Source organism: Melanotaenia boesemani, chromosome 19 (genome assembly GCF_017639745.1).
Source record: "Melanotaenia boesemani isolate fMelBoe1 chromosome 19, fMelBoe1.pri, whole genome shotgun sequence".
NCBI classification, from domain to species: Eukaryota; Metazoa; Chordata; class Actinopteri; order Atheriniformes; family Melanotaeniidae; genus Melanotaenia; species Melanotaenia boesemani.
In genome coordinates, this window is record NC_055700.1 from 5567543 (window position 1) to 5628097 (window position 60555).

A 60555-nucleotide genomic window follows, 5' to 3' on the forward strand; every position below is an offset into this window, starting at 1 on the left:
GCTGTGAGGCAGCAGTGCTGACCACCACACCGCCGTGCAGACCCATGCTGTGAAAGCAAAACAAAAATGACTGGCTAAATATGTTTAGAAAATGTTCAGGTTTTACAAAAATTTATTTTTAAATTATAGCCATAACCCCCAAATTGTTTTGTTCATATGGATCATTTCAGTGGGTAAATCACTATGTAGGGATTTAAACATCGCTGTGCAAGGCGAAAGAGATTAAAGGGTTTAACATTTAATCATTATGGATTATAATTGATTTTATATTATTTTCTGAGGTTCATTTTTCTAAATAAGACAATGCATATCATTGTACACAGTACATGTAAAATGTTTGGGATTTAGCCAGGGGTAGTTTATGGGGTTTCTTATTGATTTATCCTGTCTTGTTATTTAAACAGGACTTTTTACAGTAGAAACAGACCCATTTGACAGACTGAATGCTGAGAACTTTATGATCACATCTTTTAAATTTTCAAAAACTTCCATTTTTTTAAATAGTTGTGAAATTTTGTTACTTTAATTCTCTTTTTTTGCTTTGTTTTTTCCTCATCAGTAACACCCAGTAATTATTCTCACTTCTTTTTCACTTGCTGCCAAATGCAGGTCATAGCTTCCTCATTGTTTCAACATGTCCCCGTTGATGAATTCTCACTTTTTCTAATCTAACTTTTCTAAGAAAGCAGGTGTTCAGCTTGATAAACAGACAAATGAAGAAGAAGAAGCGCCTCTGTGGTTCTTTTCTGCCTCTTTGTTTATGTCAAATTATTTCTCCATCACTTGTTCAAACATGAGTGCTCGCTACTTGCACTGCTTCAGCAGCTGTGATGGGAGCAGGTGACAAATAAGATTGAATTCATGATTTCCCTGCTGTGGACTCCAATGGCTTTGATCAGATGCAACAGACAGTGGGAGAGTTTTGGAGCAGCTTAGAGTCAAAAACACTCTTTTCATCTATAGTTCCACACTTGTGTTTTTCCATCACTAGCATCAGCTGACATGCAGTTTGACCTGGTTAGAACACAAAGTGCTGACCTTACAGCCTGAACTCACAGCTTTGTAAGTATAGCTCCACCATTCATTTTTAAAGGGATGATAAATTATTTTGATTTAGTTATTTAGAATTTAAATTAGCTGAAATTGATGTATGAAACTGTGGGACAACTTCTAAACTTTTCCTGAAATGGTAAACACTGCTGGAGAATCTGGTTGCAGCCCATGCACCCTAACGATTCATTTGCACTTCTTTCTTCTAAGAGCATGACACACATTATACAGAACTAATGACAGCAAGTCAACTTAAATATAGCAGCATTTTAACCCTTTGGTGCATAGTGTCCACTACAGACGACACATATTTAAAGGCTGTTTTTAAACATATGCATGGGTATAAATTTCCCTGAGGGCTCTCCGAAGGGATTAATAAAGTATTTCTATTCTATTCTATAGATCGTACATTAGCAACTTCATTGAACATTAGTGAGTCACCAATAGTCTGCCACGTATAAAGAATAACTACGTTTGATATAGTTTATATACATACATTGTAATTACCAAGTTTGCCCCGGTGATAAAATGGACAAGAAAATGATCCAGGTTTTTGAATAAATTAAACATATTTTTTAATTGATGGAAGTTGGATAGTAAAAAATAGAATCTTTTACAAAGAAATCTACAAACCTTTTGACCTAATTAAACCTTTAATCATCAATAATGAATGAATGAATGAATGAATGAATTATTGAATTATCGTGACTGATTCTGATTACCTGTATACCATAAGTACTAATAAATGTGTTACAAATAAAACCTATATTTGAGGGTACATTATTTATTCTAATAGAAAGCATATAAACCTCTAAATGAATAAATCAGACCATAACATTACATTTAAGGCATCCTAACCACAGTAACTCATCAGCATTTAGAGGTGATCATTTAGCTAAATTGCTGAGCTATAGATTAAATTTTCATGGGACTGTTTAATCTGCTGTTACTTGTTTCCCTGTTAATCTACAGATTTTCTATCTAAAGTAAATGTTTATCTTTTGATATATAATAAACATGACTGTTTTATAATTTCAGAAAATAAGAAGTGTGGGCATTGGCTTCAGCGAGCTGGCAGCTAGTTGTTACTGGAATCTATTTTCATTTTCCAGTCACACTTTATTTGATAAAACCAAGTTTAAAGTCTCTTCTAGTCTTTTTTCTTAATTGTCTGACAATGCATCAGTCATAAAAAGGAAGGATTCACAGGAATCAGATTTAAGTGTTTGCTCAATATTTCTGAGCTACAATAGATGCCGTATCTATGGATTAGATTTATATAGCCCTTTTCACAGCATGCAAAACGTTTCACGTTGAATCTATTATTCACTCCTCATTCATACTTGGTGACGTAAGCTACATGTGTAGGCAGGCTGATGGTAATGTGGCAGCCAACAGCCTCTCCGACCACAACCAAACATTCATACACTTTTGTACATCAGAGATGCTAATTAACAAGGGGAGTGGGATTCAAACCTTCCAGTCATTGAATAACCCACTCTACCACCTGAGCCAAGACTCCCCTCACCTGTCCCTGAATGGAGTCTTTTGATTTGTTTTCTATACATCTAATGAGAACCCAACATATTGGGAGATTACAGCCAATGCTTTCATGATTCTTGGAAATGTGTTTTGTTTTCCACGTGATTGCCAGCACACAACCAAAGCCCACTTTAACATGATTGGTCAATATTCCCCCTACAAGCTGACTATAAAGAGAAATCCTAAAGCTTCCAAATAAAACCTTTGTCTCATTCCTACAATTGTGCAGATATCTGTTCAGATTATGGTTTCATATGATCTGAAAAGGAAAGGGTTACAGGCCGCAGCCTTTATGTGATGGAAAGTGTTTCTGCTTACCCAAGTAGGGCTAGCATTTGGCAGACAAAGCTGATATAATCTGACATTAGAAGCTGGTGCCACTTTGTCAAAACTAGCATCTCTGTGATGAGCACAAAACATGCTTTGGTGGTGTTGTCATGACATTCCAGCATCTAAAATTTCATTGTAGAGTTTTTATTTTTGAACAAGCAATAAGTTCCTCATTACGTCAGCGATGTATTTTTAGGTGTCCATTCACATGCACCTGAAAGTTTCCCAGCTATATATTCTTTGTTTGTAGCATTGATTGTGCACATTCTCTGACTAATGGGGGCAAATGTGACTAAAAGGTTCATGGTGGATGAAAGTTTTGAGCACAATCATATGGAGATTGTCTCTGATCCAGCTGTGTTTTTATTGCTGTTTACTTTTGGTGTCACTTACTTTGACAGTATAGTTTACTGGGTTTAGGCAACAAAATGTCATTTTCAGAAATGCAAACTACTTGGATAGGTTTAAGAAAAAAATGTGGTTAGGTAGGCATGCACTGCAAATGTCCAGCAAGTCAGAAATCTTTTTGTAAGTGCACCATTTTGCGATATTAACTTATTAAACACTGACTCTAAATACCAGTGTTTGCATTCATGCATTAAATCACAGGTCAAAATGAAAGTGCAGAATGTGATGCTCACAGACTGAGTTTCTATATCACTGGCCTTAGAGCCTAAAGGTATTTTGTAAGTCTTTATATTTAAAAAAGTGATTATTGTAATAAGTGTTCTAAATACTTATACTAGGTGGTTACAGCTGGTCAGTTTTTAATCGTCATCAAAGTGACATAGTTTCTTTGGAAAATAATTTTTTCTAAAGCTAATCTGCATTAGTGTGTCTTAAATTATTTTTTCCGTTTTATTTAAGCCTATCTTTTAGATGCGTTTTACATTAGGGACATCATATTATATAAAGCAATATCATCAGACTGACCCAGACGACTGTGGACTAATCCTGCTGAGATTATACTGTAGGGGTCCAGATAAGTTGTGTTGTATCTCAGGGTCATTCAGAATTAATTCCAATATAGGTGAAATTGGACGGACGCGTTCAATAATCACTTGAAAGACTACCCACCGTGCGTGTGTGTGCGCGCGTGTGTGTGGAGAGGGAATAGGGTGGGGAGTGGTAGTAAAAACTAGAGAGAGGGGTGGGATAAACAGCTTGAAGCGCGTTAGTGTCGGTAAACTCCACCGTGCGCTATGGCACGGTGTCCTCAGCGCGCGCTTTCACGATGCGTAAATTGATAGAAGTGGGCTTTTTCCATTTTCACATGCGCGGCTCTTATTGGTCCTTGGGAAGGTATTCGTTTCAGTAACAGGACACGGGTCTATTTTTAACATCCCGGTCATCAAACCGGCTGATGCCCTGAAGATGGACCCGCTCTTCAACACCACCGACTGTAACGGAACCAACGCCTCCATGAACTGCAGCGACGGCTACAACCAGTTCATCCAGCCAGCGTGGCAGATCACCCTGTGGGCTGTCGCTTATTGCAGCATCGTTGCGGTGTCTGTGGTTGGTAACACTGTGGTCATTTGGATTATTCTGGCCCATAAACGCATGAGAACCGTGACCAATTACTTTCTGGTGAGTAACCTCTGTGTGGAGTGAGAATTTAATCTGATACCTAAATATTTGGGAGGACGTTGGGGAAAAACAAAATGGGACTAACAGATGCAAATTTTAACAACAGAATAAGAAGCAGAAATTATGAAGTTATCTTGCTTATATCAGGTATTTGTCTGTTTGTAAAGAGAGAAAAGTAAATGGCATTGATTTGTTCCTCTTAACCATTCAACAAACAACTGACAGGACCACATTAAAACATGTCTCCTCTCACTTTGGTCTGAAGATATCTGATCATTTAAGAAAATCAAGAATTTACTCAATCAAAACAAAGCTCTTAAAAGTAGCATGTGCATTTACTTCCAGCTTCTGAGAGTATAAATTAGTTTAATGAGTTACAGATGAGCCCATACAATGCAACAGAGTATTGGTTTCATTCAATTAAGACCCCATAATCCAAAGATATTTAGTACCCCTTCACATGAAACAAAGAAAAGCATCTTGACTGCACATTAGAAACAGCAAATTGTAAATTTGGCCACTTTTGCATGACAAATTGGCTAAAATGTTTTGTCATTCAAATAATTTAATCATCTGATGCCTCAGGAGTTTTCCAAGCCAGAAAACAAATGTTTTATATCCTCACAGACTGTTATAAATATGCATAATTATATTGGTATGAAAGAAACGGTCTTATAATATGAGGGCTCTAACTTAAAAAAAAGAAAGAAAAATGCAATTAACTGTTGCTTTAGGCATTATGAAATAATCTTGAGCCAGAACACACAATCATGACAGAGAAAGCAAAAAATATTTGAAAATATTCTTGAAAAGGTCACTTTTCAGAAATGTTGCTGATTAATTTTAATGCCCAGATCCTTCATCAGAGCCCTGACAGTTAATGAAGCACGGTATTTATTGTTCCTAGGAGTACCTGCATGAACAGAGACCTCAGATATGCTGGAATCTGCTGGAGCAGTTCTCGCCGTCAAGGTGTCAGCCCCCAACACATCAACTCTGGGCCCACTTGCTTTTACTTATACTCCTTGTTCCTGATGTTTCGCCATGTCTGGGTGATTGACCAGCCCTCCTTCTCTGTATGGGATCGTACACCCAACCACATAGAATGCTTGTCAGTGCACTGTCATAAGTAGCATCTGTACCGGCTGTACTGGGCAATCTAGATCCCTGATATGAATTCAGTCTGCACATTTCGAGCATTAAGTCCCAACTTCTGTGGCAGAACTGCTGCTTTTATGCTTCTGGTGTTAGTGGGCCTGCTGTTGCCATGACCAGAGCCTCTATGCTGCACTTCGGGTCAGCCTTTCCATTTGATTTCTTGATGTAAGGATCTTTCTCTGTCTGCTATTCATAAAACCCATGTAGGGCCTTGATCTCCCATCCAGTGATGGAGCTAGACTTTTGTAAATATTTGGGGGGGTGTATGTATTAAGAAAGGACCTTATTGTGTTTTTCTCACTAACACACACACTCACATCCACTGCTGTGATAACTGTGTCACACTGAGACATAAAAAATTAAACATCTTTACATTAATAATCTTGATTACTAAGTGGAAATATTAACATTCAAAAAGGTCCACAGAAAGGTGAATTTGTGGTTTTTGGGTGCAGTATGTGGAGCTTGATTTGGTAGTAGGGGATAAGTGGCTTCTCCCCCTAACAATTCTGGCTTACTGTCTGGTGTTGGCGGTAGACTGGATCCTTGAGTCTGAACATCACTTGTGTAGCCAGCTCCACGGTGGGAGCTGTCAGGCTGCTGACACTGGGCCTGGAGTCTGTCTGGCCCTGATTTGTGTTCTTGTGTACAAAACAGTTAAATATCTAACTGCAACTTTCATTCTTATATCATCCAATACAAAAGTCAGACTGGTTACTGGTTAAACTTCTCCACATTTTCATGCTGTACATCTTGGATTTTACATTTGTGGTTTCTATCTCCTGTGGTCAGTTTACTATCCTAGCTTATAGCATGCACTATTGCTTTGGTTTTATTACTACTACAGAGCTAGCTTCTAAGGTCCTATTGTACCCTTTGGAGCTTTAAAGGTTTGACTGATCTGTTTGCATCCTCATTGTGACTCCTATTAGTCTGTGGGGCATCCAGGTAGCTGTAGCTGCCCTCTGTGTCCACTATTCAGCCTTCTAGCAGATATCCCCACAGTAGATTCCCACGAGGCAATGCTGCTGCAAGCAGTAATGGTTGGTAAAAAACTGAAACATACTCTATGGGGATGTTATAAAAGGTTACACTGAAAGTGGGATTGGCATGATGATAAATTGTGCTGCAGGACAGGAGTCTGTTTAATTCCCGACTCAGTTTAATCATAGCCATGCAATTATGCATTTTATCTGGAACTATTTTAATTCATTCAAGCATCATGTTGTTGGGAATTGTCATTATAAAGAAAATGTCATATAATAAAAAGTGTTTAAGGTCATACTATCCACTGATTTTGCATTTAAATAGAGTATTACGGCTGGTCTGACTTTAAAGTCCTGATTGTATCTTGCAATGATTAGTGTAGCAAGTACATTTAAATGTCAGATTCTCGCTATCAGAGGGAAATTTTCTTGTTATGCAGTGATTTCAATTGAGCTAAAAGAGCATGAGGTAACTGCAGATACTGAAACATGTAAGTTTTAGTATCTGCAGGAAGGAAATCCTTAATTTTCTCCAGCAAATGTGAAGCATAGTTTTATCGCCTAGATTAATGACAAGGAACAAACCTGGTGAAGGTTTGAATTTTAAATAACATGTCATACGTTAGAAAATGTGTGCTGTGGTGCACTTAATCTGTCACTCCCTTGTAGGTGAACCTCGCCTTTGCTGAGGCGGCCATGTCAGCGTTCAACACAGTGATCAACTTTGCCTACGCCGTGCACAACGAGTGGTACTTTGGTCTGGTTTACTGCCGCTTCCACAACTTCTTCCCCATTGCAGCCATATTTGCCAGCATTTACTCCATGACCGCCATAGCCCTGGACAGGTGTGTGTCCTGCATGCTCAGTATGATCAAACTACACTGTGTCTTCAGACAAGCATACCACTCTGAACAGTAATGTGTGGTCCTGCACACCCCCCAGTTTTTTTATGACTTCACCACAATATGAGCTCACAATAAGAGAACGTGCCTTCAGGCGATGCAGAACCATTGTCAGATATAACACCAGCCTAGTATAGAGGAAAGCTTATTTAATAAAACTGCTATTTTACAGCAGCCATGCATAGTAGACACGTAAATACCACATCCATCCTATAAGAAGCATCTTCACCAATGCCGCACTGCAGCAGGTTCTGATCAGAAACAGCAGAAAATGTCAGACTAACTAGCAACAGTAAATATTATTTAATTATGAGATTGTATCTCAGTATTTCACTGCTTGAATCTGCTGCATTTGAGGTTCCTCATAGATCAGTCCTAATAACATGTATGACAAGAAGTGCATTTCCACCTGAAAATGACTCCTCGCCATTTCACGAATGTCCGCGGCGCTGATCAGTTTTATTTTAAACTGTAAAACTTCCACTAAAGCCTGTTTTTCATTTTATTTGGGGCAAACAAAACCCTGCGATGGACTGGCGACCTGTCCGGTGCACCCTGTCTCTCGCCTGCGACCCTTAATTAAAATTAAAGGTATAGAAAATGGATGGATGGCAATAGAAACCTTTTTTGGACATTCTAATACCCCCATTGCTGATGCTACAGTTGCTCCTGTGTTCAGTTCCACTGAACTATTGCAGGCCGTTGCGATTAAACGTTGACTTTAAATGGTTTGTTAGTTCAAAAGAATTTTTTCATGAAAAGTTGCATTTTTTTTACTTAAATGTTTAAACATGAATTTGAGTTTTAAGCAGATAGAAAAATGGCTTCCCTTAAACAATTTGGCGGTTATATTGACGCATTATTGTGATAAACAGCAGCATTCAGTGAGGTGTGTGCAGCTGAGGCTGATGGTGAGGCCGTTAGCTTTGCAGGTTTTAATGGGAAAAAAAGTTTCCTATAAATAGAATAAATTTTCTTTCAGACAAACCGTCTGGGGGTTTTTCATATGATAAAGTTGTGGACCTTAAAGACAGTTTAAAAGGTCCATTACTGGCAGGTGATAAATGATCAATCAAATCAAATTGATCACGTTATAAAATCATGTGGTTGCCAATGTGCTGTATAAAACATAACTGTTTAACACACAGAGTGATAAATGCATTCCACACATAGCCAGAAATTCTGCACTCCAAAAAACATTAAAAGATGAAAAATACACTCATATGACTGAAATATAGTAAAGAAATTAAGACTAAAATACACTTTAAAACTTATTAAACTTTATCAACCTCCCTGAATGAAACACAGCATACAAAAGATAAAACGTCTTCATTTGTGCCATCAAATTAACGAAGCCAAATTATTTAATATCTGCTTCAAGTGAGTCAAATCAAAAATTTATTCATTTTCATTCTGTGATGAATAGAAACCAGAGGCCTCCCATGGGAGACATCAGGGAAAATCATCCTTTTAGAAACTCTTGGTGATCTTAATTAAACAATTTGTAGTTGATGAGCAAGAAAAATCACTTCCAATGAGGCGAATCATTAAATTATTATATTTCAGCAATTCTTCTCTGCGTCTGTGGATGATTGTTGTTGTTAGGTACATGGCCATCATCCACCCCCTGCAGCAGAGGCTGTCTTCCACAGAGACTCGCGTGGTGATCGGTGTGATCTGGATCCTGGCTCTGCTTCTGGCCTTCCCTCAGTATTACTACTCAGCAACAACAGTACTGCCCGGACGTACAGTCTGCTTCATAGACTGGCCTGAATACAGCACCGTGGACTTTAAAAAGATGTGAGTATCTTTGGTGTCGCTCTGAGTCGATTTTAAAATCCTCCTGCAATGAAACACATCTTACTGTAACTGCAGGTTCCCCTCCTCCTTTCAGAATCACTCTTTTTCCGCATTATGCCTCACATCATTTGCTGTAAAGATGCAATGTAAGGAAATTGGCATCATTTGTAATCTGGTATTCTGACGTGAGCCTGGGGCCACGCCGACAGCTGTTGGTGCAGAATGAATAATGAACGGTTCATGTAAAAGTCTCCAAAAACAGCCTCCTGGAGAAATTAGTGCTTTGAGAAAAGATGGATTTTGAAAAAGCTAAATAAAACGTCTGAAGATGTGTTTTACCTTCAACCTCCTCTACAGCTCAAAGTTACATGTGAGTATAAATTGTACATGAACAGAAATTGAATAATTAGTTTTAGACTCTAGTGTTGGCAGTATAGCAGTCAGAAAAGATGAAGTACCGATGGAAAACTAAGAGAAGTCGCTGCTGTTCAGTCATCTTTTCCTAAAAATATTTCACTCCTATAAAGCTGCATTACTGAGTTTTCCATCATGTGTGCTCATCAGGAGATTAATGTTCATTATTAAACACCCACACCCTGTAAATAAACTTCAGATATTAAGCTTCTTTGTAGATAAGCCTTTCATCTGAATGTGAAGTTATTTTAGAAACCGCATTTTAAGCATTTGATATTCAGCCTGTCACAACTGGTTAAGCATTATTATTACATGCTTTCTGTGTAACCTGCAGCAGCATCAGGCTCATCATTTGAAAGAAATATCCCCCTCATCAGCTCGTACTTGTCATCATACCTGCAGCAGCCGGCCTGAACCAGAGCCATTACTGTCAGTCAGGCATCTGCACAACATTTAGTAGAATATTTATTAAAGTTAATGTTCAGGTTATGATTTTGTCTTAGAGGACGGTTCATAAGTCTGGTAGATTCCCTCAGGATACATCTGTGAAACTAAAAGAAGGAAAAAGACATTTGAATTTCTGCTTATAGCTACAAACTTTCTGTGAATTAAAGCTTTTCCAGCAGATCTGGTTTCCATGTTTATGTTCGACCGACCGCACAGCAATGAGCAAAAGTGAGGATCAGCTCAAACCCATCATTATATTTCTCTTAAAGGTAGCCAAACTTAATCTTTCTAAAATATGATTGATCAATAGTTCGAAACCTTATGAAGGTCTTTCAAATTTTTTCTGCTTTTGCACTTATTTTCAGTCCAGTCCATGTACCTGACTGCTTTTAGAAGTTTTTTTTTCTTTGTTAAGCCACTTAATTCTGGCCGAGAAGTAATTTAAGTATAAAAAAGTCTCTAACTTAAGGGACGAACCAGTGTTGTGTTGACACATTGTTTTAAATTGGATCTAAAGATATATAATTGGTTCCCAATTCTTTACTCACATCGATTAAAAATACCAAAAATTAAACAGTTTGACAAACTGAAAACAGGATTTTAGCAGCAACAAGGTAATTCTAAAAAAAAAAAAAGCACCAAGACTAATAAAAACACACACACATATATATATATATAATATAGATATATATATATAGATATATATATAGATATATATATATCTATATATATATATATATATATATATAGATATATATATATCTATATATATAGATATATAGATATATCTATATATATATAGATATATATCTATATATATATGAATGATCTGAAAGCAATGTTCTGAAGAAAGATGAATAAATCATAAAAGTCCTGAGATGCATCTGGACCTTCAGTTGATCCATCTACTGTTGACCAAAGTCTCATCAGAAATGGTCTCCATGGAAACGTGGCTATCAGAAAGTGATTCTTAAGGGAAGGGAAACAGGGAGAAAAGGCAGAGGTGTGAAAATGACACAGGAACTGGACTAAAAATCTTGCTGTCTGCTGCAGCAATATACATGCACATGTACACATAACCATAAAAACAATGACACACGACTTCACTTGATGTTTTTCGATCTCACATCCATTAATCATCATTAAAACAATTAGTTCTATTTGAGTTAACAAATTATGTGCAACTTATTTGCATTTTTAGAATGAATATAATCAAGTATGTGAAACTATGATGTGAAGCCTTGTATAAGTCAATGGCAGGATTAGCTAAATTAATTGGAAAGTTTACTTCACACGCTGCCTCTGGTCCCTTTGTTTGTGGGTAGCTAACAGATCAATGTGGATCCCTCTGAGTGAAACTGGGTTCTGTCTATTGACTGTTGCCATTTTCAAAAGTGTTTTCAATGTTGTATTTTTAAATTTGACATGTTTTATGGAAACATTGAAGACAAACTCCAATAGAATTATTTACAAAAGAGGAAAGCGACTACACTGGTACTGGTAATAGTCACATAAACTTGATGGGGCAGTGATGGTCTGCAGAGAGGAAGTCAGCAGGCAAGTTTCCAGGTAAAGATTTAAATCCAAGAATACTCAAATGTTTACTGACGAGGCAGAGTTTTTTTTTTTTTTTAATGAGAATTAGTTATCCTCCTGAGAAGAAGTGTTGACTGACTAGAATTAAAGAGGGAGATGCTCCTCATTCAGGCTCTGGGCAGCTTGCTCCATTCTAGAAAACACTTAATGAAGGTAAATCAAACACAGGTACAGGTCCTCTTCCTGATGCAGAAAAGAAAACAAGTTTACAAAAGATCTTCACAGAACACTAACCAAACTAATATGTCTGAATAATGTTGAATGAGAGCAGACCCAGACTTAAGAAGAAGAGGCAATCGGTTACAGATGCATCCCACCATCAATCAGCCACTGCAGGAGCCATGCCTGTAAAATGGAATGTACTTATATAGCACTTTTCTAGTCGAGCGCTTTTACACTACAAGTCATGTTCACTCTTTAACACACACACACACAGTCACACACACAGTCATGCAGCACTTCAATTGTTATACTAAGTGCTTTCTACTATCACATACATTCATACCTGATAGAAACATCAGGAAGCAACCTGGGGTTAAGTGTCTTAGCCAAGGACACTTCGGCGTGTAGCCTGGGGAAATCTGTAATCGATCCACCAACTTTCCAATTGGCAGACGACTGCTCTTCCTCCTGAGCTACAGCTGTGAAAAAAAGGAACAGAGAAGGAAAACAAAAGAAAAATCCAAAGAAAAACCTTCAAATCCTGGTAACATCACCTATTTCAATGTGTGTTTTTTTTTTTTTTTTTTGTCTTTTTTTCTAACCATGGCCCATTCAGTGTCACAACACCAGAATGATGGTCTGGCTGCCATGTTGAGCCAACAAAATGTTATTGTTCTGGGCTGCTGCAAAGTTACGTGTTAATGCTGGACCTGACAGAGAAAACAAGCAGGAGGAGAGTGAGAAAAAGAGAGAAGAAGAGAGTGAAGAAAAGAAAAAAGGAGATAACACACATGAGATAGAAAACAACAGCTACAACCAAAACAAAAAATCCAGACAACCAGCTGCTACACCTGTAGAAAACTTAATAGAAATATCTAAAGAACTTTGGAACATAAAGCAGACAATCATAAGCAGAGAAAACCATGATACATATTGGTGATTAAACCTGCAGGAAAACACAGTACCTGTGTTAGGGAACGAGTGTGTGAGTGCATAATATAAATAAGGTGTTTGATAAGTGCAATGATGCCAAAGTAACCAGGCCTCCTCTGACGTTTAGAAACAGAGGGTCTCAGTATGTTTCTAAAACATGTTATGTTGCTGTGCTCACCTTTGTTTTTTGTTTTGCTTTTGTTTTGAATTGTTCTTATTCTGACTTTTTTCATGTTTTCTTGTGATGTCCATCATACTCATTTCTTTTTTTTTTTTCCTCGTATGTTTTGTTTTTATGTTGTGGGACATGATTTTAATGGCATAATGTGGCAGAAATCCAGAAATGTGGTTGCGTTTCCCATTTTGTTTTGCATTTTCTACAATCAATATTTAGCACATCAGGGCTTTATTGGCTTCTATAAAGAATGTAATCCAGTGTGCTCTTGCTGTAGCTACTACGTTTGTGAGACACTGTTAATCTACTTCCTGCCCCTGTGCATCATGGGATGGGCCTACATGACCGTGGGCGTCACCCTCTGGGCGAGTGAGATTCCCGGAGACTCGTCTGAACACTACAAAGAGCAGCTCATTTCCAAACGCAAGGTGACACAAACATGCACACACTTCCTCTGTCCATGATCACTGATCACTATTATTTAACTTGATGGCTTTTTAATCCCCCCCATACATGTAAAAACAAAACAACTGAAAAGATTAGTCTTTAAAGCTGCTGCAAAGCCTTTCTCCTCTGTTTTTCTGTGGCAGGTGGTGAAGATGATGATTGTGGTGGTGTGCACGTTTGCTGTCTGCTGGCTGCCCTATCATATCTACTTCTTACTGCACCAGTTCTTCCCCGAGCTGTTTGAACAGCGCTACATCCAGCAGGTGTACCTGGCTGTCATGTGGCTGGCCATGAGCTCCACCATGTACAACCCCATCATCTACTACTGCCTCAACAGCAGGTGGGTCACCTAGATCAAGTGCTTCCTGTCAAAATGGCTAGCGTGGGTGTTATCTGTTTCTCTTTCATTTGTGTTAGCTGTAATCTGTATTTGTGAGTATAATCCTTTCTGCCAGTTAAATCCATCCTTCTGTGAAATATCTATCTTCCCCTCGGCAGGTTCAGAGCAGGTTTCCAGCAGGTGTTTTGTTGCTGTGCTCCCACTGTCGCCAAAGAGGAGCTGGAGCTCAAATCCCCCCGTTACCTGCAAACCCAGGTGTGTGTAAGAAATGCAGATAGAGATGATTCCGAACAACAAAACTGTCTCACCTCATCTACTACTGCTGCCAGCCTTACATTCCAAACGGTGGTCCTGTGCTGAAATTTAAAAAGAAGTGTTTTCTCTCTTTTTTTTTTTTTACATTTCTGTGGCACTTCTTTAGGGTTAGTTTGTTGGCTCACTGGCCACACATTGCAAATAAAAATGGAGCACTGCAAGAACTGGAAGTTGCTTTGGGCAAAGCCCACTTAGCAGGAATTTTGAATAATATAATAACAAAATCTCAGATCAGGCTCAGGTCCAGATTAGGCTCAGGAATTGTACAATTGCTGTATTTTCCTGACTTGTTTCCCATCAATGATGCAGCCTTCATCAGGCTGGTGATCATGTGTCGACTTGTGATGATGCTGACTCTCGTAACAACAGCCAACACTGTTCCTTTCACTTTTATGCAACAGATTGCTGGTTTAACTCCCCATGTCTTTAATCTTTTTTTCATCCCAAGTCTTTAAACATGGCTCTGTAACATCTCTACTTTGGTGCTTGGCAAACTAAGTCTCAGAAGTTATGGGCTCACACCAGAAAAGTTTGGGTGACTTGAATTGATTGGGTGGGAAATTCTGAAAATTTTGCACCTTTGTGTGGTTTAGTTTGCTTTCACACTGCACTGACCAAGCCACTTCAGTCATGTTATGCAGTTACAACAACAGCTCTCTAGGGGCCGATATTCCCCAAAATGGCCACTGACCAACAATGAAATAGAAGAAAATCTGGCTCATTGATTGACCAGGGCTGAACATGTCTTGATCACCATCACCAATTGGAGAAACACCAAGTTTGTTTAGTTTTGAGTTTGTTTTTACTTTGGTGAAAGCAAATCAAGAGAGGCAGTGAGTTCTACATCACTTCCTCTCTTTGGTTCACTGGATGGACCATTTGCTTTCAGACCAGAGGTCACTCGCAAGCTGACCAAGACTTCCACGGTTTCAAATGAACCAGAGTTTGCTTCTTTTGTCTGCACCAGAGTCCAAACGTGCATTCTTACTGCTCCAAACGGACTGTACAATCCCTGGAAGTGGACAGAATTTGCTTAAAGTGGACCAAACAGGGCCTTTGTGAATGTGCTCTGTGGGCTTATCCTGGTTGTGTTGAAGAGATAGAAGTAGATGAAGATCTGCTTTGTGATGGAGTTAAAGAAACTGCCAAAATAAAGAAGACTGTCCAGTGCAGCTGCTGTCTGAGCTTTTTACTTATGCCTCTTTGTTATTTATCATTTCTGGTGATTTGTCCTCTTTGTGGTGAAATCAGTTATGATTTCCTCCCAGCTTGAGCTAACGTTCATCTCATCAGAAATCAACCCCCTTGTAGTGCACTCTGAGAGTAAAGCTGCTAGCTTTTTGAGGACTGCAGAGAAATCAGTCTGCATTTGTTAAAAACCAGAAACTTCACTCTAAACTGAGCTGAGATGGATGCAGATGGATTTCTTTGTGCAAACATTTAGAAGACCTGAGGAATTAAAAGTGGACAGTTTTAAATGCTCAAAACATAAAGGGAACACATAATCATTACCATGTAACTCAAAGTCAATCACACTTCTGGGATATCAATGTGTCCAAGTAGGAAGCAATACTAATCTGCTGTTGTCCAAATGGAGCAGACCACAGGTAGAAATGAGAGACAATTGGCAAGTCAACCCCAATAAACTGGAATGGTCCAGACCATTTCCCTGTATTCATCATTTCTGGCAGATTTTTGGTCATATTTCATTTTGCCAGTGAGAGTCTGTAGATGCCATGGAGAACGTTCTGCTGCCTGCAGCATCCTCCAGCATGACAAGCTTGGCAGTGGGCCAGTGATGGTCTGGGAAGGCATATCCTTGAAGGGCCACACAGACCTCCATGTGCTAGCCAGAAGTAGCCCGACTGCCATTAGGTACCAAGATGGGATCCTCTGACCCATTGTCAGACCCTCTGCCGATGCAGCGGGACCTGGGTTCCTTCTGATGTGTGACAATGCTCGGCCTCATGTGGCTGGAGTGTATTAGTTCCTGTATAACACAGACATCGATGCCATGGACTGGCCTGCCTGTTCACCAGACCTGAATTCAGTCCAGCACCCTCTGTGACATCATGTCTTATTCCATCCACCACCACCACTAGACTGTCCAGGGGTTGTCTGATGTCCTGATTCAGGTCTGGGAAAAGATCCCTCAGAAGAACAGCCATCACCTCATCAGGAGCCCTGATATTGCAGGGAATACATACAATTACGTGGAGGCCACACACACCTACTGAACCTCAGTCTGAATTGTCTTGAGGAATTTCTACAGACTTTGGGTCAGACTGTGATCTGATCTTTTCACTTTTATTTTGAGTATGATTCTGAATCCAGACCTCCATGGGTTAATGCAGGGTCCTGAGGCAGAGTAACCCCACTTTTTATCCAGCTTGGGGTATCAAGTGACAGCTGGGTTTTTCTTTACAGAACCAGCACCCTGTCCATTTTGAATGCGTGCCATGGCTGATTCAGCAAAGAAACCCATGAGAGAATTATTCGAGGAAATGATGAAGAAGAGGAAAAAGTGATAAAGAAAGAGGACAAAAGTCAACATCAGACAGACTTTTACTGCCTGGAGAGAGCTCAGAGAGGAGACAGGATGCAAGATGGATGCTGAATTAGCTGTTTCTAGGGGGTGCTATGGATTGAAGTAGTTCAGTATTTGGTTGTTTTCAGTGAGTGACATTTGATACAATGCTGGTTAGTAATCCAGGTTTTTTTACTCTAAATATGAGTAAGTGCATGCAAAAAATTCAGTGATGGCATCATATGCATCTGGAGCTGCTATTTTTCTTTGTTTTTACAGAGCAAACTGTAATCCTAGATTAATATGAGAATTTAAATATTTGTTTTGTAAGGAAAGAAATAACCTCTGAGAACGATCTAGAGAAGAATGTCCATTCAGGTTTATTAAAACTTGTGAACGAGGAGCGAGTCAGTTACCAGTATGTCTGAAGAGGTGTGTTTGAGTTTTATATCTGCAGGTTGGCCTTGCAGGAATAACGGGATTATTGAGATATAATGGGCAAACTTTTTCTGTTCAGTATAATGAAGATTGGCATATGATGGGACTAACCTGCTCTTGTAATGACACAAGCACATCTCTAAACTAGTTTAGTCTAAATACATCTTCTGAAGAAAGAAATCATAGTAAAAGAATTAAATTTCCTTTAAAGTTTGGGTTAATTTCCCATCATCCCAACTCTAAAGACATTTAAAAAAGGTTTTAACGGTCCAGTAGTCTCAATTAGTCTTTTGAACAGGTCATTTGGTGAATATGGGCATAAATATGTACATAATTCAGTGATGTTCTTATCAAAGCAATGCTTCAGTGGTAGATTCACTGCATTCAGCTTTACAAACAACTCCAGCCTAGTTATGTTGTTGTCTTCATCTGTGTTCCCCTGTGTGTTAACCCTCTCTGTTTTCAGGTGAGCACATACCGAGCCAGCCGGATGGAGACTGCTGTTTCCACTACTGTCAATCCTGTAGAGGAGCAAAAGATTGCAGAGCGGCCATCCTGCTCTCCTGACATGGAGGTCACACCCAACGGCTCTGTCTCATAAATGCTTCCCAAGAGCTCTCACATTTCTTCACAGAAGACCAAACACCATTAAGAACTATGTAGTGTTCTGTAGCGTGGAAGAAAGAGTGCCGATGTCTGAGTAAACATGCCACTGGTCAGGGACCTTTCTGCTCAAATGCTGAAGACATTTACGCTTCTTTTGTACAGGTTATGTAGCTGTGATTTATTGGTCCAACCACATGGATAGTTGTTAAAAAAAAATATCTGGCTGCCTTCAGCATCTACTCTTCAATAGAAGTCTCACTAGTTTGAGACATGAGGCCTACCAGAGGCTGTGGAAACACATCAGCAGACCTCACACTGCTAGAGCTCCTCACTCATCATATGTCCATGTCTCCGAGTCTTGACCCCCTGCATTCCCAAGCTGGTTGTGGAAATCCAGGCCGTCATCTCCTCTCTGCAACAATGTTACGTCAAGTCAATTTCATGGCACTGTGTTTGTGTTGCGTGGAAACAGGGGAACAGCTTGTAAACTGTGTGTGTGAGTAAAGCCTGCACCTGTTGGACAGGATTAGCCTCTTGTTTTGACGATGTGTGGAGCCGGGTTCTGTTTGCAACAGCCAGGTCACAGGCCAGCTAAATATAAAGGAGGGAACACGGGAATAGAGAGAAATGTAGCTGGACTGAGACTTGAGTGCAGGAATGAAAAGGACAGGAGCAGCTCACACGGCAAAGGACCGGGGGAATTTAATCATCAGCCCTGACAAATGATGCTGTGATGACCTCACAAACAATATCTGCACAAAACCTGTGACAGAATGTCCACATTAAGACAGCTGCAAATGTGTTGTACAAGTGTTTTTATTGTTGTGTGTTTGTGCAGCATACAAGTTGTGTGAGGACCAAATCTTTTTAAATAATCTATTCTATTCTACAGTCATTTAGCAGACACTTTTATCCAAAGCGACTTACATTTGAGCGTAAGAACAACACAAGCAAGAATTCAAACAAGACGGGACATCATAATTAAGTGGTAGTCAGACTGCTGAGTCCAGTTGGACCCAAGTGCTGTCATGTAGTGCTAGACGCAGTGTATATATATATTTTTTTTTTTTAGTTTTTTTGTAAGTCATTTTGTTTAAAAACAAGCTCACGATTTCATTGAGCAATATTAACTTGAGCATAAGTGCATGACTTCATCACATAATAACATCTTGGGCATAAGTGCACACAGCTTATTCAGTACTTGGTTGATCCAAAGAGCTGGACAAATATTTCTAACTTATTCTGTTGAGTAGAAGAGTTAAGAGTTAAGCTAAGTGCGGAAATGCTCCTTAAACAACTGAGTTTTAGCTTGCTTTTAAAAGTGGATAAGGACTCGGATCGGACGGAGTTCGGTAGATTGTTCCACCACCGGGGGACAACAGAGGAATAGAGTCTAGCTCCTGATTTTGCGCCACGTTGTGGTGGGAGCACTAGGCATCTTTCACTGGCAGAGCGTAACTGTCAAGAGGGAGTGTAGCTCTGGATTAAGGAGTGAAGGTAGACAGGACCCGTTTGGGTTATTATTTTGTAAGCCAGAAGCAGGGCTTTGAATTTGATGCGTGCTGCAACTGGAAGCCAGTGAAGAGCGATTAGCAGCGGAGTGGCATGAGCTCTTTTGGGCTGGTTGAAGACCAGACGTGCTACTGGGTTCTGGATCATCTGCAGATGTTTAACTGAGCATGCAGGCAGGCCAGCCAGTAAGGAGTTGCAATAGTCAATCCGTGAAATGACCAGAGCCTGGACCGGGAGCTGTGCCGTGTGTTCAGTCAGGTAGGGTCTGATCCTCCTGATGTTGTAGAGCAAATGGGCAAGATCGAGTAACCAAGGCAACATGGTCCTTAAAGGTCAGCTGGTTGTCTGCCATGACACCAAGATTCCTGGTAGAAGACATAGGCACAAGCGTGATAGAGTCAAGCTGCACTCTAATCTGTGGCGGTAAGGAAGGATTGGCTGGAAAGACAATAAGCTCAGTCTTGGACAGATTTAGCTGAAGGTGGCGATCCTTCATAGATATCAGGAAGGCATGCTGATATTCGCATTGAGACAGTTGTGTCGTCAGGTGGCAAAGAAAGGAAAAGCTGAGTGTCATCTGCATAGCAGTGATAGGAGAAACCATGAGAGCTAATGACTGCACCGAGTGAGGTGTATAGTGAAAACAGAAGAGGGCCAAGCACCAAGCCCTGAGGCACCCCTGTTGTCAGCCTATGATCTAGACATTACCCCTCACCAAGATACTTTGGAGGATCTTCCTGTGAGGTAGGACATAAACCATGAGAGGACAGATCCTGAGATGCCAAGCTTTGAGAGTGTGGAGAACAGTTTATGATGTTTGACAGTGTCAAAGGCAGCAGACAGGTCCATCAGTATAAGGATTGAGGATTGACCAGCGGATCTGGCAAGCCATAGGGAATCGGTAACTGACAGGAAAGCAGTTTCAGTAGAGTGGCCTTGCCTATAGCCAGACTGATTATGGATCAAACAGGTTGTAGTCTTGGAGGAACTGTGAGACCTGACTGAAGACGGCACGCTCTAGTAGTTTAGACATGGAAGCAGTGAGACCAGCCGGTAGTTTTCAGGTCGTTGGTTTTGAGTTGACTAGAAGTTTAGAGACTTCGTCCTCATTTAGAGAGCAGAAGGAGCAGAGTAAGGCACCAGTATCTGGTTTGGTAAGGCTGAGTTGGTCAGGCCCAGTGAATTGGTTACTGATGGTAGCAACCTTTTCAGTGAAGTAAGAAGCAAACATTTCTGCAGTCAGCACAGTGGGAGGCCGAGCAGGTGGTGGAGATAGAAGTGAGTTAAACGCCATGAATAGTTGTCGTGTGTTGGGAGCTCTGCGGATCTTGTTCTGATAAAAAGGCTATCTTGGCCGCCTTTAGGCTGAATGTCAAAAATTCAAGTTTTTGCTGGTACTCAGACAAGTCAGTGTGCTCTTTTGATTTGTGCCACTTTCTTTCTGCAAACCTGAGTCCAGCTCTGTGCTCCCTTAGAACCTCTGTGAGCCATGGACTGGGAGGATTTTGTCTGGCAGGTTTTGACACCAGAGGACAGAGTTTGTCCAGAGAGGAGGCGTGAGAGGAGCAGAGTGTTTCTGTAGCCTCATTAACAGACAGTAAGAAGAAGTCTGAGTGGGAAGGGAGGGTAGAGTAAACCTCATCAGACAGCTGTGTAGGTCTGAGGGATCTCAAGTTTCTGCGGTAGGACACCATTTTTGGAGCCACTTGACTGACATGAGGAAGGAAGACAGAGAATTTAACCAGGAAGTGGTCTGAGAGGTGCAGCGGGGTGACGGACAGGTTGGCTGTGGAGCAGTTTCTGGTCAGTGCCAAGTCAAGAGTATTGCCAGCTTTGTGTGTTGGAGTCTGAACCAGTTTGAGATTGAAAGAGTAGATGAGATCCAGAAAGTCAGTTGCCTGTGGTTTGCCAACGTGAATGTTCATGTCTCCCGTGACAATTAGCGGTGTGCCATCATTAGGAATGTCGGAGAGAATCATGTCCATTTCAGAGACAAAGTCATCTATACAGTTAGCCATAGGACGGAGAGAGGTAAAGTTCCACTTTTTAGAAATAAGAAGGTCCGTTCCACCTCCTTGTCCAGCTGAGCGAGGTGTTTGGGTAAATTCTGCATTGACAGGAAGGGCTGTTGGCGTAGCTGTTTTCTAGACGGATACAGGTTTTAGTCAGGGCTAGGACCTGAATGTCTGAGAGATTTATCAATGAGCTAATAAATTCTGTTTTGTTCACTGCGTAGTGACGGCTCCAAAGACCGAAGGTAGCAGAGGATGTGGCCGACATGCATGCCATTGGAACGGACAGGTTTTGTGGATTGTGGTATCTATGGGTGGCACGTCTTGGTCTGTACCCATGTCTGACAGGGATGGGTTTGAAGCACATTGTGCGTTAATTTAGTGGTGAGGTTTAAGCTTGTGCCCTTGCTCTGTGGCCTCGCGCAGGTAGACTCGCAGGTCTTTACCCTTTGTGGTCTTTGTGGTCTTAACCCGACGTAGGCTGACACAATGGCTGACGCCTCGCTGACGCTTCAGCGAACCATGTGTGGTAAAGTACCTGGAGCTGACACAGCTGATCCCACTTTTAAATTATGTGGTTAATGGACATGTTGCTATTTATTGTCTGAGAATAGCCAAATCCAAAGTTTGGAAGTGCCCTTGACTTGATTTTTTTCAGTTTTTATATGATTCCCAATATGTTATTCAAAACATCAAGAAAACAAACTGGTTTGTGGTAGAAAGGTGGGGAAGTGTAGCTAAAGCTCATGTAAAGGTTTTTGTTAAAAAAGAAACAGCCAGGGCGTGATGAAGCTAGAGAAGATATTTGATGACATTTTCCCTGAAAGACAGACAAAAATGTTGTTGTTTTTTTCTCTCTTAAAAAACCAGAAATATGCCAGGTATTTTTTTAAGCTCTGATCTGTTGAAATTGAACTGAAGAACAACTAAAAAGTGGATTGAAAAAAAAAAAAAGAATGCAGAAAACTGACAAGATTCAGTTCTCGGTCTGATTTGTAGCCTGTTTACAAAATAATTAAAAAATCCAGTGATGAGGTATTTGTGACATTTAGAAAACTTTCAAACTCTTCTTGAAATGTGGTTTTTGGTTCTGTGCAGCAACCTTGTCTTCACCGATTTGTTTGAGGTCTCACACTTAAAATTGTGTGTAACAACGTCAAAGGTCAATGACAGAAAAATGTAATATATCATTAAAAACTGTTTCTGTCCATTTCTAATAATTTATTAAAATAAGTGTCATGTATTTATTCTCATAGAATGAGTCATTAATATTTACTTGCCGTGGGTACACATACATGGCAGCTGCCATATTTATGCCACAATTTTTTACTATGGTGTCTGTGAATGGACGAACAGTGAGATCCCTCTGAACTTTAAAACTGCAATACCAGCTTTGTTTGATAGCTGCTAGAGCACCGTTTAGGATAAGTAATGCCCTAAAAGACACCAAAACTATTTAGCTGTAGTGCAGTCATTGCTGCACCTGAGACCACTGGATCCACTTCTGGATGAAAATATCTGTCAGGAAGAATTTTGACCAATGTACCATACAACCTGACATTAACAACAGTGCTTGGCATATGAGGTAATTTCTAATCCCATCTTTACCACTGGATGTCAGTAATTCCTATACATGTTACTTTTAAACCTTCAAGCTAATTGATTTTGCCATCTTCTATCTTGGTTGCGAAACCAGACCTTATGTGTCAGCAAATGATCTGATTAAAACTGCGGAGAAATGGTTTTACAAAAAACCAAGATGCTGATGGTAAAAGTTTTAAACTTGAGGCGTAAAACCAATGCATGAAATCAAAGTGTTTCAGTTATTTTACAGTTTGGTTTTTTGTTTTTACACAGTTCAAATGACTAATTTAACTAACTAAACTCCAGATATAATAAATCTTTGGGCAAAAAGTAGATAAATGCAGCTTGCTTGCTTGGATGGATGGAAAGAGGTGACTAGAGAAGTGGTAATCATGTCCAATTTAAAGGGACAGTCCCCCCCAAACAAGGATAAAACACACACAAAAACATGTTGGGGTGTACATACTCATCTCATAGGCCTGATCAATTTTCAGTGTTGAGAAAAAAGAAAGATTTTCTTATATTTTGGTAAACTTACCTCTCAGTTTCATCTAACGCATAGTAATTTAATCCAGAAGAGCTGAAAGTTCATTCTCCATGTAAGAATGTCTGTGTTGCAGTGTTATTATATGGATGAATTTGTTGTTTTAAGTTAAAGGTGGTGTAACATTAGCGTTGTACAATGAAAGCTGTTATTTGACTGTTTCATTTTAAAACTAGTATCAGCTTCAGTTTTTTTTCTTTTTCTTTTTTAAGGGACAGAGCCCAAAAACACAAGATTTAAATATGCAAGATTGTTGCCAAGCTAATTTTAGTATGGAGCTTGGAGAAGGACGTTTGCCAAGTATCTGTCTAAATTTACATTTAGTGGTGGTGCATGTGTCCATACACCACTTTTTTGTGAAAATAAGAAGCTTGACACAATTTTATAAGGAAGTAATTTAATTAGCTCCATTAGAAAGGTACCCATGTATAATTATTCATGTCAGGAAACCAGAAGCAACCTGAGACAAAGAAAAATAAGTGAAAGCATTTACTGAGTTTTGGGTTTGCTTCAAAGTCTAATGTCAATTAAATCACATAACTGGTCTGTTTCATTCATTTGTTGGTGTTTTTGTTTGTTTGGTTTTTTGTTCGTTCATTCAGAGATTAATTGCATATCATGTAAAAGACTGTGATTCAGGAGGTCAGGGCTCCTCTGGATACACATGTTAATTTGTAGTGTTTTTGGAGGGAGGTACACGGGATCCACCATGGTCATCGAGGCCTTCATACAGGCCACTGAGGACCTGTGTGCTCTCACATTTATATCACAACAATTGAAATGTGTGAAAGCATGAAGGTTTTAGCAACTTGTCCTGTGGCGGCTCTCTGGGACCTGAGCTCACAGCCTCTGCCAGGGCTTTAATCTGGAGCTGCCTAGAAGTCCTACAGGGTTGGAGATCCTCTGGCATAAGCATCTAGCTGTCACAGGTTTCTTGCATCCTACTGCAAAGTGAGTTAGGGGCGATCCTTTGAAATGTTGCCTTAATCCTACACTCAAGGACTTTGCATTATCTGGTTTTGAAAACAGATTAAGGTTTCAAAACATTATGAGCTGGTGGCAATACAGGCTATAATAACCGTATCTGTGTTAACTAAGAACTAAGAGTCCTCATTTATCAAGCTGCGTAGGAACAAAAACTGGCATATGCCAAATATAGTCAACTTGTGGGATTTATGAAAGCCAAACTTGATGGGAAAAAGTTACTACCTCCACGCAACTGACACAGGCGTAGGCATAATCTAGAAAAATGGGAAATGGCAACACGGTACAGAATAAAATCAAGGAAATGCTGTGAAATATGAGACATTTGTGTACAATCCACTATTACCTTTCACACCACACGTTAGATGTTAGGATAGCTGCACTGCTTTCTGCCAGTAGATGGCAGTAGCAGTCTACTAATGGGGGTGACGGGTCCGGCGCTGTAACTTCTTAGACGAAGTACACCAGTCAGGGCAGAACAGTTGACAGCATCCACCACTGATACTGTTCCTTGTCATTACAGGGATCAGCATCAATAAAACCTTTCATGAACCGGAGCCATCGCTGAATTTCACCAGTCACGTGTATTTCAAAGATTTCGGAAATCTGAAAACAGCAAATGTTGGTTCTCTAGTATGGGCAATATAATTTAATATGCACCCGTTTACTCCTATTCATTTGTTTTTTGCATTTATTTGGGCAGTGTTTCACATGCAGTCTTTCCCTTAACACAACGTAATCTTGGCTTGCTGACTGATGAGAGATACAGCACACAGTCTTGGTGAAGCTTGTCTTTAACAGGTCGTCCTGGGAAAGACAAAGAACACTGTAGTCTAGGCACAGAATCTATCTGTGATATAGTCAGAGAATATAAACCTAGCAGAGCTCTTAGATCCAAAGACTCTGGTCAGCTAGTCCAGACCAGAGTCCAGACTAAACATGGAGAAGCAGCTTTTAGCTGTTATGCTGCAAACAAGTGGAACAAACTGCCAGTGGAGATTAAACTTTCACCAAACGTAGACATTTTTAAATCCAGGTTAAAACTTTTCTCATGTTCCTATGCATAAAATCTGCATGCTAACTTTTAACTTATCTTGCTTTTAATCATTTTAAAGTAATTTACAATGTTATTGTGATTTTTGCTATTTGTTTCTGCCTTTTATGCTTCCTTGCACCATTTGTAATGCTTTTAATGTATTATGTGCACTTTGAATTGTCTTGTATTTGAAATGTGCTGTAAAAATAAACTTGCCTTATAGTTCAATTCAGATTGCTTCATATTTTAATGGGAGTTTTATCATTTATTTTGAAAGAAAAAAAAATTGCTTCTAAACCATTAATAAAACTATTGTAACCCCATACACTATTTATATAAAATATAAGATGTGAACAAAATCAGGAAGACTTTGGATTTAGAAAGAAAGAATATCTAAAAGAAAAAGCATTTGTGTTGTAAACAGTAAAGCATAAGTGTTTATCAGTACAGCTGAATTAAACAACGGTGCTCTTCTTCTTCAGAAAGCTAAACATGTCAAACTGATGTGAAAGCAGGTTTACGACATTTTACCACTTTCAGACTGTCATTCTTCTCATAAAATTCAGATTTTATAACTGCAGCATTTCCAAGTAAATGAAATACTATATATATAGATATTAGCTTAAGTAACTTAAAGAATATATATATATATAATCTTAGATAAAGCCAGAGTTGTTAAAGTGCTTAGAATGACCCTTTGTCTTTAAATTAATTTCCCCAAACATTGCTAGAGCTTGAGTTTACAATATTAATGTCTATTATTTGATTCAGTTATCCATTAAAATCCATTTAAATGAAAAAATGTTGATTTTTTTTAGGGCTCAGATGTTGTTCGATTAAAATGTGATTAATCAAGATTAATTATAAAGCTTCTAATTAATTAGATTAACTTATTTAATTGATTTAATTTATTTAACCTCTAATATTCATATATACACACATACACATGCATATATATGTTACTGGTTATTATATTTGTGAAACATTTATCTGTCCCTCTAACGTCTGACTAGCTCAGATGTTGGAGGACAGAGTTTAGTTACTGTAGAAAGCTCTGAATTCAGCTATTGAATTAAAAAGTGAAACCTGGTCAGAAACTCAGGTCATCCTGTGACTGGATAGCTCAGTGTGAGCGTGAGCTGCTGCTTCAAGCAGGAGGACCCACTTCAGTTCCTCTGAGTGGCAGACTCACAGAGGGAAATGTTTGTTTTTAAGGCCAATGGGCAAAGACGGAAAGAGAAAAACTTTTAAAAAGTCTATCACTGTGTCTGGGAGAATAGCTCACCCTGCTGGGTGACGACCTGGCGTATCTGAGGAGCTGCCAGCAAATGTTCTGATGGAAAGACTTTTGAGCTTTGAATGCTAAATGGAAGAGTAAGAACTACTCCAGGGACACTTCAAACAGGTGAGCAGATAGCTCAGGCTGATGAGGAACTAGTTGAAGATCCACAGGATGCAGGTTCAACTCCAACTCCAGATTGCCCTGGAGGGCAATGAATTTAATGTTTGGCAGAGTCCCATTTAAAGTAAAGAGTGAAAAGCTTTAACATGAAAACCTCATGTGTCTGGAAGAATAGCTCAGGCTGTAAGAGTAAGCGCTGCGGTGTGGATGACGCAGTATCAAATCTTATGAGTCAACAGATCAGTTTTCAAGGCCAAGGGCCCAAATGAAAAGATAAAAGCACCAAGAGAACAGGAACCAGTGTGAAGGGTGCTCGGTGGCGTGGTGGGGTTGGCAGAGAACCGTAAGTCGCCAGTGGTGCAGCGTCTAGTTCAAATCCTGCCCGTTACCGGTACCTGGATCATAAAACCATCCTGCTCCGGTGGGTTGGGGAGGGGGCCGTGTCCCCTCCCTGTATTCCAGGGAGGTAACAAGTAGGGGTTATAGATCAGCAAACCAAAACTGGCTGTAGTTTTACTGGCACCATGAAACCAAATATGAGCTTTTACATTAGACATCACAGTTAGTTATAGAAACATAAATCACAGCATTACTACTTGTGAAGCAAACTGGAAAGTAGACAGTCAATGCAAGAAAGAAGCACAATTTGACAACATACTTGTGTATGAATGAACAAAAAGAAGAGTATGTATGTATGTAGGAAGGAAGGAAGGAAGGAAGGTAGGTAGGTAGGTAGGTAGGTAGGTACTTTCAACTACTAAACTGTAGTAAAACCAATGTCCAAATCTAGAGGGTGAAGAACTTCAACAACAGTCAAATGAAATGCACTTTCACTCCACACTAGAACAAGTGTTTCTCAATCCTGGTCCTCGGGGACCACTGTCCTGCATGTTTTAGTTCTGTCCTTATTCAGATTGATTAAACTGCTTGTCAAGTCCTTTGCAAGCCTGCTAACAAGCTGTTCATTTGAGTTAGGTGTGTTAAATGATGGACTCCTCTAACATCATGCACCGGGACCGGGATTAAGAAACACATGTGCTTGTTGGACAAAAGTATAAATAAATAAATAAATAAATAAATAAATAAATAAAATAATAAATAAAATAAAAAAATAAAATAAAAAAAAAAATTAAATTAGTTGATTATTAATTCCCTAATCACCGCTGCTGTATACATTTAAGATATATCAATATCTGATGACACCTGTGGTACAACCCTTTTACAGAGGTACAAGCACATACATTGGAGGACCTACCCTACCCTAACCCACCGAACTCTCACCAGGCCTGTATGTGTATATACATCAACATCATCATCAACGAGCCATATACATCATTCCAGGCCTGGGGGGATGTATCCTATCCTTCATACACATCATCACTCCAAGCACATATACATACATATGATTCTGTCACAGGTGTCATCTGTGTTGATATATCCCTATTTTAAAACATCTTATTTCAAGGGGGAAGTTAACTCCCCCTTGTGTTCTGGCGTCCTGGCTCCCCCTTGCCGTAGCATTTAGTGGCCTCACGCAGATTTGAACTCTGGTCTCCCGAGTGGGAGGTGGAAGCCCCACCAGCTGAGCTAGTCAGCGGCTCTGTGGGATGAGCTGATAGTTCCTATAAATTTCTCTTTAGTAGTCCCAATTAGGAGTTAAAGACTCTGAGTGGTTCACCACTGATGGTACACTGGGGACTTGAACTCAGGTCTCCTGGACCAAAAACCACATAGGTAACCACTACGTTACCTCTATACACAAGGTGAGCATATCAAACAGGAGACATGTGACAGTTTTCCCTTAATACTTGTTCTCTTTGGTAATACTGCTTTGGGATCTGCCAATTGCACGTTTTAGTAGTGGCCTCACCATTAGAAGATAAATGTACCCATTTACCCATCAAGTGTTGAAAAATGGTTGTTTTCATGCAGATGTACCAGATTATATCGTCCACGTAACATATTATATATATTGTCCAAGTAGATATTGTACACAGTTTCATAGTTTGGTGCAATTTGTAATGTCACATATATGCAAACTTGCAGACACTAAAGTTTAAGTTAGACAAAAAATTCAACAATCTTGTTCTTAAATCAGTATTTGGTTTTATTTACAATTCAATAAAAAAAAAAAAAACAATTAAACATCTGTGGACAGGGGAGTAGAGGGAAGACTGTCTACTTTCATTCAGGATGTCACAGTTAATAATGTCCAAAAAGGAAAAAATGGTGTCTATTTTTCTCTCTGTTCCTTTTAATTCATAAACCCTTTTGTTTTACAGTAAGGAGATTCTTGACACCAAACAGCATTATTCACATCCAATAAACAGCATTAAACATGAAAGAGTGTGTCTGTTTGGCTCATTGTGAGGAGTGTGTGAGATAATCTGGTGAGTCTAAAAAACAAGCTCCTCTATGTTCCTCAGTGCACATGATAACCAACCTGGAGGTTAGCTGGGGTGAAACATTGATTCCCCCCGATGAAGGCACAATGGTAGAAAAACACAGAACACATGGCAGAAAACAGCTTTTCTGTTCGTGAGTTCCCTTGTTGTTAAAACAGAAATGTTTCTATAAAATATCACAGCAGCCATCTCCTGCTGCTCCTAATGAAATGATCAAACTACAGAAATATTCCAGCTCAGATCAGGTGACCAGAGTAAAATAAAAACACTGAACAACATAAACTAATGTTGATTATTCCTTTGGAGACAAATGCTCTCAACACCAACATGTCTTTAAAAAGTGAGTGTTTTGTAAACTTTTACTCAGTAAAATTTCATGTGTCCTGTTAAACTAAATAACTCGGTGTTTCAGATCAAAATAAAAAGAAAATGTCCATCAGTAAGTCCACTGCACCAGCAGGGTGTGTTTTATGTGTATGTGTGTCGGTGTGTGTCATCTTGTAGCAGAGGAGTTTGTTCTTCGGTCGAAGTGCTTGAGTTTCCTTTGGGTGCGGTGCCAGCTTTAGATTCATTTCTCTGTGACAAGACCAGAACAAAAGGTGTCAAATGTTGTCTCAACCTTGCAAGGCATTTCAGAAACTTGGGTGGGACACAAGAAACAAAACGCTGTTATAGCAAAAACTCTTTGTTTTAAAAGCCATTTATGACATCACTGAAAACGACAGAGACAACATACCTTCTGCAACACATTTCGTTTCAATTATTTGCATATTATGAATTAGATTGTAGCAAGATGTTCTAAAAGGTTTGTGTAACTACTTAGAAAATAGGAGACCCACTGCCATTGTTTTCAGAGTGAAGCTCTGTCAGCTGTTTTGCAGGCAGCTTCATTTAACTCTCACACTCTTACCACATATTGTTGTGATATATTCAGGATGTCATTTGTGTTGTGTGGCTGAAATAAACAAGGATTTCCCTAAAACACCTTATGCAAAGCCTGTACATATAGATGCACGTTGCATGCCATGCACTTCAGTACAAGGTGCTAACAAGCAGAATGTCTTCCTTCCTCTTTAAGGGCTGGGATAGATGCTCAGAAGATTAACCCAGAAGATGCAGCTTCCTTGATTTCCAAGAGATTCTCAGATTCGGACTGGTCAGGACAGTTTTCACCTCAACTCAGGCCCAAAGAAGGCAGCCGTTTCTGGATGTTTCTGTTTCCTTTGCATGGTGTAGTTTTAAACCAGCTCACGTTAGTGACGTGTTAACATCATTAACTGTGTATGTCTGAAATTTGTCAACACAATAAAATCCCAAATATTTCTTACTTGTACCCCAAAGCTTCAAGTCCCAAGTTTTTTGGTTGTGCAACTGATAAATGTGCAGCTCAAATAAATTTTTTTCTTCATAATAAAAAAAGTTATGCATAAGCCTTCGAGTGTGAACCCACCTGAAATACTCATACTTTTCGGCTGCGTTTCATAGCCATGTGAGTCTTTTACCTGCAAATTATCGGAGGCCTAAAACACGATAAAGTTGCCTTATAAATGTGCCAATAAAAAAAAACAAAAAATAAAAAAATATAAATACAAGACAAGAATTGCCTGATTTCAATCGTTACATTGGTTATTTCAGAAGGTCGACGTGTACAAACATAAAGTATTCATGCAGAGTGGTTTAGGTTAAAATCAAGTCGGTCATGTGGTTAATTTTGAACATGCGATTGGTTTAATTCAGTCAGACATGATTGATCAGATGCACTGAAATATTAAGATTGGAACAGCATCAGTAAAAGCTACTATTCCCTTTGGAAAGGTGCATTTATTGTCATTTAAACACACTGATTAGTAACAGGTCTGTAAAATAATCCAGACTGGTTTATAACAGCGGATTAGTAAAACACTGATTCTAAGGCAAGTTCTGACACATCTTCTTCCTCTCCAGGTCTTCACCTGTAACTTTGAACAGACACGAACAAGCTCGGGAACAACAGCTCCCTTTGTTTTTCCCTTTTTCTACTACAAGCAGAAAAGTTTCTTTGCAGGTCTACCATCAGCCGTTTATCTGGTTTTCTCTGTAGTACAGTCTAAGAAGACAAATGTTCACTCAAATTTACAGCAAGCCTGCGCACATATTTTTAAAATGAAGCGCAGCTGGAGCTCATTTGAACATAAGAAGTTTCCTTAATAGGCACGGTAATGCAAATAAAAGTTTATACCATTAAAAAATCCTAATTTTATCCATTAATAAAATTCAAATTTGCAAAGTTGAGGTACAAACAAACTAAACTCTGAAAGGACTGTATGTGTCACTTCCTCTGGACTCTGTGTGAATATTTCTCCTGGTGAACATCATCCAGAACCGTTTAGGTTCATTGAGTTTCCTGTAATAATCAGGTGAGGCAAAAATGTGCAAAGCTAACTGCAAGGAGAGAGTCTGGATTTTCTACATATTCTCACAAGTTTCCATGTAGCATCACATGGGAATCTCAGAAACATTTCTCAATAATGCTTCTATTAAACTATTAAAAAGAGTCATTTCTCTTGCAGAAAATAAAGTTTAAAAGTGATTTTCATTGAATCAGATACCAAAGGAAACCACAGATTTTCTAATGATCAAAAAAGATTTTTGTACTTACTGAAAAAAAAGTAATCAACTGGAACCCAAAATTCTTGTTTAAAGCCAATGAATAAACCTTGGCAAAATGATTTGAATTTGGACGATTGTAGGAATGCGGGCATTTTACAAACCCTAGGGTTCTCCAGCACGGTGGAAACCTCTAAAGTTCTAAAAGACCTCTGCAAACAAACATGGACAACCACTTTCAGTTATATTAAAAACCTGCCAATGTTCATTTTTAAAATCTGTTGCACTGAAACTAAACAGCTGAATAACACGTCACTAAAACACTGGCTAAAAACCAACTTTCACTCTTTAACCGTAACGATCTGGTTTATAGGATGAATCAACACCAAATCAGGTTTACACTGAGAAATAACTGTTAACAAGATTAACAGACAAGACGCTTAGTATAAAGACTGGAAAAGATTAAATTTCTAACCTGGCTTTGTCAGTATGTAATAAAAAAAAAACAAATAAAACAATAAAACAATAAAAATAAAACTAGTAGCTCATTCCTTTAAAATACTTTAAACAACTTTACTTTCATCTCTTTTCTGTAAATTCATGTGTTTCTAAAAAAAATGAATAAATGAAAAAAGGAGAACAGATTTTATTGACATTTAAGATAAATGGCCAGGAAACACAATGACGGGCAGCTGGAGGAGCTCAATAGTCGGCAACACCTGTGAGATACAGACTTTACTGTCTTGGTCCAGTTAGTTAACGGGTTCAGAGTTTACGCTGAAGACAGACGAGATGATGAGATGCTGAGGTTCATTTGTGAATGCATGTTGGCAGAGGAGCAGGACTGACCGAGTGGAGGAGCTCATTTAAAACCACAACAACCTTACATAAGGTAAGGCCGATGGTGTACTAAATTCGTTTGATGGTTGATGATAAAAACCACCAGTTAAATGTCCAGTCTTCTCATTTATGACATTTACAGGCACCAATGAGCTTTAATCTGGGACTTTTGATGGAAAACAGCACCAAACAAATCTGATTTCTTACACACAGGATTTAGTTATTCGTCTTTACTTGTGCGAAATAATGTTTAAAATACTGCCTAAATATAAGGTTTTGCACTCTGTTACACTTACGTTACAGCAAAACACCTTCAAATCTATTTACATCGCATAATTACTCATTTTATATACATTTCTTTTAGTTAAAAAAAAAAAAAGAGCCTCCTCGGTGTAGTCCTGCCTGCTCCTTTTCTACCCGTCTGTGGGAAATCATGCATCCAGCTGTGCAACATGCTACATGCTGTTAAGTATAAAAACATACCAGTGTGCATGCCACATGACAGCCTTACCTTCACTTTGTAATGCACCAGGGAGGCGACTATTATGGTTAGCAGACCGAGGGCGATGAAGGTGTACTGCATGTACTCCATCACTGCAGGAAGAACCACCAGGTTCGTGTGGAATGTAGTGAGGATGGGCCCATCTATATATCCACTCTGAAGGGGGAGATTGAGTTTATTAAAGATTGTGTAAGTCTTGAGCCACAATCACCAGGCGGTGCAGCAATTTGTTCATATCTGCAAACAGAACGTGAAACTTGAAAGCCAGTGTTTGGAATGTCGACCTTTACTCTTCAACAAAGCCCAAACCCTCTAAAAGAAATTACAAGAAAGTTGGTCTTTAGGAAAAGCTCTCACGGCTTCTTGAAAGATAAAGCATATTATTCTGAAAAATGGTCAGGTACAGGTACAGACAGATGAAAAAGTCACTGTCCAAAGAAAAACTTTGATAGACCTTCATAAAGCCTGGAGAACTTTACCTAGGGAACCCTTAAAAAGCATAAACAGAAATAGATCCCTCTATAACTGCGAGAAAACCATCACTGAGGACTTCTTTTTCTTATAAGCGTCCCTTTGAGAGTGTAACATCATTCACACATGAATGATGGTGAAATCTGCTAAGATTGAGGGAAATCAAGTTGGCTTATGTAAAACGTGAAGACTTACTGCTTGAATGGTTATGTCACTGATAGCTTACCTCCTCAAACCACAACATTGGCATCACCACCTCAGAAATCTTGCCAGTTTCACTACAATGTCAAGAACACAGAACTTCAAAACACCAAGGTCACACAGCAAATCAGTTGAGTAAGGCAGGAAATGTGTACAAAGCCTTTAAATTAATTGAATAAAAAGATAGGACAATACATGACAATCTTAATGGCATTTCAATAGCCCAGGGAATGACTTGCTTACGTAATTCCGGATATTTTCTTCATGTAGAGGTTGAGCTGCAGACGGATGGATACGTTCAGAGGGACACCTGTTAGCTGCAGAGACACAAAACAAAGACATGCTAAACACGCATGGGAAATTCAAAAGAAAAAGGTTTCCATGTCTAATTCATAACTAATTTCCTATAATATACCATATAGAAGGTTGGAGTGTGGAAATCTCCAAGCAAATATAAAAACAACATTATCAAACTGTTTAGCTAAACAGTGAACAAAAGAAGGAAATCCTTGTGTTTGAGTGGTTGATGCTTCAGTTGCGTTCGATAAGCTGGCACGAAAGAGAAAAAGTGAACATTTTGAACCACCACAAAGCTCCACAGCTTTTATTAGATATACTCAAGGTTCAAAGTGACACCAGCAACACATCAGTCAGGATTTTTTTCCAGTGAGTGCTTCTTTCTTTAGTCAGTTAATTTAAAGCAGAAGAAAAAGAAAGTAAAGTAAGTAAATTCAGATCAGATCAGGGTAGTTAGGTTGAGGATCTGCACCCCTCAACAACCAGGGGAGTAGAGTTTAAACAGAGTCTGAAATTCAGCTAACAATAGACAAGATTAGAGACAAACACTGACCCCAAAAACCCAAGGCAGTGGGTTAAAACTGCTGCAGATTTTCTGGTATCATTAAAAAGGTTTGGTTCACAGTAGAAGTTGCAGTTTATTCAAAATGTGCTGGATTGAGTTGTAAATTTTAACATAAAGCCAGTCTTAACAGTGCAGTGTTTAACAAAATCAAAGGTCAATGACCAAAAAATATAATCTAACATTAAAAACTTTATGTAATTGGTGTCTAATCAAGTTACTAAAATAACTGTTGTGTTTTATTCTCATAGAATGAAGCATTTATATCCACTTGCTGTGGTCCACATACATTACAGCTGCCATATTTGTGCCACTAATTTTACTACAGTGCCTCTGAATGGTGAACAACTCTGTGTGTGAAGCTCTAAAACTGCAGTACTGGCTTTGTTTGTTGGTGCTGGAGCACTGTTTGAGATAAGCAATGCCTTAAAAGGACCATAGCTACATGTACACAATGTTGAAAAGTTTACCTGCAGTGCAGTCATGCTGCACCTGAGGCCACTGGATCCACTTACAGAAGAAAACATGTTTATGTCTGGAAGAATTTTTGGCACTGAAAGCCCTGTATATTCACAACAGTGTTATGCCCATCTTTACCACTAGATGTCAGTAATTCTACACACTGCACTGTTAATTTTCAAATGACACCTCACTTCAGGATGTATGACCTCAAATTTTAAGAACACAGGCCACAACAACCAGCAATAGTATTACTGCAAGAAAGTGCAAGTCCCTCTGAGGGACTGAGCCAGAGAGATGTTAAATTTGAATCAGGTGTGCAGCAGGGAGACATCTAAGACCTGCAGGATACTGGGCCTTAAAGGACCTCTGTGTTAAAGGATGTAGATAAACGAATTCTACAAATCAGGACATGGTGCTGATGTATAGTCATCTTCTGGCATCCATTTGCAAAATGGTTTAAACATACTTTTTCAGTGTCTTCAAGCAATTGTTAGACCCTATTTTACTTGACGAGGTTCTGGTCACTTGAGAAAAAGGTTTGGTTTTTCACATTTCAAAAGAGACCAAAATCAAGTATTTATTCCTTATTGTTCAAGAACAGATCTCGGTTTAACTCCGGGTATGCAGGGAGAAACATTTCAGGAAAATTTTACTGACATAGGAAGTAGTTAAAGGGCTAGACGTTGGTTCCTCTTAACTCAACTATGGTATATCCAGTCCCAGATACTAATCCTACAACAAAAATACGTTAAATAGACTCCCAATGAGAATTTTCAATTTTGTAGACTGCATTTGGTTCGTTGAAGTGTTTCTATTGTTATGTCTACTTATTTATTTGCTAAAGAACACAGAACACAGATACCTTTTAAAAACACCAACCCTCCAACATAATAAGCAAGTTTACTCCTCCAACCTCATTAAACAAGTCATTCATAAATCATAATGTAATAAACTTGCAGTTTCTGACCAAGTGTAAACACCCCAATTTCTGCCAGTGAGAGGCAACCAGTGATAAACAAAAGATATAATAAGGAAAGAACTCCAAAAATCAATATAACTCCTAATGCAGGTTTTCCCAAAGCCACAAAAAATCAAACCACAATAGATACTAACACTAAATAAAAAAGATGTTAGAACAGACTTTGCTCAGATTCAAAGCTTTTTTTGGCAGAATAAATTGTACCAGCTCAGTCCCGACTTTAAGCTCAGACCCAGTGAACTAATAGCAGGGCTGGGTTTTAGGAAAGCTAGCCCTGCTAGCGGTGAGATGCTTCTGACTTTTCTCAGATCATCTTCTGGCAGGCTGACCCACCATATGTCGTCACTAAGCGTCAGGCAAGCTTGAATGTGTGCAAATAAAGTTTTTAAGGCCTTCCTATACAAATGACATTGACACCCTCATGCTGCTCTCTCAGGCATCTGCTCCAGCAGGACTTTCAAGATTTGTAACTGTCAAGCCGAAGGCCAGGAAAAAGAAAACCCAAACAAAACAAAAACACACCACTCCTGTGACTGAAGAGGAAATTAAATTTGCTCCTGTACATTACATTTGTAAAATGTTTAACAATATAGTTATACCTTTAATATTTTCCCACCTTAAAAACAAGTAATCATTTAAAGGTTGGATTACTGCAGGTTTTGTAAGCCGTACTTTAGCGGATTGCCAAAATAGGAACTGTAAACCAACATATTCATCCCCCCACATAAAAATGTTTTCTTTTCTTAGTCGGCTTAAGGGTTCAAAATGCAGAGGCCAATTTTGTGTGCCAGTATTTCTTACAGCACACAGCGGTAACATTTAAATTTAGCTATAATCTGTCATTTTACAAATTCATACAAAGTCCCTTCATTTCACCACAGAAGAACTAAAGAAATCTCCCTTTTCAGGTTTTATGGGATTGCTGCCGTTTTGCTGCCCCTTCCTCCCGTTCATATTTTCTAACTGGAAAACCATTTGCATCTGTTCCACCCTGAAATTATCAAATCATATGGCTGTTTAAACTTTAAGGTTTATTTTGTTTCAGAATATTTGTAAGACAGTGACCATGTATGTAACCACAAAACAATGAATTCTTACCCCCTCTTCTAAGCACCCTCTCTCCTTTCCTAAATATTTTTCACTGACATCACACTACTTCCATTTAAGGTTGAGCAATTAGTTTTATTTAAGCCAGATGAAAAACACCAAAATATGAGTGGCCCCATTCTAAATTAATCTTAAAATTCACGCATTTTAGAATTTCAAAACTAAAAGCAAACAGTCCCAATGTTCCTACAAGTTTTTTATTTTCTAATATGTAGAACTGTCAGAGATATTTAGTAATTACTGGTTATCAGTACTTAAAAGAAAAAAAAAAAAACTTCTGTTCATGGGTTTTCTTTGGGGACATTTGGCTGTGTGTGTCCAGAATTGCATTGCAAAAGTCAAAGCTCAGCTGTGGACATGTGGCTCTGATAAAGAGTTCATATGGGCTAAAGTCAGAGGGGACAGGATGACTGAGGATAAACAACAGGAATGCAGCTGGCGGCGGACAAACAGCGGCCAGACACGTGCAGAGGGTGGGGGGGCTAAAGTGGCTGAAGCAGCATTAGTGTAGATCAATTTTTACATTAATTTGTTCCATTAAATTTAATATTTGAGTAATCAGTTATTTATATAATACTATAACTCTGTTACTTTTTAGGAAAAGTAAATGGTAACTATAATTATTTTTTTTAAAGAAATATGTAAAAGACTGGTGTGTATTACCTTTCATCGATTCATTTTCTATTCTTGGTCATAATATGTTTTTTTTTTTAGTGCAAAGATGCCCTGCAAAGAGGCACATTCAGCAAAAGGAGAGCTGGTTGAGGCAGATAGTTAACAGATGTTTAATAGGTACCAGCAACACACAAAAACAAGAGGGTGAATCCTAATGTAGTGTTGTCAGCCACAGTAAGACACTTCCTAGAAGAGTTTGCAGGCTTTGCATGTTGCCATGGGGACATGTAACACTAAGGTAATATCTCTCCCTTTGTCTTTTTAATGTAGTTTCATGTTAGAATTTGCTGCTGCCGTGGTGTTGGGCCAGGAGTATCTTCACCTCTGCAGTCTGCTCTGCGAGTATAGCAAACCAGACTGTGCAGGCTGCTTCATTTGTTAGTAGAAGCTTTTTTAACTGTACACTAAAAACAGTTAAATATTGGGCTCCGCTGTATAGATTTTTAATTCAGATTTTCAATCACTCTTTCCAGCCAGACCCATTCTCTTACAAGTTCCCCTTATACAAATTATTACATGATCGAAAGGGGGAGTGGAAGTCTAAAAGACCATCTATGGCAGGGGTGGCCAACGTTGGTCCTCAAGAGCCACAGTCCTGCAGGTTTTCCATGCATTCCTGCACCGACACACCTGACTTAAACTAATGAGTCATTGTGCAGATCCTTATAGGCTGTTGGATCCATTTAATTTGAGTCAGGTGTGCTGGTGCAGGGATTCTATTCTATTCTATTCTACAGTCATTTAGCAGACGCTTTTATCCAAAGCGACTTACATTTGAGAGTAAGAACAGCACAAGCATGAATTCAAACAAGATGGGACGTCATAATTAAGTGATAGTCAGACCGCTTTTGAGTCCAGTTGGACCCAGGTGCTGTCATGTAGTGCTAGTGCAGTGCATATAATTTTTTTTTGTCATTTTATTTAAATACAAGATCATGATTTCACCACATAATATCATCTTGGGTATAAGTGCACACAGCTTATTCAGTACTTGGTTGAGCCAAAGAGCTGGACAAATCTTACTAACTCATTTAGTTAAGCTAAATGTGGAAATGCTCCTTAAACAACTGAGTCTTTAGTTTGGTCTTAAAAGTGGATAAGGGATGCATGGAAAACCTGCAGGATTGTGGTTCTTGAGGACTGACGTTGGCCACCCCTGATTCATGGGGTATTTTGAGCTCAACTGAGTCAAGATCGAGCTGCAAAGACAATAACGTTTGATTCAAATCATTTTGATATGGAAACTATTCAGTGACATGTGCCTTTTTGTTTAAGGCATTCTCATCGTGGAAGAGGCTGCTCCCATCTGGATAGAAATATGTCATCATGCAAGAGACAAATCACTCAGAACTATCCAAGGTGACTTTTCAATTCCTGTTCAATTTGTTCTTGAACGCTGACATCTCAGTAAGTGTCATGGACCGCTCTGTGGACTGTGTTCACAGGCAACAAATCAAGCCGAAAAGCACAATTTTCTTGAAAACATGCCCTGTGAGATAGACCAAGACATTTTGACCAGGGCTGATGGAAATTACACAAAAAATGTACCCTCACAGGTCCTACAGATTACTAGCTTTGGGTCGTCTATATTCTGAGAAACTTCCAGATTATATGTTCATCAAAAATACTTTTGCAGACTGGCAACATGTCAAGGATGCATCCATCTCCATGCCCCATGGCAGTGAGGCTTTACTGCCCTTCGACCCAGAACAAAATAAAGCAGGTGTTGGCTCATGAACAAGGAGTCAAAGTCACTTCATATGTTTCAGTCAGAAGCTTTAAAATTTTCAGCGATAGTGCCAATGTGTCAAAAGAAATTCCAATCCCTCCATCATGATAATAAAATTTCATAAAAACCCAAGCCAGCTGATTTTCCTTAATTATTAACTTGATTGCCGGTTTAAATGAACATGGAACCACCTTACGAGCTGCACAGCAAAAGCGGTTTCTTTATCAAACCTGATCATTTTTTATTGGATCCACAGAATGGTCTTTACAGCCCTTAACTTTTAAAAAGCTGCAATCACACAGCAATAGCCCATTTTCCAATTACCTTATCTCATTGTGTGTTACTGCCAGAAGATAATGCAGGTAAGGTTTACACAAGCAGAGTTGCATAAGTCATTTATAACAAGCTGATCATTGCAGGGTTTGTTTTATCTGTCCTTACTAAGACAGCAACTTAATTGCCAGTACACGCAGGTTACTGTGTTATTGTACTTCAGTGAAATCAGATATCATCTTGGACTTTTACTATGACTTCCAAGAAGAGAAAGACTTTGAGCATCAACTGTTCAGTTTAACTATGTCATCATGATTAAAACATGTTTGGCTCAGCGATAACTGAAAGTCTGTTAATTGTAGATACAGGTATAAATTTATTTTGAATTTAATTGATGTAAGCTGTAATCATATCAACACTTCACCCAACCTCCAAAGAATTTATTGTTGGAAGGGCCCAAGAAAAGTTAGACAGCAGCAGGAAGGGTAAATATTTCTGTTAGCAACCATAAAAACATGCAATTAGCCATGACATAAATTTAGCTCCTGATATGTAATCAGTCCACCTCTGCTCAGGATCACACCAAGCCTCAAGGACCAACATCTGATATCCTCACAGCGTGTCAAAAAAACGATTCCCAGGTTGATGGGCAGCAACAGTTCTCTAAAATGTCTTTCCTCCTTGGTATTGTGTTAACACAAAGCTGGATAGTTTATTCATTTTTTTTTTTAAACAGAGGTGCTCACACTCACACACCATTTAAACATTAGCTTAATAAGGAATGACATGGTGTAATAAGTAATGTTATTACCTGATATGCCATTCACCTCCTTTTAAAACATGGTAAGGACCAAATAATCTTTTTAAAACTTTAGAATAGAAACAGGTTGTGGTTTCTCTCTTACATGACTATAAATACAGTCAATCAGGCATCATTTGCAAAAACAAAAAGAAGTAAGTAGAGATAATGTGACTGAACAGTGATGCACCTTTCTACTGAAGATATTTTAAACAACTAAAGAAAATTGTTCACAGTTTAGGACACAATGAAAACCATGTTCCCATTAATCTTATTATCCAAATAATTTAATCTAAACCAGTCAGAATGAAAACTGAAATAATCCCTTTTACTGCATAATTTTAAGCACATTTGTTTGTGTCAGTCTTCTGCAGCTCTGTTATATGAGAGAATCTGAGGAATCTATGCACATCTGAAAGGTCTGAATCAAATCCCTGTTAGAATTTCTGCATATCCTGCTTAGATATTACATTTCACCTAAATATGTTGCAGAAGAGAAAACTGCTCCAGCTTCTCTTCCACTGTGAATTTAACTACTTAGGTACCATTTGTGGCGTTCTAATGACACCTGACTGTGTGTATGTGTGTGCACACTCACTGGGTGGATGTCTATGAAGAGCCCATGCTCTTCCTCAGTGGGGCTTAGACCGAGCACAGTGTCCAGCAGCACAGGATCAGCATTAAAGAAGTGAGGATGAGAGATGAAGACTGGGGAATCTAAAACAGACAATGGGGGAGTTATTAGGCAGGATGACAAGCTTTCCTGCACTGAAAATGTCACGAAAGTTTCTGTTCGCCACTTCTTCTGGCATTATTCACCAAATAATCAACTATCTAAACCAGGATTTGTATAAATCTGCCCAAAAAGGTCACAAAAAATGGTTATATTTTATAGTTATACAATTCAATAAAGGAGGAAGTAGTCTGTGCAGATCTCTCCAAATCTCCTTCTGTCCAGCCAACTCCTTCCACTCTTTCTGGGGAACATCATGGTTTTACAAGCCAGTTGAGAGAGAATAGTTTCTCCAGTGAGACCTGAGTCTCACCCAAGGCCGTCTCCTGTGGGGACATGTTTGAAATGTCTCCCCTGTGAGACGTCTCAATGGTATCTTGACCAGAAGCTTGAACCACATTAAATGGTTCCTTCTGGTACAGAGAAGCAACAATGTCACTTGGAACTTATGCAGATGGCTGAACTCCTCACTCTATCCCTTGTATGAATGCAAGCAAACATTAAAGATGAAGAATGTTGAAAAATAATCATGAAGATAGCCAAGATCCTGACTACAACAGCAGTCTTACAGACTGAGAGGTTCAAAGACTCCTGCTGTAACAGTTTACCCACCAACGTAATAAATGACTGACTGACTGTGTTTTCTTATGTTTGCTTATTTGCCTCCATGTGAATTAGCCTAAAGCAGTAGACTTATTACTAATTATTTAGTCCAATTACAATGACGTAATATGAGGAAATTAAAAAGAAAAAACTACTCAATATAATTAGACAGGCAACTCCACCAGTTTAAATCAATTTAAGGTTCTTTGCTTTACATCATTTATGCTTATCACTAAATAACAATGTTGAACACAGTCATTTAATATTTAATATTTCTTCATTTTAAGAGATAACCAGTCAATAAAAGTTCAACAAAAAAGTCTGGACTCATGACTGTACATATTTGCTTAATGTACATAACAATCAGGAGCCTCAAGGTAAAGAAAACATGTGTGACCTTTTTAGACAGTGTACATAGACTCACTGTGGCGGCAGCTGCTGACGTTCAGCAGGCCGGACTGCCTGCAGGGGCAGAAACCTTCATTGGGAGCGTAATCCGTCCCATTAGCAAACATGGTCTTGGGTGCGACATATCGATATAAAGGAATGCCTTCCATCTTGCCAGGGCGCTGGTAGACAAGCTCCAAAGACCTGAAAAAACACAAGAACTTTTGTAAGCATGTAAAGGTCCAGTAAGAAAGAACTGGAAAATGCATTTTTACCTGCAGGCATCAGGGCTGTAAAAGGGTAAAGTGCTCTCTTTTGTCATGAATGGAGGCCACATCTGCCCAGCTGTTCCATTGATCATGTTGCATTGAGGAGTTCCCCAATAGCTCAGCTGTTGGCAGAAAAAGAGGCTAGTCAGCTAAAAACATAAATACAGAACCGTAACGTTAAATGTTAATGTGACCATGTCCCACTTCTGTCAGGCCGTTCCATGAGTCAACTTTGTGGACTTTCATGATGTCATCTTTTCCAGTGTTGATGGTGAACAGGCCAGTGTTAGAGTTGTTGAACTAAAGAAACCAAACAAATACATGTTTTCACAAGCTTATTCTTTCCCCAAACACATAAAAATACACTCATTAATTTTTCTATGCAGTACTGGTTGAACCCCGGTATTAAGTTGGGCTTAAAAAGCATCAAATGTTCAGAAATGGCTTAGAGGAACTTTGATCAATTTAGGTAAGATTTATGTAAAATATTGAGCATTCTTTGAACATATTATGTAATCGTGCCTTTTGATGCAACTAAGACACAACTTTGCAAGTGCCGATATCAACTCCATGTCCTCCCTCAGTGTGTTAACTTGCTGTTCATAAGGACCATCCATGTACTCTTAACTAGTAGTCAGAAACGTGAACTCTTTTCAGAGGTTATGTTTTTGTCAGTGTCTGTCTGTCATATAACTAAAAAAGTTAGATAGATTTCATTCAATTTTCAGGAAATCTGATTGATTTTGGGGGTGATCCGGATCACCACCTGGATCCAGGTATTTTAAAGGATACTTTTCTATGGGGAGATAGGGATAACTTTTGCCATTTGAGATACTAACTCAAAAATAATGCTCACAATCATTTGATGAAAAAAAAAAAAAACCCTGATGGCTTGGCAGAAGTCTGCGCTCTCTAAATGCTTCTAGTGTTTAACTGTGATGAACACTCACATCTGCAAACAGGCCAAATTTCCCTGTTGAGGGCAGCATGCCAGGCAGGTACTTGTTGAGGAATTCTACCAGATCGCTGTCATAACCCCACATCAGTTCCCCTACTGTCTTGGTCAGGAAGGGACCCTCGTTGAAAGTTTTGAAGGTGGCGCTGATCATCAAACGCACAGCATAGGGCAGGTTTTCCATCATCACCGCGGCACCCTGAAACCACAGCTTATAGTGGTAAAGCAAGCAACTTTTTGAACAACTGATGTGCAATGAGGAGGGCAAATGATGTCTTACCAGCACCAACATGTTGGGAATTGTGACGACATCAGACTCGTTCCCTGTAGACATAGAGGGCTCGAAGTAGTAGGATCTGTACTCTTTGTAAGACACTGTGCCGTTTGGATGAAATGTGATGTTGTCTTTCTGACATCGCTTTCTGAGAACAAAAAAAAAAAAAAATTTATAAAACACACCCATAAACTTGAATAGAAAGCGCAGATTTATGGGTAAAATCTATGGTTCAAGGTACGTGTCATACAGTCCTAGTGATAAAGAGATGACAGCAGATAAGATGCATGGAAAAAAGAGACTAATTGCTTTTGAAGTAGTGTTATTAGAAGACTGTGGTTTACCAACACACGCCTAGATTATAATTCAGCTTTTACAGCTTAATGCTTTTTTTCCGACAGTTAGGTCAAATTTACCATCTATATTTCAATTTACAAATATCACAGCTTTTGGTGCCGTTTCAGTATACGTCATAGGAAAGTTTTTTCCAAACAAAACTTGCATATCTCTGGAGATTAGACATACCCAGCACCAAGTGTCAGCACAGACAGTTTAAATTAAATTATATCAGTCAACTTTCAGGAAGATAAACATGACAGGAAACGCATGTGCTACGCCAGTGTTTCTCAGTCCAGATCCTCTGAACCCACTGCCCTCCATGTCTTTAAGGTAGATACACACAAGGATTTTCTAAATTTGAAGAGATTTTTTTTATCTGTTAGAGACTCCACACGTTAACATAGAAGAAATCAGGAATTTAACAGTTTTTAACATACTGTGTGGTGTGCTCCAGTAATTTCAGCACAGAACAACACACACACACACACAACGATTCTGTCCAGCAGCTGATCTAGAATCTATTTCTCCGAGCCAGAAATCTCACGTGATCAAACAAAACCATGGCAACAACCGGAAAACACACATTCAGAATGGCAGAGGACATACATAATGAAGTAATGATGGTGGTGTCGGGGCTATTGTTAACAGAAAAACACGGAACTGAAAAAAATATCAGACTGGAGACAGCGTTAACACGAACTATACGTCCTTCCATGTTCCCCAGTCAGCTTGCTCTCTGATTGGCTACGTTCTGTTCCACATCACAATCCACACAGTCACAACTCAGGAGTCGTCGGCTTTCCACACACACACAAAGATTTTTGGTCATAAATATTGAACAAGACTACCGGTTGAGAGCGTGTGCAATCAGAGATGAATGAAGCAGAGCTCGCATTTTGAATGTAAATATCGTTGACGATCAGGTTCATTTAATTGTGCAGCCCTACCTCAGACCACATCTGATAGGATCATCTTATAAGACTTGAGATAATCGGGCTTTCGGTCAAGAAAGGGGCAATTCAGGACAAAAACAGCCAGATAATCTTAGTGTATGCCTACGTGTTCCTACTCCATCAAGCTCTTTGAAAGCCTGTTAACAAGCCATTCATTTAATTTGGGTGTGTTAAAATAGCGTTACCTCTAAAACATGCAGGGCAGCAGGTCCTGAGGACCAGGATTTAGAAACACTGTGCTAAGCAACAGCCTACACATTACAAATGTATTTTTTTTTTTTACACTATATTCCCTCTAACACATTTTTGTCCATGTTTTTATTCTCTGTAACATTCATCCAACCCAGAATATGTCTAAATGGATCCAGAGTTGAATAGAAATGTTGTAATGTTGCTACTGACAAACGAGTGATAACTGTACACTGCAAGTTACTTTTCCCCCACATATACACCAAGCAAAGGCAGGTAAACCTTTTTGTACACTTTGTCTTAATTCTAACTATAAAAATGCTTCTGATTGTTCTCATACGAAGAAACATTTACAGTCTGAAATGAGCAGAAACTGCAAATAAAAAAAAAGTCCAAAAAGAAACAATACTTATAAAGAAGGCCGTTTCTTCTTTGCGGTGCTTTGCAGAGACACATTAAAGTACTTGCTGTGTATGTGTGTTATGTTTCCATGAAAAGACCGCTGAAAAAAAGGGAAATGCAAAATAGCAAAAATGCATGGATGAGTCAGCACATTTTTATTGTCAGGGAGGATTATGTACCTGTACACATAAGGTCCTCTCTGCTCCACCATGGGTTTTTCTCCTTTCAGGATCTCCTGAGGGTTCAGGACATTGAAGAAGTAGACTGACATAAAGAACGGCACGGGAAGGTCCTTCCACATGTTGTAGGAGATGCCATTATTTGGATCAATGACCGTGTTCTGACACAAAAGATAAAAATAAGAGGAGATTAGTTATAATATCAAATAATTAAAACAAACCCCTTCTTCAGTCTTAATTCAGTCTTTACTCAATTATTCAACCATTTCATTTACAACTTAGGAAAGAAATTTACAAATTAGTGCTTTATTTAAAAAAATTTATAAATTTAGAGGAATCATAAAATAGTAAATGGTGTTGAGACACAAAGGTGTTCAATGTCACAAAACCTATTCACCTGCATACATATGAGAAACATTTTTCTTTCCATGTGAGATTAAACTTTTGCCTTGAATTACACATTATTTACACAATGGTTTGAGGTCATGTTGACAAAGAAAAGCTTTCTGATTAAAGTCATTTTTACAGCATCACTTTTAGTCTTTCATTTAAGAGGGTGTTACTTCAAACTGAATATCTCATAATGTCATGACTTGTGTGGCACTAAGAATATCTGCATGCATCCTCACTAGAAAACTACTAGTCCGACACCTTAAATTGTGGTAATTTTCTGTAGCCGTTTGCACACACAGCAGCAGAGGAACGGAAGTGGCAGGTTTCCTGACAGTGTCTGATGTTTCTGCCATTTGGGTTTACATCAATCATGTCATCAATTTTAGATACACATTACTGGCACCAATATTTAGCTGCATTTAAAACATAAAACCAGTTGTGATCCTGTTTAGATTAAAGTCTTTTTGTTTACCTAATTATTGCCAAAATGATTACTGGCCCAAAAGAGTAAATATTTTCATAACATTTCCAAATCAATAGTGACCCCCTACCTTGCAATCTCATGTTAACCTGATTTTTTTTCATCCTCTTTATCTCTCTGACAAAAATATTGCAAAACAATTAATTGAAATACATTTTTTGTTATAGTTTTATTTTATTTAATTTTATTTTTTTAAATGATGTATCTTAAACTTATAACAGCTAGTATCATAAGTTTAAACATTTCCCTCTGAGTGGACTGCATAGACTTAGTTATATTTACTTAGCTTTAGCTGTTAATTGTTGCCTGATAGAATTTACAGGTTTGCTAACACGGCGGTTTGAAGTACTTTGACACTTTAGCTGTGACTTAACTTGACTCAGCACATAAACACACCGGTTTCATACATGCTAAAGATATATGCAAGGATGGTACTTACCTTTACTACTTGGTCGTCGATAATTATTGGCCCAACAAAAACTAAAACAGTCCCGAAAAACACAGTCAGAACACCAACTACTAAGAAGCCAACGGCGACTTTGGATTTATTAATTGCCATGTTGACAGCGAGTTGTCAGTGTTTAGTAGCCCAGTGTAGCTCTTTGTTTTTGTTCACACTGCTTATCTGTGCGGCTAATCACATCTAGCTATCAGTCAATAATGTAAAAGCGTCTAAGGATTAAACACACGGATTCATTTATTATGAATTCATCAGTCTCACCGGCTTTCTTGCTCACCTTTCTGATTAATTGTTGTTGACCTGCTTGTATTGACGCCGTATTTATAGTCCGTTGTTACGCCTCCGCTGCGCAGAGCATTGTGGGAAATGTTGTCCTTTTCGAGATATATTTATGCAACCAAACGGTTGCCCGTTTAAAGGCTTGAAAAGTACTTGTACTCTGTAGAGTTACAAAAAAATAGGCACGAAACTGAGTTATACAAGAAAGCCCAGTATTCAAGTAGCTTGTGCTACTTTTAGTTTATGTAATTTATGGTATGACTCTGTATCTGCTGTTAACTCACTGTTTTATCTACATTTTTAGATAATATTATCCTATTTATATAATTAACATTTACCATAAAACTACTTAGTGTTGTATGAAATGGGTGTAAATGGCTGCACATTTACCATTATTTCCTTTTTAAAAATACTTTTAGAAATAGCCCACTACTGTTGGTCCACAGTAAGTATTTTTAGACCACGATTTTCAACTTTACTTAAAAAATTACAATATCTTATCTATCTCTGGCAAATGATTGAAATAAAATAGAATAAAATAAAATAAATCTGACATGATTTAACACTGATATATTGTTAGTATTAGAGAAATAACATTGGCAGATTTTTGCAGTTGTTGCTGGGCAAGAGCTTTCCTTGACTACTTTATTGAGTATATCTATATCAATCACTTAGCCTACAACATATCTACCACAGTTTTCTTCTCTTTAGAAGTTCAGAACATTCGGTTTTTGTTTATAGTGTTATGAAGATAAGTCAGTGCATGAAATCAAACATTAGCATTTAATCTTTGCACAATTTTTAGGTTTTTAATACTAGATTAGATTATAGTATAACTTCACGCGAATTTCTAAGACATACTGAAGCTGTTATCCTTATTAACAGGCTGTAGTAAGATTTAAAACCCCTGCTAGAAACCAACGTTTTTTCTTGCCTTATCAACACCATAAATTAGAGCATTAATAACAGCCTTATAACAATGACTCATTTATGCTGATGTTGTTGAAATCATTCTAAATATACTCAGCTGCAAGTCTACTGATTTTGTTGCACCACAGATTTCCTCCTAGTCAAGTAAGAGTCTTCTCTGAAAGTCACATGTTCAGAAATAAAAAAAAAATGAAAAATGGGATTTTATGACAAACACAGTCAGAGCCAGAACAGGGGGCTTCAAAGTGAGGAGGTTTGTACTGTTTACATCAAGATGCTAAACACATGATAGAAGAACCTTGTACAGTCTGATACTGTGCTTAATTACATTTTTATCCAGTACTGTGTAAAATGCATACATGAAAAATACAGAAAATTAGCTGCAAAATGACAAATTGCTCAATCACACAACATAGAAAAACAAACATGCTTATTGTAAATAAAAAGGTACAAAACAAACAAAAAACACAGTGTAAGGTTTGATAAAAATCTCAGTGAAAGACATTTAACTGAGAAAGTAAAATAAATGTGGGCTAACTGCATTTAGTGGCACACTTAGTTGTGAAATTAAGTAGACAAGAGCATGAACTGTTATACACAGTTTTGAGAAATTTGTATTAAATCAAATGAAATTTTATTTGAGAGCAACAAATCAACCATTTTTGCATGTGAAAAACAACACAGCCATCACACACCAAAAACACACATTCATCCAACTCTCCCTCTCCCAAACACACTTATCACACATGCACACACACAGCTTATATATACATATATACCCCCCTCTGCACAAACATCAACTTTACCCCTAGTTTCTGTCTTTTTAACTGAATGTTAATATAGAAATATAAATGGAAATAAACATTTTTCTTGGTGCTGTTGTCAAGGTTTAAATGTGGCTTTAGAGTTATGTATAGAGTTATACATAACAGACTTATTTAGGTTTCAGTCCCCAACATATATCTGACAGTTGTACTTACTGGTTACTTAGAAGATAAATAGTATTCATAAATTATGTTGTGTTAAATTTAAAGTATCTAAATGCTGCAGCAGCCAAATTATGTTTTAAACATAACAGAATGAAGGAAGATAATCCAAATAAGATTTTTCATATGGTTGTGAAGCGGCTTACCTTTGATATTTGGTCTCTCATTACTGCTGACCCCATAAATGCAGAAAATATTCCAAAAATCAGTGTCAAAAACCCTGACACTATAAATCCAACAGCTACTTTGGATTTATTGATAGCCATGCTTGCTGATAATGATTAGTGCTGTGTGATAACAGGAGAATTGTTGTTTCCTTTTGCCTCTGAGTCCACCAAAATACTTTGAGAATATGACTGGGAGTGTTGGATTTTAAAGCCAAGCCATGAGCAGCGATGGGTTCAGAGGAAAACAGCGTTCAGGCAGGCGGGCTGTATTTATACCCAGCGGACTCCACCCCTCCTCATCCTCACCGCTTCATCCCAAATCCATAGAAATTCATGCTAGTCACATTTCAGTCAGATGACTACTGTTTTTATTGATGCAATTTTAGGTAACTGCTCTGAAATGCACTCGCATTGATTAAGTTGACTGTGTGTTCATTTACCAGATAAGCATTGTGACAGACCTGTAAGCAAGACAGTGGAATGGAATGAAAGGAACAGATATGCAGGGATTTTAAACTGAGATTGAGAAGGCTGACTAAGAGGTAGGAAAACTAAATCAGCACCAGGACAGATAAAACACACAGTAACAACTCAACACAAGATATCAGCTGCCCTCGTTTCTGTCTTCCAGAGCTGTCAGGAGAAACCAGTTCTGAAAGATTCCTGTTTGCCTGCTGGTCCAAGATCAAACTCAGCAAACAATACAAGGTAACAGCTCCAGATGATCAGGCTGCAGATGAAGTTGGAAGCTGTTTTCCAGCTTCAGTCTACATGAAGATTCCTTGACCACACCTTCAACTAAATCCTGAATTAATGAAACAGTACCTGAGGCTACTTGTGAGCCATAAAATATTGTTAAGGAAACATTATTGCATGTTAATACCCTAAAAGTTTATTTAATCATAATCCACTCGCCGATGTTATCATTTCCATCTCGAAGTAGCTTTTAGAGCACATCCCAATCTTTACCATCAAAACAGTGACGTTAACTCACCTCCTCACAGATTTTGTGGCAACAGGCTGCTTTTGAATTTGTGGGGAAATTACTGAGGTGTAAACAAAACAAAGCTGCAATCTGATCAACTAAGCAAGGTACATTCTTAGCATTTGCATATAGAAGGCCCAGTATTGTTTTCAAAGTGATAAAGAAGTAAGGAGTTCAGATTAGCATGACTTTAATCAGCAGTAATGCCAGAGACATAAAGATCTGAATGTGCACTGCTGCCTCAGGAATGTCAACAATAATCAGCATAGTGTGGACAAATAATATGAGCCTCCCTTCCCACCCTTTGGAGCCATCATACTTGTTTACCCTCTGTCGTACATACTACAAATCAGCGCAACTTGACAACTTTTTAGAATACTACCTTAGCTGGAATTCCAAGCAACCTGAGCAGAGCATTTTGCTAAACTGAAGGGGGTCATAGTTTTGTTAGCAGCACATTGCAAGGATGTTGGAAGACTTGCCCTGAGATTGTCTTTTGTGTAGGGACTCTGTGAGTATACTACTCTCCATTCACACATATGACTTTTCCACATTTTTACAACCAAATTCCCAACAAGGCTTTTCTCTAAAACATCATTCAGATGGCAAAATGAGTACAAAACAGACTAAAAAACAGCCCATGGAGAATGTCTCAACCTACAGTCACTGCTGCATACACTAATATATAAGCTGACAGCAGAACCGCAACAGAACAGACGCTACAAAAGCAATTTTGTGCAAAGTTGTGGAGGTTATAGAATAAATATTGGAAAATAAAGGTAAAAGAACATTTTACCTTTTTCTCAAATGTTTTATAGCAGTTTTAACTCATATTCTTAAAGTTTTAGATTTCAGTGAGGTTTATCTCAATTGGCTTGGCAGCCAAAACTGCAGCTCCTTGATGGAGCTGGCCTAAGTTCGAGTCCTGGCCTGGGGCCCTTTGCTGCATGTCCCTCCCTACTCTCTGACCCCTTTTCCTGTCAAACCACTGTTATTTAAAGACCTGTAGAGCTCCAACGCTTTGGATTGCAGTCTGATATTAAAGCTAAGAAGAAAAGAAGATATAGATCCTTTAGAGATTACATGTTTTTAAGAAAATAGTTTAAGTCTAGACTTTGACATCTCCTGCACTGGAAAGTCCTGAGTGAAGTAGTACACAAGTTGTCAGTGATGCAGACATTAAAGTCTTGCGTCGGTGGGACATGATAAATAAATCTGTATTTCACTTAGTTTCCCTTCCACACCTACACATGTTATACATTGCTGGACAGCTAAGATTCTTGCAATTTGATTGAAATACACTATTCCAGGCTACATTCATACCTGTAGATCGACTAAACATTTGCATAGTTTATCTTTGAATCCATACTGTACTCCAGCAGCAGATTATACTGCAAAAAAAAAAAAACATTCCTGTTCTATCAGCAAGATCCAGTAAAAGTAGTCCAGTAAAATAGTTGGTCCAAAAGTCTGTTATCCATAAAAAACAGTTTTAGGTAAACATTGAAGGATTTTAAGTGGCTAACAGGGTTTGACAACCACAGAGCAAGACAAGGACCCAGTACCCTCTGATTGGTCTCTAAATAGTTGACCAACCCTTATCAACAAACAGATTTGACCTGGGGGTAATATGCATTTGTGGAATGGCCCTTTAAAGATACACTATGTAACTTTCTGACCCTAAAAGTCAGCATGCCTGAGTCGCTTGATGGCACAGTGACATCTGTTGAAAACATTTCTGAAGCCATCGGTGCCCCAGCTTCTACCCATCTCTGAGGTGGGTAGAAACTGGTTGAAAAGCTGCAGATCTGTGGACACCAAATAAGAGCTACAAGAGGGGATGTACTGTTTTATCTTAAAGATGCTCTGAGTCTGGGAAAGTCACCAGGCAACCCTTTCTAATTGTTAAATTACACGGCAACGTTGGACCAAAAACTTCTTTGAAGAACTTAGAAAGAAGGATGCTATATTGGTACTTTGTGGGTTTCAGCTAATTAAATATTTCAAAGCAATCCATTGCTGCTGAGGAGGAAGCTGGATGAACGGGTCACAACTTAATGATGCAACACATGATCTTATGAGTTATGAGTAATCTCATCAGGAGCCTGTGTCATAAAACATTCATTTGGTGCACAAGACTTGCTTCCAGGTTCAAGAGAATAGATGCCAATCAAGTGAAGGGCCTGTGAGATATTCTTTTCTCTCAATAAACTTGAATGAACAAATCTGTCATCTCACATGAGGTACTCTATTGCTGGTCATGATTCTAAGCTCACAGTAATTACAGTGTTTTGAGAAAGAAATATCTCTAATGGGGACTTTGAGTACTTTGCTCCCCTACTTCCAGCTCATCAGCTTTTAAAATGTGAAGCTGAAACGTGGATTCATCTGACCACAGAATATGTGTCTGCTTCCTTTCTGGCCATCTAAGATGAACTTGTGTCCAGAGAACTGTAGTTTCTCTACAGAGCTGATACACAGCTACAGCCTCCTCCTTGTGTAACACAGTTTCAGGTTACATGTCTGGAGGTAGCGGTGGACTGTATTGATCGTGTTGAGTGTGAATCCTTTTCTGAGGTCCTTCTGAGCTCCTTTGGCTGTATTGATAATGTTGGCATGACGATTTATCATGCAGGGCTGCCTAAGGGTTCAAAGGCCATGACCATCGAAGGTCATGACCATCAAACACTGGTTTCTGTCCCTGAGTTCCCTCAAACTCCCTGAGTCTTTTCTCATTATCACAGTTCATAGATGCCGAAAGACCTCTGCATCTTAACTTAAAAAAGATTTTTTATATTTTGGTGCAAACTGTTGAGTTATGCTCCATCTTTGTTTGGAAAGGCTAAGACTTTGGTTACTGAATGCTGCTATTGTATGTTCTATTAACTTTTCTATCCTTCTCTGCCTCTAACAACTTTATATCAGATTGTTCAGCATCGCTAAATACAATAAAGTTTGCCACAAAAACATTGAGCCTTTATTTTATCCACTTCTATAGTAAGGTTTGCAGATGACATGGCAGTGCTGGGGTCGAGTCAGGCATGAGGTAGAAGAACTGAACCTGTAGTATAAGGACAACAGTCTGATCCTATTACAAAAACTGCAGGGATGGTAGACTGTGTCTACCGTGCCCTCTTTACATAGACGGAGCAGCAGTTGAGATAATTCCCTGCTTAAAATACCTCAGAAAATACCTAAATAACATTTTCAACTGACTTGAAAACACATCTTTAAGAAGGCTTATGGGCTCGAAACACAGGGGGCGACCAATGACATTGACAGGCAAAACTTATCGCTAACCCAGGTTAAACCCAACACACGGGACGGGACACGCAGCAGTGACGACGGGACACGCAGCAGTGACGGCGGGACACGCAGCAGTGACGGCGGGACACGCAGCAGTGACGGCGGGACACGCAGCAGTGACGGCGGGACACGCAGCAGTGACGGCGGGACACGCAGCAGTGACGACGGGACACGCAGCAGTGACGATGGCAGCGTGGCGCACACACTCTGGGATCACTTTTCTACAAAAAGTTTGATTAGTGATGATACTGGAGGGAATTTTGACATTTCAAAGCAGTCCATGACAGTCAGTCAATGAAACCCTTGCTGGTTGGTTGCTGTGCCATGCGACAGCGACAAAAATTTTCGTGTCACATTACAAGCCCATGAGCGAGTGCAACATTTCACATGTACGAATGTCACCTGTGGCTTGGCTGGAGGAGGGCAGCAATTTTCACCTCATCGTGCAAGTTCCATAGGAAAGGGTGGAGAAGGAGCTACGTCGCTTTTCGTGTGTCGAGCCCATTATCAGTGCCTGCATTTCCTGAGGAAACTGAAGAGGGCGGATGTGAGCAGCAACATCTTCAGGGCTTTCTGCAGGTGTGTGGTGGAAGACACTTTTATTTCCTGTGTACGGAATAAGAGAAATCACCCTTTGAGAGATTTACAGCAACAAATGCAGAGACAGGGCATCTTGCATCTTGAGGGATTCTTCCTGTCGTACTCTTTCACCCCTCTTCCACCAGCCCAAAAGCTGCTCAGTATCCGGGCAAAGATAACCAGGCTGAGAAAGAGCTTTTATTCAAGTGCTGTCAGAACTATGAACTGTAGTGTCCTGATCTTTTATATGTTTTTTAGTCTTTATTTTGGTATGCACCGTGACCTGAGTTCAATATTTCTTTCTTCATGTTTCCTGCGAAAATGACAATAATCCTTAGAAAATTATTTCCTTTGCGGTTGTGTTTCTTTAAGAAAAATATTTCACTAATTAACAAATTGCAGATTTAAAGTTTAATACATTTAGAAAATCAGCATTTTAGAAAAATTATATTCTTGATAAAATGTTGATATTTGATTTGATATAAAAATAAAGTTTTACAGCAGAACAGAAAGTTTTGCTTCTTGTGGAGTCTTCTGCATCCGAGCACGAGGCCCTTCAGGCAGTGATAAGGTTGTACGGTAGCACGTTATTTGGTGGTTTATATGACGCTGTGCAATCACGAAATCTGTTGGTTAAAGCACGTAAAGATGGGCCTATGATGCATCCCAACTTTGCCCCAGGAGACAAAACTTTTAAAGCTCAAATGTTTTTTGACATTTTATGCATAACATCTTTATTCGTGGTTTCTGTGGATCTGGGTGATGAAGAAGTTCTCTTCTGCTGATTTTACACATGATCAGTTCGTGAGTATGTCTTAATGCCACAGAGCAAATGCACACCACTTCCTTTCATCTGACTGCGCTGTGAAATCTCCATCATCAAATGATTTCAGATTTCAAAGCCATGACTTCTATTCTAGCGTGGTGAAATACGGAACTGACTTTTTCCTCACATGTCGTCTTCCTTCCTATTTGCTGATCTGTTATTTGAGGGGAGGCTGCGAGTTTCAACAAAAAGCCTTTGAGCTTCCCCTAAAGACCACTTGTCTCTGACTTGTAAATATTGCTCTTATTTTGCTAGTTATCTCTTATCACAAACTAAACATTAGTTAGGATAATCTGTCCTCTGTTACATAAGGATGACTATGTGAAGTTGAGCATACTGTTACACAATGACATACAAGAGAATTTAAACATCACAAACACATCTTAATCAAGAAGAAAATTCATCTACCATCATCAAAGATGGAAAGGAGAAGTTTAGTGCATAAAGATGACTACCAAAGGAAAACAGGCAAAGATTTCACAGTCACTGATGACCTGGGTTGATGTCAGGAAAACATCTAGAGGAGATGGAAGTCATTGTCTCTATACTTTGGGCACAGATGTACTTTAAAACTTTCAATAATTATCTCAGTTCATCAATCAAACATCGATTTTGTGATGATGGAGATTTTTCAGGATGAAGATCATCTTGTCTGGGAAGCTCAGCAGCTTGTGCCGTAATGTTTCCAACAGTTTTCCAACTTTTCCAGCTGTAAAACACACATTGTTGCTTCTTGTGTTAGGATTTTTAAAAGCAAACCTGTCCACAAAAAGAACAAGTTTAGGGTTTTCAAGAGGATCAGCACTTCACTACAATCCTGAGATGATACTTAGAGAATTCCAGTTAAATAAAGTTATTAAAAGTGGATTTCAGTTAACTGGAGCTAGTAGAGCCAGCCTCTGAAGTGCATATGGAAGGTTTTTCTTAACGTCTCAACGTTAAGATAATAACATATATATATATATATATATATATATATATATATATATATATATATATATATATGCACACACACATTGGTGCAAATTGGTGAGTTAGGCCCCATCTTTGTTTGCAAAGGCTAAATGCTCCTATTGTATATTCTATTAACTTTTCTACTCTTCTCTTCCTCTAACATCTTTATTTCAGATTGTTCATCAGCCCCGCTATCACCAAGGGGGGCGAGTCAGGCTTTACATAGACTCTTTGTACATAGACAGAGCAGCAGTTGAGATGGTTTCCTGCTTAAAATACCTCAGAATACACCTAAGTAACATCTTCAATTGGCATGAAATCACTTTGAGTATCATTAAAAAGGTTTATCATTGCCTGCGTTTCCTGAGGAAACTGAAGAGGGTGGAGATGCGCAGCAATATCTTCAGGGCTTTCTGCAGGTGTGTGGTGGAAGACACTTCTATTTCCTGTGTACGGAATAAGAGAAACCATCCTTTGAGAGATTTACAGCAACAAATGCAGAGACAGGGCATCTTGCATCTTGAGGGATTCTTCCTGTCCTACTCTTTCACCCCTCTTCCACCAGCCCAAAAGCTGCTCAGCATCTGGGCAAAGATAACCAGGCTGAGAAAGAGCTTTTATTCAAGTGCTGTCAGAACTATGAACTGTAGTGTCCTGATCTTTTATTTGTTTTTTAGTCTTTATTTTGGTATGCACCATGACCTAAGTTCAATATTTCTTTCTTTCCTGTGAAAATGACAATTAAATATCCTTAGGAAATTATTTCCTTTGTGCTTGTGTTTTCATTAAGAAGAAACAAAATTAAAAATAATTTACAAATTGCAGATTTAAATTTTTATTACTTTTTGAAAATCCCTCAGCATGGATTTAAAAAAAAGTGGATTTTAACTGGAGCTAGAGAGAGCCGATTCTACACATAAAACAATCTTTCTGAGGGATCTATTGTCTTGTGAGATGAAAATACAGTACACCGGAAACAAGTGAGGAGCACCAACAGACATGACTACTGTTCTAAAACCCAGTGGGAAACTGTTAGAATGGCCTCTCATAAGTTTCACATGGCTCCCAAATGTGGCCAAAAAATTGATTAAGATTCAGAGTAGGAAGCTAAACCAAATTTTACTTCTAGCATTTGGCAGACGGGACCAGCTGATCTGTTGGTGGCGTTCATGGCCACTGGCTTCACATTAGACGAAGCTGGATGCCGTCACCACAGCTCAGCTTCCGTCAGCCAGTCCTCCATGCTGAGGTTTTTGGTTTTGATGCTTTATAGACACATTGATTTAGACACTGTTTCTTTTATGGTGTATCCTCACTTGTACTCTAACTTTTTGAATATATTTTTATTCATCAATATCCTCCAGACCTGGAAGATTAAATTCAGATGATATTTGCATGGGTCAGATGAGTGGTATGAACAAGGATGCCAACACTTAAATAAAAGTTAATTGTTACTTGTTTTTAATATTGGAGAAGCAACAAAGCTATTTCTGAATAACAAGTTCTTCAATCAATCAAGCATTTTGACAGATAAATGAAAACATATGCTGGAAAAACAACGTACCAGCCTGTAATTTTACTTTAGGACCTGCCTAGGTATTTCTAGTTAATTCTTTATTTCCATATTTTAGCTGGTGAGGAAAGATGGATGCGATGGGCGGCAGAGGAAGAGTAAGATCTGCTTAAATCAACAGCAGCACCAATAATGGGGATTTCTAACAACCCAACAGGTGGTATACACTATTAAAACCATTCAGATCGAAATGGAGCTGGATAGCATGAAAAAAAGAAAGAAAATACAAAAATGAAGCTTTCTGTCACACGACCATTTCACAATTTGTCTTTTTCACCAAATCTGCTGATTGTAAAATCTTCTTCCAAAATGCTCTTACTTGTGTATTTCACACCTCCCTGATTATTTTCTGTTTTCTCTGTTATTATACTTTATATAAAATATAAAAACGTTGGAAATGCAATTAAACTGTTCAGGAAAATGGTGAAAATGGTGGTTTTTACTTGGATTTGTTTAGAAGAAAAAAGAAAAGAAAGGTTCAAATGAATTAATAAATAGAAGATTTCAGTTTTTGTTGCATTCTGGAAAATCCTTAAACTTTTCTGGAAATGAGACTTACGTTGTACCAAAGACAGGCGGACTGAACAGAACAGACAGTCTTGCATCTGGATGACTTTGTGCATCAGGTTCATGGATAATGTTGAACTTTAGCAGGTTGTTTGGTGGTTAGCATGATGGTGTTAAATCTGATGGTTTCAGGTAGTAAACAAGCTTTTATTAGACAGATGAAGTAGGAAACATTCAGATAAAATTTAACATATGATACTTCCCAACTTGGCTTCGGGAAATAAAACATTTAAAACTGGAAACCTTTGTGTATTCAATGCACACAACTATTTATGGTTTTGGTGGATCTGGATGGTGAAGAATTTTTCTTTTGCTGATTTTGCACATGATCATTTCATGAGTGGTAAAATGTCTCATGCCACAGAGCAAAAATGTAACTGCAGAGCTGGAGATTTCTGTCTGGATTGTAGCCTTTTGTTACAGCAATTTGTCCATCTTTGGAAATCTGGCCTGACCCGCGCTTACATTTAATCTTGATTAAAGTATTTTCTCAAATGAGACAGAAACTATGGACTAATCACTTTCCATATTTTCTGTGTGTATTTTTTAACCCGTTGACTTTAAAATGGTAAATATGGGAAAAAATAAAAATAAAAATACTGGAATAAAAGAAAACAGTTAAATAAATGGATAACAATGAATAAATAAAGATAAATAATAGATGATCAATATAAAAATGTATATGTAAGTGTGAGTAAAAGCAGAAAAACTGTTGGAATAAATCAGTTTGATAAAAAGAAACAGACGTAGGGGGGTTAAATTATCTTATGAAAATGAGTCAGTGTGGTCACATGTTATCTTGTGGTCATACATCCCATGCCCCTGAATTACCTTCATCCTTTGGCATAAGTTCCTATAGCTCTTCCTCTTTTTGCCTCAAAAACAATCTTTTTAGCTCCAGTGAAGCAACGTCCCCACAAGTGACCAGAGTGGACATGAACAGATGTCCTCTGCTTGGAGATGTTCTAGCTGAGCTTGGCAGTAAATATTTGGCCAGTTGTCTTTTGCAGAGTGACCTTCACTGCAGACAGAGGATATACAACGTTAGCAAATACACTTACACACAACTTAACCCAACTACAGGTCATCTGGTGCTCATACATGAGCAGAAAACATATGAACAGAAACACAAATATATGCATGTGCTTTTGCTAAGCAATCTCCCCCAGTGCACTGATGTTAGAAATGTCCCAAATCCTTTGTTCATGTAACAGCTCTCCCGACATCAGTTTTGCCTGTTGCTGCTTGTGTTTGGTGGACTCTTATTTTCTTCCTCCTCCTAATTTTCATGTGTTGCCACTATGAGGAGAATATCAAGGAATATTTGTCACGTTGAACCAGTCACTGTGAAGAAAAGAACATTTTGACCAGAAATAACCTCATACAACAACAATCCACTTCCGTTCATATCCTCTGTATTAGAGAGGGCACAAAGTGTGTGTGAACACACCAAAAGAGGTTCACCATGCTTTTTCTCCTTCACTTAGAACAGTCCACCAGATGGAGACATTGTCATGGAGGGGGTCACAGATATGCTTGCACACCGGTGATGCACGCTGGTGATGCATCCAGATGTCAGGATTCATCCTGCATGAGGGGGAAGTTGCTACTGGCATGTCTGTTTTGTACACATCTAAAAAATCCATCAACATGGTTAAATATTTTGTCAGAGGGTTGGAGAGAATCAAGCATATTTTTTATTTTTAAAGACAGCATCTTCTTAGCATTCAGTGACATATTAATGTTTTGGTATAGTTAGCTTCCACATGTGTGGTAAAGATTTTAAAAATCTTCTCATTTAAATTGATTTTTGTTTGATAAATTAACATTTTGTCACCAGTTTGTGCAGAATGGATTATGCTGACATTAATATATGGGTCAATATATACTTAACCCTGGCCCTACTCTTCAAGTATTACATTTTACTTATTAATAAACTAATAATCCAATGTGTTTATGATGCATAGTTTAACAGTCTACTGATATCTCATCTCGAACAGCTTGGTCCACGCCTTGTTTTTTATCCCCCAAATAAACAAGCTACTACAAACCTAACACTATTTATA

General features: G+C 38.7%; 2 protein-coding genes across 7 annotated transcripts; one reads left to right on the plus strand and one right to left on the minus strand.

Annotated features, from left to right (window-relative positions):
* The first annotated feature begins 4296 nt into the window (after positions 1-4296).
* On the plus strand, positions 4297-18568 carry LOC121629887 (substance-P receptor-like). The gene is made up of 7 exons (XM_041969785.1): positions 4297-4512; positions 7326-7501; positions 9164-9358; positions 13363-13513; positions 13676-13872; positions 14031-14127; positions 17619-18568. Exons 1-7 carry the CDS (start codon positions 4297-4299, stop codon positions 17751-17753), a joined length of 1167 nt encoding a protein of 388 aa, XP_041825719.1. The 3' UTR covers positions 17754-18568.
* Positions 18569-28932: 10364 nt separating this feature from the next.
* scarb1 (scavenger receptor class B, member 1) lies at positions 28933-47683 on the minus strand. Of its 6 annotated transcripts, none has more exons than XM_041970661.1 (13): positions 47317-47659; positions 46004-46164; positions 43948-44089; positions 43663-43866; positions 42917-43012; positions 42719-42834; positions 42481-42647; positions 41319-41437; positions 34081-34154; positions 33863-33914; positions 33175-33321; positions 30688-30739; positions 29709-29813 (listed from the first exon to the last, which is right to left on the minus strand). In XM_041970661.1, exons 1-13 carry the CDS (start codon positions 47434-47436, stop codon positions 29806-29808), a joined length of 1458 nt encoding a protein of 485 aa, XP_041826595.1. In that variant the 5' UTR covers positions 47437-47659; the 3' UTR covers positions 29709-29805. The 6 variants fall into 6 exon arrangements, with proteins under 6 accessions (XP_041826597.1, XP_041826591.1, XP_041826595.1 ...); XM_041970658.1 differs by having other exon boundaries at positions 30688-30757; XM_041970663.1 differs by lacking the exon at positions 30688-30739 and having other exon boundaries at positions 28933-29813; positions 47615-47683.
* Between the last annotated feature and the right edge of the window lie 12872 nt (positions 47684-60555).

Excerpts from the sequence above, each read along its gene's own strand:
- LOC121629887 (XM_041969785.1), top strand. The coding sequence starts at position 4,297 with ATGGACCCGCTCTTCAACACCACCGACTGTAACGGAACCAACGCCTCC. Across the intron at positions 7,502-9,163 it reads ACCGCCATAGCCCTGGACAG|GTACATGGCCATCATCCACC; the intron begins GTGTGTGTCCTG and ends TGTTGTTGTTAG. Across the intron at positions 9,359-13,362 it reads ACCGTGGACTTTAAAAAGAT|CTACTACGTTTGTGAGACAC; the intron begins GTGAGTATCTTT and ends CTCTTGCTGTAG.
- scarb1 (XM_041970657.1), bottom strand. The coding sequence starts at position 47,436 with ATGGCAATTAATAAATCCAAAGTCGCCGTTGGCTTCTTAGTAGTTGGT. Across the intron at positions 43,867-43,947 it reads TTCCCAACATGTTGGTGCTG|GGTGCCGCGGTGATGATGGA; the intron begins GTAAGACATCAT and ends CTGTGGTTTCAG. Across the intron at positions 42,835-42,916 it reads CATGGAACGGCCTGACAGAA|CTGAGCTATTGGGGAACTCC; the intron begins GTGGGACATGGT and ends TTCTGCCAACAG.